Here is a 66,179-nt window from a genome sequence, read left to right as displayed (position 1 = left end):
CACACACATACACACACATGCACACACACATGTACACACACATGCACACACATGCACATGTGCACACATACAAATGCACACACCCATACACATGCGCGTACACACATGCACACACACATGCAGACATACACACATGCACACACCAGTCATACATACATGCACACACGCACACATACATGCATGCACACTCACACACGTACACACATGCACACACACGCACAAAGTTAACACACATGGAGAATAGATCAGGAGGTTCCAATATAAACAGAATAGGAGTTCTGAAAGAAAAACATTTTCTAAAATGGCAACAAAGCAACAGAATAGCTCAGAATTCTTCAGAATTGAAAAGACATGAAGATGAGATCCCAGATCTAAATTACCAACGAATGATAAAAATTGAGAAATCCACTCCTAGAATATTACAGTGAAGTGCAGATCATCCAGGAAAGGAGAAAAAAAGTCAAAACGACCAGAAAGAAGAGCCACACTATGTACCAAAAAAGCAGACGTGGGCTGACGGCAGACTTCTCAATAGCAACACTACCTTCCAGAAGATAATGGAGTGACATCTTTAACAGACCCAGGGGAAATCACATTTACGTTTGAATGTTATTCTCAGCACAACTTTCATAGAATATTGAAGGCAAAATAAAGACATTTCGGACATTAAAAAACAACTGAGGCCCAGTGTGGTGGCTCACACCTGTAATACCAGCACTTTGGGAAGCCAAGGTGAGGTCAGGAGTTCGAGACCAGCCTGATCAACATGGTGAAACCCCATCTTGACTAAAAATACAAAAATTAGCCAGGCATGGTGGCATGCACCTGTAATCCCAGCTACTCAGGAGGCGAAGGCAGGAGAATTGCTTGAACCTGGGAGGCAGAGGTTGCATTGAACTGAGATCACGCCACTGCACTCCAGCCTGGGCAACAGAGCAAGACTCCATCTTGAAAAAATAATAATAATAAAAATTAAACAACAACAACAACTGACAGCGTCTACCACTCACTGGTCTCCATCAAAGGAAGTTTGAAAGGGAGAATTTTAGCAAGTCTATAGCAGACCGAGGTCGGGGGGTAACTGATGTCAGCAAAGAAAACTACCTGCTGGCTGTACAAACACGAATGGTGCAGACTTTGATGGTGGGGGAAAGGTTCTGTTTTAGTGGATATTTAAAGAGTGCTAAATGCACACAAAACACACTTGTGCCCACATGCATGGGTTCATATGAACAAAAAGATGCACATTAAGCACAGGAGAATAGTGATGTATGGAGAGGGAAGTGGAAAGGGGTAGGCAGGGATAATAAATTTTCAAAATACATAAAGAAGACTGTTAGACAAAAGCATGATTTATTTTTTCATCAGTATAGATGAAAAGGCGGCCAACATGAAAACAGTTAAAAGCACAATCACAAGAAGATGAATGTTCATGAATTTGAAGGCATACTGCATCGAAATGCAGGAAGCCAAAACAGACTGAAGAACAAAGGGGTCAAACCCACAGTTGGAACGGGAGATGTCAGTACTTCTCCATTAGAAACAGAGGGCGAGGGTTTTAAAAGTTCACACCAATGTTGGAGCTTTGGAACCAACGTTGTAAAGTATACAAAGACACTGCCTCAAAAGCTAAACAATTTTATTGTTATAATTGTTACAATGAACAATTTTAGTTGCTAATTCTTATTAAATACACATGGAATAGTTTTAAAATAGGCCACACCAGGCAATATGGGGAACTTCACAGAACCAACACAGCAGAGCCTGCCCTTTGTAGCTACAAGGCAATAAAATAGAATCAACAATGAACAGAGTGTTACATCAAGAGAAATATAAACTTCAAGTCTACAGCCTTAAACGCATCTATAATACAATAAAGACGTCAGGACAGAAGTCCGCTCTCTGTGAAAAGTTCTCGGTCATGAAAATGCACGAATGCCCAGCCAGCGCTGCGCTCCTTCATCAGGACAGAAGTCCTCTCTCTCTGTGTGAAAAGTTCTCGGTCATGAACATGCACGTATGTCCCGGCCAGCTCTGCGCTCCTTCATCAGGACAGAAGTCCTCACTCTGTGAAAAGTTCTCGGTAATGAACACACAGAAATGCCCGGCCAGCTCTGCGCTCCTTCACCAGGTCAGAAGTCCTCTCTCTGTGTGAAAAGTTCTCGGTCATGAACATTCACGAATGCCCCGTCCAGCTCTGCACTCCTTCGTCAGGACAGATGTGCTCTCTGTGTGAAAAGTGCTCAGTGATGAACGCACACGAATGCCCCGTCCAGCTCTGTGCTCCTTCGTCAGGATAGAAGTCTTCTCTCTGTGAAAAGTTTTCAGTCACGAACACGCACGAATGCCCAGCCAGCTCTGTGCTCCTTCGTCAGGACAGAAGTCCTCTCTCTGTGTGTGAAAAGTTCTCGGTCATGAACACGCACGAATGCCCCGGCCAGCTCTGCAGTCCTTTGATGGTCACCTCGCAAAGGAGAACTGATCAGAGCTGCTGCTTACGGGGTGACGCCCGTGGCAGCATCACCACACGCACATCGTGATGGTGGCCGTGTGTGTCACTCAGCCCCAACCGCTGATGAGAAACGAACCTGAACCTCACGTCAGCAGGAAGGCTGAGTTATCTTTCCATTCTCTTCATGAAAAATTATTTTCATAGGAAGCAATAATCAAGGGGTAGCAGCCAAGAGATACAGAAAAAATCAGTTTGATAGAGGTAGGCCTGGGAGTAACTAATCAAATCTTTTTTTCTTCCATTTGATGATGTTTATTGAACCTATTAGCTTTTTCATGTGTGAGCCTTGTGATTTTTTATCACTTCAAATAAATATTTATTTTCATATCTAACTTGGATTCATATTGCTATTATTATTTAAAGTAACCCCTAAATTTTACATATATTTTAAGCCCCACAAAATCCATCTACTCCTGGCTATATCTGTGAGTTTAATTTCCTTTTAAAATAATCTGAATATATACCAATGAGATTTTCTAAAGCTGGGCATGGGTGATGGGTGTTTTCTATCCTAATGCTGGGCATTAGGATTCTATCCTAATGCTGGGCATGGGGGATGGGTGTTTTTGTTCTCGGCTCGTTCTCTAGGTGCTGAAATAGTCAGGATTAGGACAGCGGACCATGGAGAAAGTGCCCGGATGTGCTGGTACCCGCAACTCAGGAGAAACGGAGGCAGCGTGAATTACACGTTCTTTTATTTGGGTTCTTGCTGCTCCCACGTTACTGTCACAATATTTTCTGTGGAGTTGAAAAGCAAATGCCTCAAGGCAAGCACAGAGGGTGCAGGGGTTGGGGTGTCTCGAGGGTGGGGCTGTGGGCAGGGCCTGGACTCCCCGCACTGCGGCTCCTTCTCTGTCCCCGGGGTTCCGTCGTCCTCGGTGGCCTGCAGGGCCTCTGTCCACTTCCAGGCCACCGACTAGGCTACAGAGAGTCGGTGACAGTCAGGTTTCTCGGGTCCCCCAGGCTAGAGGAACACGTGAGCCTTTCAGCCACCCCGTTGACCACACATGAGACAAAGGCAGAGTGGCTGCCTGGTCACGGAGGATGAGCAGCCCCTTGTCCCGTCTCCTGGAGGCTGGTGCTCAAATGAGTAAACCCAGGGAGTCCTGAGGTTCTTCCTGCCCAGACACAACGCCCTAGTGAGGTCGCTTCCTGACACGCGTTTAAAGGATGCACACGTGTTATAAATCTTAGAAAGCTGGAAGAGGGGAGAAAATCACTCCAATCCCACCTCCCCAGTGACTCACTCGTGAGTTGGAACAGTTTCCTTCCTGTCTTTTTTCTAACAGAGCGTCTTGCGTGGATGCAGTGACAAAGATGTGTCACCTGCCTGTGACCGAAGGAACCCGCAGGAAGGACACCCAAGGGCCTTGTGGCATCTCTCCTGCACCCTGCACTTCCCCGGGGCCACTGCCAAGGGCAAGGCCAGCCGTGGCAGGCAGCAGCCCCTCTGCTGGGCATGGCGCCCGCCCCAAGGCCGAGGCTCCAAACTCGGCCCCCCACCGAGCATCCAGTTTCCTGAGTCCCCCTCCCAGGGCTCCGGGATTTGACCTCAAAGTTCCCGCCAGCCTGGATCTGTGTGTTTTAGGCCTGTGTGGCCTTCCTTCTCCGTGCCTTGCATCCACCAAGCCGCTGCCATCCTTCAAAGCCCAGCCCAGTCCCACCTCCTCGGGGAGGAAGGGGCCCTGCCCGCCTGGCCTCCGGGGTGTCTTGGGCCAGGGCAGCCGCAGTGGTCCCTGCACGTCCCCGTCACAGATGGGTGCCTGTCCTGAAGGAGCCCAGTCATCCTGACAGGCCTCGGCCCTCTCTGGCCATCCAGGGTCCCTCGCCCTCCTGGGCTGTGCTCAGCAGAGGCTCTTGGGGCTCAGCTGGGCTGAGCGGAGTCGCGGGTTGTGGAAGTGATGGGCTCTTGGCCATGGAGGCCCAGGGCGCGGCAGGGGGGCCCAGGGCGCATTCATGGAGGGGCTCCTTCCCAGGAAAGGTCGCGCTGTGTTTGTGTTCCGGCTCTTTCCTCCGCCTGAGTTCCTCCGAGGCCCTGGCTTATCTGAACACAGGACCCTGTGTGCCACAGCATGCACTGGTCACGGTGAATGTCACACAAACAAGAACGTGCCTGGAGGCAGCCTGGATCTGTCCTCCTGCCCATCAGCTGCCAAGGTGATGCTGTGGGCACCGCTGTCCCCATCTGCTTCCCCACTCATGGAGCTCCTCATGGGCTCAACACCCCCCTTCCAGAAGGCTGGTCCCTAGAGGAGAGTGGCAGGCAGTGCAGCCAGCATGGGGTCCATGAGCCAGGGGGTGCAAGAGGCCCTGTGACACGGGGAACACACTAAGCTCCTAGTCCAGCTCTTCTGGAGGACCAGACGCCCTCACTCTGCACCTGGGGAAGGAGTACACAGAGGGCTTGAGGCCAGCGCAGGAACTGCCCCTCAAATCTTACTCCGGGATTGGCACTTTTCTGGAAGACCCCAGGAATAAGGAGAAGGAAGGGCAGGCAGGAGGGAGGGAGGGAGTCCCAAGTCAGGTGCCACTGAGAGGGGGTGGCGTGACCCTGTCCAGGTCGTCTCCTGGGAAACTGAGGCCCAGCCAGGCAGAATCAGGTCTCCTGGCCCCAGATACCACCCGCTACTCAGGCGGCTGCTGCCTGGGAAGCTGAAGATGTCTGAGGTGGAGGTTTCAGAACACAAGCCACGTGGAGGGAGGCCATGTTCCCCGTCCTCCCACCTGCACACCTGCCCTCCCCCATTGGGCTCTAGGAAGCCCTCTCTGGGATGGGAGTGGATGCTAATGTTCTGTGCAGCTCTTTGGTTCGGTGACTCCTTTTTGGTGAAAGGGCTCAGAGATGGAGCTAAAGCCTGTACCAGCCTTGCATTCCCACAAAGGAGCTGTTACCCTCGTGCCCCTTCAATGGGAGAGGAAGGTGAGGCTGGAAATGGTGAGTAAGGGGCCGAGCTCGCTCAGAGGCTGGTATGACCCCAGGCTCACACCCGCCAGCAATGTTAAGAGGCACTGAGAGCTAAGAAGGGCTGAGGGTGCCACGCTGGGGGTGGACCAGGTCCGACCTGCCACCTCCTCTGAGACCCTCTCCTTCCCTACTGTGTTGGCATTTGAAGCCCACAGTTTCAGCGTCCATCACGGACCCCACCGCACATCCAAGCGCTATTGAGGACTTTAACTCCTGCTTTTGAATTTTCGGTGCTTCTGATTATTCATAGACTCAAAATCAGAAGAGGCTACTTGCCCTAAACAGAACATGGTATATTTGCATAGCAGCAATTTGTCTACAAAGTCACCCCCTCCAAAAAAACAAAACAAAACAAAAAAGAAACCTCCCTAGGGATTTTGACTGGGCTGCCATCAGGTGTGTAACTGATTTGGGGATAATTCCCCCATCCCTTTGCTTTCCATTACCCTGTGGCCCCCGCGTCCTTCAGGGCAGGTGGCCTTTGCCTTGTGAGCATCATGCCCTTTTGGGGGCATTTCCTGGGCATCTGGTAGGGCCGTAGGTGAGAATGGCCCCAGTGGTACTAGGCAGATGTGAGCACAGGGACAATGTTAGTGCAGGAAGTCAGGGGCCCGTCAGGGCTGTTGGTGGCTGACGCGGCATCCATTCCCCTCCCTGCATCCCCCCAACACACCGGCACCCTCATGGATGGTGACTGTGCTCCCCACTCCAGGGCTTGTCTGATTGATCTAACGGGGTGCCGTCCCTCTGGTCTGTAATTGCTCTGGAATGGGCCAGGGACCCCAGAGAAGAAACACACACAGGGCATCTGAGAACAGCAGCAGGGGCTCCAATTGGGATGAGCCAGCCCTGGGGACCTTGAGGAGAGAGGCAGGGAGCGCCCAGTTCTTGACGGCATCACGGAAGCCTGCCCCACGCCCGTACTCCAGCCACGTGGGCCACGCAGGGCCAGGCAGGCTCAGCGGTGTGAGACAAAGCACGGTGTCCGGTGTGGATGCCGCATGTGTTGAGCCAGCTGTGCTGTAGACAGGGCATTGTGGACAGGGCACAGCAGACAGGCAGGGGATGTGGGCACCGGGAGGGGGAGTCATGGCTGGTGTGAGCGCCCCTGGAGAGGGGGGTGCTGGGCAGCAAGAGGTCAGGGAGGCGTGGGGGCTTGGGACAGCCACCGGCCACGTCAGAGCAGCACTGCTGCTGATTCCCAGCAACACAAAATGAGGCCTCTTGGCAAAGTAACAGGGTGTATCTTTGAAATGGCAGTAGCTGACCTTTAAAACAGTGGCAAGCCGTGCCTGTCTCAAAACATTTAAATCCTCACCCCAAACCATTATGCAGCTCACTGCACCCATGGAAAGCCAACATCAATACCTGCGTGCACGCTGGCCTCCCTGGCTTGGCTGTTTTATGGGGAAATGGGTATCAATCACGCAGCTCACTGCACCCCCAGAAAGCCAACGTCAATACCTGCATGCACACTGGCCTCCCTGGCATGGCCTTTCTTTGAGGTCGCTGGCTCAAACCCCCCAGCACTGCCAGATGGGGAACCTGGCAAACCCAGGAACTCCAAGGCTCAGCTCAACAGCCACACCCTTCCATAGGCCAAAGGAAGCAAGAGCTTTCTCTTTCTCACTGTTCTCAGGGATTCATTGTCTTTGTTTCTGTTTTTTGTTTTGTTTTGTTTTGTTTTTGGGAAGGGGGCCATGTCACAGGTTACTATAGAAACAACCCCCAAACTAGATGGGTGACGAAGCTGTTGTTCCTCAGGGAGGCTCTTCGACTTGTACCAATTGCGGGGTCATTCTTTAGAAAACAGCTGTTTTTGCTCTGGGAACATTTCTAAGTTCTTTCTTCTTCCTTTGCCTCAGTTGGGGGCAGCATCGCTTCTGGATCACCTCTGATCACTTCCTTTTAACAGCTTTGTTGACATATACTGTACACATCATAATGCTCATCCACTGTACAATTCAACCACTCTTAGTACATCTGCAGGCCTGTGAAGCCACCAGCACAATCTGGCTTTGGAAAGTTCCCACTACCCCAGAAAGGTCTCTCGTGCCCCTGAGCAATCAATTTCCAATCCCTTTCCCAGACCCTGACACAGGAATCCACTTGCTATCTCTAGAGACTTCTCTATTCTGAACATTTCACGTAAGTGGGATCATACATATGTGGCCTTTTGCGTCTGTTTCCCCCCACCCCGAGTGTACTGTCTTTTTTTTGTTTGTTAGCTTGAGACGGTCTCACTTTGTCGCCTAGGCTGGAGTGCAGTGGTGCGATCTCAGCTCACTGCAACCTCCAAGTGATTCTCCTGCCCCACCCAGCCTCCCGAGTAGCTGGGACTACAGGCATGCACCGCCACACCTGGCTAATTTTTGTATTTTTAGTAGAGACAGGGTTTTGCCATGTTGGCCAGTCTGGTCTCGAACTCTTGACCTCAGGTGATCGGCCCGCCTTGGCCCCCCAAAGTGCTGGGATTACAGGCATGAGCCACCGTGCCCGGCTGAGTATACTATCTTCAAGGTTCATCCCTGTTGCAGCGTGTGTCAGACCTTCATTCTTTTTCATGGGTGAATAGTGTTCCATTGTATGGACAGAACACATTTTGTTTATCCATTCACCAGTTGATAGACATTTTGGCTTTTTCCACTTTTTGGTTATTATGAGGAATGCTGCTGTGAGCATTCAGATACAATACATATGTTCTCCATTATCTTGGGTATGTGACTAGTCGTTGAACTGGGGGTCATCAGCCACACTATGCTTAACCATTTAGAGAAATGCCGGATTGTTTTCCACGATGGCTGGCTGCACCATTTCACACTCCCACCAGCAACGTGCCAGGGTGTCAGTTTCTCCACATGGATGACAATACTTGTTATTGTCCTTTGTTTTTGACTAATGCCATTCTACGCGGTGTGAAGTGGTATCTCATTGTGGTTTGATCTGCATTTCCTGAATGACTCATGATGCTGAGTAGCTTCATGTGCTTACTGGTCACTCATCCATCTTCCTAAGTGAAAAGCAAATTCAGGGTGAATATGCTTCCTGGGTGAAAAGCATATTCAAATATATTTTACATTTTTTTTTCAGTTTGAGTTGTTTGTCATCCTGTTATTAGTTGTAAGAGTTCTATCAGATGTATAATTTACAAATATTTTCTTCCAGTCCTTGGCTTCTCTTTCATAATGGGTATTTCTTGAATCACAAAAGTTTTAAACTTTGATGAAATACTTTTTTTTTATGGATTATGCTTTTGATGATGTGTCTAAAAACTCTGGCTAACTTAAAGTCCTGAAGATGTTCTATGTTTTCTTCTAGATGTTTTATAGTTTTGGCTCTAACATCTAGATTTATGACCCATTTTGAGTTAATTTTTTAGTATGAGGTACAGGCCTAAATAAATCTCTTTCATGAGGATATCCAATTATCCCAGCATCATTTGTTGAAAATACTACTCTTTCCCTATAGAACTGCCTTGGCACCTTTTCAAAATCAACTAACCATAAATGTCAGCGTTTATTACTGGACTCCAAACTTTAGTCCATTGATCTTCGTGCCCATCTTTATGCCAGGATGACACTGTCCTAATTGATGTCACTCTAGGAAGCTTTGAAGAGCGAAATGTAAGTCCTCCAACTTTATTCTTCTTTTGAAAAAAAGTTTTGGTGTCTCATATACATTTTAAGGTCAACTTGTCAATGTTTGGAAACAAGCAAATCCAACTGGGATTTTCTGAGTGATCGAGTTGAATCTGTACATCAGTTTGGGGATATCTGCCACCTTGACAATACCAAATCTTCTAATACCATGGAGTATCTCTCCATTCATTTACAACATCCTCAATTTCTCTCAGCAGTGTTTTATATTTTATAGTTTTCAGTATGCAAGTCTTCGTCTTTTGTTAAATTTGTTCTTTTTTTAAAAAAAAAGTATGTTGTTCTTTTGAGGGATATTGTGATTGGAATTGTTTTCTTGGCTTAATTTATGGATTGCTTATTACTAGGAGGGAGAAACACAGTTGATATTTGAATATTGATCTGGAATCTTGTGGCCCTGCAGCACTCATTTATTGCAGTTCGTTGTTGATTCTTTAGGATTTTCGACACACAGGATTATGTTTTCTGTTAATAAAGGTCATTTTACTTCTTCCTTTCTAATTTTGAACTTTAATCTCTTCTTTAATTCTTTTTTTGTTTGTTTGTTTCTGGTTTTGGTGCTGTTGCTTGTTTGTTTTCATTTTTTTTGCCATATCGTACTGGCTATAACTTTCATATACTCAGAGGGCCGTGCTGTTAAATGCATAAACATTTATAATTATTTTATCTTCCTGAATAATTAATGCTGTCTTCATTATGAAATTCCCCTCTTTATCTCTAGTTAAAGCTTTGTCTTAAAGTCTATTTTGTATGATATTAATATAACTCCTCCTGGCAGGGCCTGGTGGCTCATGCCTGTAATCCCAGCTACTTGGGAGGCTGAGGCAGGAGAATCACTTGAACTCAGGAGGCAGAGGTTGCAGTGAGTCGAGACTGTGCCACTGCACCCCAGCCTGGGCAACACGAGCAAAACTCCATTTCAAAACAAAACAAACAAACAAACAAACAAAAAATATTTATATATATATAAAACTACTCCCCATCTTATGGTTATGGTTTGCATGGTGTTTCTTTTCCCATTATTTTGCTTTCAACCTATTTGTGTTATGAATATGAAATGTTTCTGCTCTAGGCTCTAGAGAGCATAAAGTTGGATCTTGTTTCTCATCCACAGTGTCAGTATCTGCCTTTTGATTGAAGTATTTAATTCATTTACATTTAGCTCAGTTATTGCTATGGTTGGATTTATCTCTGCCATTTGGCTATCTGCTTCCAATATGTCTCATGTCTTTTCTCCTTTCCTGCTTCCTTTTGTGTCAAGTAGGTACTTCTTTGAATATTTTTTCTGCCCCTTCTCTTTCTCCTCTCCTTGAACTCTGATTATGTGAATATTAATATGTTGATTGTTTCCCACAGGTTCAAGGCACTGTTCCCTTCTCTTCCTTTATTATTAGTTTTTGCTGTCAGTCTTCAGATTGGGTCATTTTTACTGGTCTACCTTCAAAGTTCCCTGATTCTTTCCTCAGATCTGCTGTCAATCCCTTCCAGTGAATTTTCATTTCTATTATTAAACTTTTCAGCTCCAGAATAGCTATTCAGTTTTTTAATTAATGAGTATCTCCTTATGTATTTTCTCTAATGAGTCATTTTCATCATACTTTAATTCTTAACATGGCTTACTTTAATTCTTTTTATTTTGAATTCTGGCTTCCTAAGTGTTGTTCCTGGGTCACCATATCTTAGTGATCCGCCAACACCTGGTCAGAGGTGGTGCCCAAATGCCTTGAGCCAGTAAACCTTCCGCTTCTTGCCGGTGGGTCTGTGTGTGGGGTGGGGAATGCATTTGAAGTTCTGGCAGTTTACCAGTCTGCCCTGGATGTTCTTGTCTTCTGGGCCTCCTCCTGTCTCCTCTGAACATGTGTAAGGCCTCATATTTTAGCCAAGGATGAGTAGAGAGCTAGGACCCTCTCTGGTCTTTCCTGAGTGGACACAGCCCTGCACATGAGCAGAATCTTCTAGATCACCAGAGGCATGTGGCAGCTTATCAAGGCTCATGTGTCCGTCTTGTTGTTTCCTGATTCTCACTCAAGATTCCGGCTAAGGCGCCTTGGTTCTGGGAGAGCTGGGGTGACCATGCTGCTGCTGACTCACCCATGTCTCCTCAGCCCACCCGAGTCCACCTGCAGCTGGGGGAGCTGGTCTCCATCAGGCCACGGCATCTCCTGAAGTGCCTGCATGTGTCCTTCCTGAGGGCTCTCTTGGGCACCACGGGGACTTCCTCTCCTATACACTGCACCAGCCCGCAGAGCAAGGGCATTAATCTCCCAGGGATAACCCTCCACCCATGCGGACAGAGCCCATCCAGGTGGCGCCTGGACTCCCTGTGAGGCTGAGTGGGGTCCCCACTGCAGGGTTTGCTCAAGGTCACTCACCAGCTTCCCACCTCCAGGCCCACCTTCCCAGGTCCTCCCTCAGGCTTCCTGGGATCATCTGCAGCAAACAACATGTCCCCGAATCCCTGTCTGCTTTCAGAGACCCAAACTCTGCCAAGGTTCCACACTGGCTGTGACCGGAGCAGATGTCTCCACCTTCTGGATACAAGTGTCCTCATCTGTAAGATTTTCCTTGTGCTAAATCATGGAAATCTTTCAAGAAAATCCTGGCTTTAAACACCTTCAATAGAACAAAAGGCGTCCTGAACATTTGCCTCTGTGCCTCTCCACATTCTGTTCCTTATTTCCACACTGTTTAATCGGTGTGTACACACTGTTGTGGGTTCAGGGAGGTCTGGGAGGGCAGCTTCATGTTTGTTGATTGAATGAGCCCCAACCAGCTCCTTCCCAGATATCTGAGTGGCCCTTGGGCTCTTCAGCCCTCTCCAGAGTGTCTTGCACTGCTATACCTAGGATGGGAACCTTCCACATGGAACCTGGAACGTTCTCTACAGGTGGGAAAACTGCTTTGCACATACAAGTGAGGCCTAGGGCAGACAGCTTCTCCATGGAGGGGAGAGGAAAATCATAAATAAGAACACCACAGCCCGGGCAGCCCATTCCCCAGGGCCAGGCGTGAGCAGAGCGCTTTCCACGGCCCTTCCCACCCAGGCTTGACAGCAGCCTCACGAGGTCCTCTTAGCTCCCAGTTCTCACACAAACCAACCGAGGCTTAGAGGGGTGAAGTGGCATTGCCAAGACCCACAGTCGGTGGGTGTGGGAGCTAGGAGCCCCTGTGCGGTGGAGCAGGACATGCTCGCCTGTGGAACAGCAGATCCAGCATCTGTGGGGTGGGGGCAAACCTTCCACATGTGCCCAGAAAAGCAGGAACGAGGAATGGTCACTGCTCTGCCTCCAGGTGACGCTCTAGCTTCTCCGTGCAGCCTGCGTGGGGACTCCCACCCTGCGGGTCTCATCCGGGAACAGGGCTGACTCATTTTCACTCTGGGGTGAGCCAAAGGGAGGACGGCCCAAACATACGAACAGGAACGAAACGCAGTCGTTCATCGCCATCATATGAATTGGAGAAGTCCAGGAAGAATTTCTGGGCTATTCCTATAGGAACATGAAAGGTCACTTTGCACCTGGCCAAGCTGGGGCCGGATGGTGGTGGGGTGAGGGCGGAAGGAGGCCTAGGGTGCTGGGATTGGGACTTGGGGGCCGCTGGAGAGGCAGAACCCTGGGAGGACCCTGGGAGCCACCTGGTGGCATCTGGGCAGGAGGCCTTCCCAGCCATCCAGGGGCCCTGGCTGTGGAGACCTCCCCTGCACACTTGCACTCCCAGCCAGTGTTGGTGTCGAGGAGCCCCTGTCCCTCACTTGGGGAGAGAGTGGGGGTCGCCCCCTTGGCCAGTCTCCTGCGTGGAGCTCTGCAGAGACAGCGACCTAGGAACATCAGAGCCCGGCCTGGCCCTTGTCACTTCTGCCCACGTGACCTTCCACTCCCCGGATCAGGCACACAGCCGTGTCTGTGCAGACCTCCAGCCAGGATGACATGAGATCCATCTCAAGGGCTGGGGCCCACATCAGCAGAGGGCATCAGCTGGCCCAGCTGGCCTCGATCTTCATGGGCCCCTAGGCTCCTGCCCCAACACCCTGCTCTTGCCCAGGGCAGGCTCTCCCCTCTTGTCCCCTCCCCCCACACACCCAGGGAGGGGTGCGGAGGATCAGAGTGGAAGCCTAGCCTGTGCTGACCTCGGGGCTGCCCTGAGCTCCTCCAGGCAAATGGGGATCTTCCGGGCCTCAGGGGCGGGGCTGGAAAGGCTCCTTGACCCTCCCCACCCCACCCTGCCCTGAGCCGGCTCTGCCAGGCCCGTCCTCTGGTGGCTGCCTCTGGTCTTCCCCACCGTCTGGGACACCAGCTGGTCCAGGCACAGCCTTACCACAATCCAGAGAAGGCCACCTCTAATGGGGCCTGCAGGCATTGTGTCCACGGGAGGAAAGGGCTGGGGGGCCCCTCTCCCCACTGCTGGGGCAGCTCCCTTGCCCTTCCCCAGCCTCAGGCACTCTCATCATCTCCTTTGGCCTCTTCTGGGGGCTCTTGGGGTTCATCTCCAGGGTGGAAAACTTGGAGGGCCCCTCCTGGCAGAGTCAAGGATGGGGTCAGGGAGACCCCATCCCCTCAACCCTCAACCTTTGTTTCACCCACAGCCCCTCTGAATCCTGGGAGCTGGCTCTTTCCACTTCCGGAGGGGGCCCTCAGGCCCACCCTGGCTGTCCCAGCGTGGCCCCCGCGGCTTCTGCGCTGCACCCTTCCCGTCCCTCCCTGCTCCTCATGGTCACTAGTGCCTGCTTATCCACTGGGTCATCCCCTCGGCCAGGGCCCCTCCTGCCCTGGAAGCCCAGCAAGCGCCCACTCGTAGCTCCTCAGCGGGTCCTCGCCGGCCTGTGCCGGGTGCAGGGGCCAGTGGGAGGACAGCAGGAGCCCGGCAGGCCATCAGCACAAGGTAAGGGGGACCGGTCGGGACCCAGGGAGCCTGCCCAGGCCTGCCAGCCCCCATCATTCTTACAAGGCTCCTCGGGTTAGCCACAGCACTGCCTGGGCTGCTCCCCTCCACCCAGCCTCAAAATTAATGCCCCAGAAGAGACCGCCCCGTCCCTCCTGTGTGTTTGTGCCCCACTGTGTCTCCTGAGGTCCAACCCCTAGAGCTGCCTGCAACGCCCTCCCTAATGGCTTAGCAGGGAAGGGCCTGGCCTGGATCCAAGCTACAAAGGCCTCTCCCAGGGAAGGCCCAGTCACAACTCCAGGGGCACCTCCTGGAAGCCCCTCAATCAGTGCCCAGTGTTTGATACTGCTGTCTCATCTCCAGGGTCCTGGCTCCCCGCAGCTGGCCTCCCCAGCATGGTGGGACAGGAGACCCAGCTCAGGGTGTCACACCCTGAGAGGGATTCTAGGGGGAGCCTTGGAGGGGCCCTCACTTCATCTGCCTTTATACACGTGCATCTTCAGACTTCGGCTTTGCAAATTAAAGCCATGCTGGCCTGAGACCAACCTGAAGCTCAGCTCCCTGTCCCGCCCAGATCACAAACCTGTGACACCCCCGGGGACCCCTACCATGAACCCCTCACCAGCCTAACCCTGAAGGGACAGGGATGGGCGCTGGACTCTGGCCTCCCATTGCCCTGCAGGGCAGGCCTCACCCTACCCGGGGCACCAGACTCCACAGGGCCCTGCTGCCCAAACTCTGCCCAGAGACGGCTCCTTGGGCGGTCAGGTGCATGGGGGGCTATGTCCTAAGCAGCTCGGGATGGGGCCGGGAGGAGGCCGCAGCTTGTCCCAGGAACACTGCTGTATCCCCACAGGTGAGGGGTGTTAAGTGTCCCTGTCAGCAAGTGCCCGTCTTTCCTGAAATTGGGTCCACACCAAGCCTGTCCTGTTCTGCTGAATGAGGCTGGCCGGGCTGTGGGCTTGTCACGAGCTCCACTGCTGAAGACGGTGCCCTCTAGTGGCAGCTGGCACCTCTGCTGACCTCATTCATGCCCCTCACACACACAGTGCCCGTCCCATCTCTCATCACTGGGGCCCCAGTGCGTGCCTGAAGAAAAGCCACACCACATGGATGAAAGCAAACCCACTCGAGGCAGAGCCCCAAACTCCAAGTCTCATTTTGCCCAAATCCGAGTTTTATTTTTGCTGGAATCAGGTCATCTGGCCTGGCTGTCCCACCAACCCAGCTGGGAGCCTCTGAGTGGCCTGCCAGCAGCATCTCAGTACAAAACAGCCCCCTGGAACCAGGTAGCCAAGGAAGCGGGCCACCTAAAAGGCATTTAGACTGAGAAGAAAAACTGCACCTTCCTGACAAAGGTCAGGGGTCAGGGTGAAGGGAGGGCTGCTGGGATCACAGGGACAGCAGCATCTTCCAGCAGCTCGGCCACACCAGCCATTGAGGTCCTAACTGCAGCCAAGGGGGCCGTTCTGCACACGTCGCTCACCCTCTGTGCTCTGTTCCCCACAGAGCAAATGCACATGGCAACGTTGGTCTGCTCAGCCACTGGTTCTGAGGTGGAACGGTGGATGTCTGCACTGTGACATCAGCTGAGTAAGTAACAAGGACTGAGGATGCCGCTGACCCAGGGCTGGGGAAGGGGACTCCCAGCTCAGACAGGCTTGGCTGTGGTTTGCTTTGGGAGGAGAGTGAACATCACAGGGAACGGCTCATGTCAGCCCCAGGAGGGTGAGCTGGCCCCTGGCCCCCGGGCTCCTTCTGGCCCTGCAGGCGATAGAGAGCCTCAACCTGCCGCCGCTTCTCCTTGGCCCGGGTGATGGCCGTCTGGAAGAGCCTGCAGTAGAGGTGCACGGCCAGCGGGGAGTCGTCGTTGCCGGGTACAGGGTAGGTGATGAGGCAGGGGTTGCAGTTGGTGTCCACGATGCCCACTGTGGGGATGTTCATCTTGGCTGCGTCTCTCACGGCCACGTGTGGCTCAAAGATGTTGTTGAGCGTGTGCAGGAAGATGATGAGGTCCGGCAGGCGGACCGTGGGGCCAAAGAGGAGGCGCGCGTTGGTCAGCATGCCGCCCTTGAAGTAGCGAGTGTGGGCGTACTCGCCACAGTCACGGGCCGTGTTCTCAATCAGGTATGAGAACTGCCGGTTGCGGCTTATAAACAAGATGATGCCCTTGCGGTAGGCCATGTGGGCGGTGAAGTTCAAGGCCAGCTGGAGGTGCACGGCTGTCTGTTCCAGGTCGATGATGTCATGGTCCAGGCGGCTCCCAAAGATGTACGGCTCCATAAACCTGCCAGAGACCCCCCCAAGGCAAGGGGGAAGAGAGTTCACGGGGCCATCTCCACTGGCCCCTTGCAGGAACACAGACGCCCACCAGGGACTCCCGGGCTCCTCTGTGGGGGCACTATGGGCTGGGGAAGCACAATTTGCAACACTCCCCGTGTGGATGAACAGCAGTGCAGACCCATCCAGGCCACCCCTCTGCACGCCTCGTCTCGTGGCTTAACCCCTCCAACCCTCTACGTCTTCCTGAAGGAATCCTAATGGAACTGACCCCATATGGATGTGTGGACATCCAACATGACGCCAAAAGGACATTCTGCCCTGTGCAGCTCACAGGGCAGCCCCCTCCATCACTCTCCTCTTCCCGAGGCTTTGTGGACAAGGCCCCTCTGGGGTTGGACTTAGCGGGGTGCTCTGGGCCAAAAGCATTAAGGGATCAGGGCAGGAGTGGCCAAGCATGGGTGGGGAACCCTGATCCAAGGCACTGGACCACTGCTGGCCTGGGCTGAGAAGAGCGGGGCATGGGAGACACCCCTGCCTCTCGGTGCATGACAGGCGAGTCATCCACATTCGCGGTTCCCAGGTCCTCACCTCCAGTCTACTCCCAATGGGTTCTGTCCCTTCCTCTCAAGCAATCCTGCCCATCAAGGCACTGGCGACCTCCATCTTGCCAAGGTCACACCCTTGAATTCACTTCTCAGCAGCATCAACAGAGAACCACATCTCCCCTACCCCCGGCTGTCCCTCTTCACCGACTCCAAACACTGGAGCGCCCAGGGCTCCACCTTGGACCTCCTTTTCTGATGCTCTGGAAACACCTGCCAGCCCCCAATGCTGATGGCTCCCTGGGCCCAGGCTCATCCCTCCTGGTAACCGTGTGACCTCTCCACTGGGGCAGCAAGGGGTTCATACCTGGTAGGAACCAAGCTTGTGATGTCCCTCAGGTCTCCCCTGGTTTTCACCATCTCAGTAACCAGTACCAGGCTCCACCCAAAGAGCAGGTATTTGATCCCTTCAGCCTCAGCCACCTTCCACCCCAGCCCAAGGCCCACTGGCTCTGCCCCACTGCCTCATGTCCACCTGCTGCTCCAGCTCTTCTGCTACTGGGATTTAAGCCCCACCACCTTCACCCTGGATGCTCACACCAACTTCCTCCCTGGCCTGCCACCTGCCGCCTCCCATCCCCTCTCCCGGCAGCAGTCAAAATGACCACGTGCGAATACAGGACCAGTCATTCCTCCTCCCCACAGCCCGGAAGGCCCAGCCCGATCCGGGCGGGACAACCTTACAGGTTCTGCCCTCAGCCTTTCCATTTCTGAACCCGTGGAGTCCTGCATCCCCCAGCAGGCCTGCCCTATCAAGGGCTGTGAGCGCCACGCCAAGGCACACAAGAGCCCCTGCCAAGCTTAGGAATAAACTGCTACTTCTCTGTGGGGCTCTGTGTTCCCATGTGGAGGAGGATGGGGCTGTCATCACCTAAAACTGACACAGGCCAGTTCAAAAGTGGCCCTAGAACCAGCGCAGGTCCCAGGTCCCAAGCCCTCCTGGGAACCGCCCCAGGCTCAGATGGGGGTGTTACCTACCTGTGCCGACAGCCAGCTTTGTGTCCCAGATGCACTCGGGCATCGAAGAGGCTTCTCACGGAAAACAGTTCCTTGACATTGAAGAAGTCAGAGTGCTTGAGGGGCTCATTCAGAATCTTGTCGTTGAAATCTACGGCAGGGAGGAGGAGCGACGCTGCGTCTCCCACCGGTGGCAGCAGAGACAGGCAGAGCGCAGTTCCCGCCCACCCCTGCTCCCAAGTGCCTTCTGTGACACCGCGGTGGGGAGCCGGGAGCCCAGCAGCCCCAGGAAAGACCTGGAAGCACAGGGACCTTTTCAGGAAACAGAGGGCTGGAGCCAGGTTCTGATCCCGACCTTGCTCCTGGGTGAGCCTGGTCGAACCTGCTCAATCCCGTCCCTCGGTCTTACTTGGAAGACAGAGGAGAAAAAGAGAGGGGCCCAGAGGGTTTCTCAGGTCTTTCTGGCACCTCCCCGCCTTGTGGTCTCAGGTGGCCAGCCAGAAAGTCCCCATCAGGAGTCCAGCAAGGTGGGCAGACTCCAAGCCCGGTGCCCCCAGGTCACTTGGACCCGCCTGGGCGAGCTCGGGGCTCCGGGCCTCGGTGGTCCAGTGACACCCCCTAGGGAGCGAAGCCTGTGCTAACCACTGGCCTGCCCGCTCCCTCTCACCCTATCCACGGTGAGGCGGTGGCCTCAGCCCGCTGTACTACATCCGGCAGGACCGAGCGGCGGCCAGCACGGGAGTGAGAGGAGCCCGGCGGAGCGCGCAGTTGCGACCGCGTGCAGCGCCCAGGCCCCTCCAGGGTTCGCATCCCCCGCGGCTGCCGGCCTCTCCTCGTTCCCACCCGACTCGGCTGGGCGCCCAGTGTTACCGGGGCCGTCCTCGGACTCGAGGATCACAGGGGCCGTCGCGCTTCCAAGCGTCCTGCGGCTCGGCCGAGCAGGTCCGGGGATCGCCTTCCCGAGGAAGCCCAGCCAGCGCGACGGGGCCCGGGCACCTGGGGGGAAGCAGACAGAGGTCCGGGCGCCGCGTCCCGGATGCACCACGCCCGCCCCCCACCGCATCCCCAACGGGCCCCTCCGCGTCCCCGCGCCCTCCCCGAGTCCCCTCAGTGCTCGCCCCGGGTACCCTCCGCGTCCCCGCCGCTCCCTCGGGTCCCCGCGCCCCCTCCGCATCCTCCTCGCATCCTCCTCCCCAGGGTCCCGCAAGCGCGCGCTCACCCGCGCCGAGTATTCGGGGCAGCGCGGCCGGGGATGTCGCCATGGCTGGGACGCGGAGCAGAGCGAGGCCTCCCTCCAGGCCGGGCCGAGCGGCCTCCCCTTCCGCCGCCTTCCGCGCGGGGCCGCAGTGCCGCCTACAGGCCCGGAGGAGCCACAGTGCAGTCCCCAGGCGGCTGGGACCTCCCTGCGGGGGCGGGGCAGGCGAGGGGTCAGGGCCCGGGGTCCTGGGCTTGAGAGTCTCGGGCGGGGAACGGGGCCACGGTCCTTGCCCTGCAGCTCGCCCCGCCCTGCTAATGGGCCAGGCCAGCCCGGGAGGCCCCTGACCCTTGGGGGAGCCCGCTGGGCGATGGGGACCCTCGCCTCCCGCCAAGTGAGCTGTGCACCACGTCCTGCGCAACCTCTTGCTCTCCAAAACTGTTTGTAATATTTAAACGATATTTGGCTTAGGAGAATTTCATAAAGTTAGCAAGATCTCGGGTCTCAATTTAGACTCGGGGTGCTGGGGGGCATAGCATCCCTGGAGTACATTGGACAGCAAAAGTCCAATCGTTGCCTGCCGAGTGGACCTGCAGTGCTTGAACCCCGTCACCCGGCTGGCGGGGTCCCAGGCCCTGGGGTTTCTTTCGCCCGGGAGTCCACGCCCTGATGCTGGGGTGGCCAGGTCCCCCTGCGGGTGGCGGGGGGCCTGGGGCTGCCTCACACGACGGTCCCAGCAGGGAATCTCTCGCCGTCCGGACCTTCCCGGCCCTTGGGGACTCGCCCGACAGGTTCCGGACCCACCCGCAGAGGAACCCGGCCCATGCGCGGCGCCTTTAAGGCCCCTCCGCTCGCTCCCCAGTCACGTGACCTGGCCGTCGCTTGGCAACAGGACGCCGCCGAGTCCTGCTACTCCTCGAGGCGCAATGGCTGAGGAAAGCCCCAGAGCGTGCGCGGAGCCTGTGGCGCCCAAGGCCACGGCCCCGTCGGAGAGGACCAGCGACTACTACCGCGTGAGCGCCGACCTGCCGGGCAGGTTCAACAACCCGGGGTGGTTCCGGGGCTACAGGTAAGGAAGCTGGGGCGCGCCTGGTTCTGGCGTCCACTGCTCGATAGCCCCGTGTGTGAGAGACCCCGCAAGACCCCCAAAGCCCTAGCTACAGAAATTAAGAGGATCGAGTGGTCATCCGGGGCCCGCGCTGTCATCGCCCACCAGTGAGTGGCGAACGTGCTCCCTAGAGCCTCATACAAGGAAGTGGGGATAGGGGCAGTGGGGGGCAGGGCCGTGGGGGAAGAAAGCCCAGTTGTGGTCTCAGCTCCACTGTTTTGTCAGGTGAGTCTCCTCTCCTCTCTACCCTGAAACTCCGCTGCAGGGCGTGAGCACAGCAGCACCTCCACTGTCTTGCTGTAGACTCAGCCAGCTCTGAGCTGCCACAGGGCATTGCAGGCTAAGAAGTAGTAAGAAACTCAATTCCGGTAGGCAGGTGCAAACGTCTTGCGGTGCTCATCACACATTTGGTCCCTCAACAGTCCTCTAGGGCAGGGTCTGTTAGTATCCTCATTCTCCCATTGAGATGACTGGGATGTAGAAAGAACAACTTGGCCAAGATCTAGGAGTATAAAGTAAAGCTATGTTGTGGGCTTGCAGCCTCTCAGTAGCCTGTCCTACTGACAGGTAGGGGCAGTGGTACCAGTAGAAGCATAGCCTCAGCGAGGGTAGGGGCTCAGAGGCAGAGGGACCCTCTGGGTGGCAGGGTCTGGAGGCCAAGCCTCTGCTCCCGACAAGCTAAGTTACCCAGAAATTGCAGCATGTGCCGAGGCCCTGCCAGGGCTGGGGATCAGCACTTGCTGGCTGCCTGCTCTTTAGGGCTTTGGCCTGCCTTGGAAGAGCAGGGACAGTGGCGAGCAGAGGGGGCCCGGGAGGCCGGGCCATTCAGAACGGTCATCAGCCAGGTACTCCCAGAGGCTGCCTTTGAGGCTGCATCACCAGCCCGGGCACATTGCTCTTTCCATGGGGGCATTTCCAGTAGAGTGCCGTCAACCACATACAAGGCTGTGGCTTGTGCAGAATTAGATTAAATGAATGAAAATAGAGGGTTTCTCATCCACCAGGATCCAGAAGTCTGTCTCGGTGTACAGGACCAGTAACCAGGCTTACGGGAGCAGAGCCCCCACCGTGCACGAGATGCCCGTAAGTGGGATGCAAGACCTGGCATGGGGGGCGGGCAGGGGGTGGGCAGCCTCAAGAAGAGGCTAAAAACCTGGGGTTCTCAATAGGTCAACAATGAGACGGGGAGGGGTGCACCCAGGGAGGAGGCCAAAGTTCCAACATCACAAATGGGGTGGAGGGAGGTTCCCAAAATTGTTTTGGGAGAGGGTAGGATGGAACTAAATGAGTGAATAAATTTGGGAGTGGAGTGTTTTAAAAGAGGAGGATATAGACTTGCTGACATCACCCTGCCCCCATACACCCAACCACATGCACAGCAGTCACACACACGCACGCAACCATCTCCTGCAACTTACAGTGCTCAGTTCTGAGGCAAATAAATGAAGGGCTACTTTTTTTTTTGGAATTACACTTTATGAGATGTTAACGTGTGGCGTTAAGAGGCAGTACTGGCTGACGGCACAGCTTGTGGGTGGGCAAGTTGCACTGCTGGGCACAGGAGTCTGTGGGCCATTGGGGAAGCCAAACCCTTTTTGAGCTTGACCTCAGGCTCCAGGACGGCCCTCCTAGAACCTCCCCACACCAAACCCCATGAAGGTCCAGGTGAATGGACAGAGGGACTAGTGCGGTGTCTCCTGCACACCTGGGACACTGGGCCAGCCATTTTGGGGTGAGAATGTTGTGGACGTATTTTCGTTGTGAAAGCATTCATCATTGAAAAGGTCTGGTGAGTGCTTATTTAGTTGTGTTGCGTGACTGAGCTCTTGTGAGAAGATTACTTACCTAAAAATGCTGGAGCATTTGAGAGTCACTTTCCCATAATTAGATGACCCTGAGTTTTCCCTGGGTATCAGGTATTTCTATGAAAAAGACCAGACACAGCTGGGGGCGGTGGCTCACACCTGTAATCCCAGCACTTTGGGAGGCTGAGGTGAGAGGATCACTTGAGGCTAGGAGTTCAAGACCAGCCTGGGCAACGTAATGAGACCCCCATCCCTATAAAAATAAAATAAAATAATTAGCTGGGTGTGGTGGCATGCACCTGTAGTCCCAGCTATTCAGGAGGCTGAGGTGGGAGGACTGCTTGAGCCCAGGAGGTTGAGGCTGCAGTGAGCCTTGATCATGCCATTGCATTCCACCCTGGGTGACAGAGCCAGACCCTGTCACCAAAGCAAACAAACAAAAACCAAAAAAAAAAAAAAAAAAAAAAAAAAAACAACCCAGCACACTCACTAACATGGGTCCAGATGTTTCAGGTTTTATAAAAGGCCATGAAAAAATGTTCCTATTGTAAATGGTAGGAGCCTTCAGGCCACTGATATGAGCAGGCAGTGAGGTAGGAGGCATGAGGTACTCTTGACACGTTTCCAAGGAGGTTTTCCTCCTTCTTATCCACCTGCCCCATCTGGAGTCTCTTTTCCAGTTTCGTGACCAAGGGTGGATGCCGGAGAAGCTGTTTACCTCCCATGTGGGAACAGAAGATAAATGCTTTGCATTAAAAAGTACACTGAAAGGCTGGGCACGGTGGCTCACGCCTGTAATCCCAGCACTTTGGGAGGCCGAGGCGGGAGGATCACCTGAGGTCAGGAGTTTGAGACCAGCCTGGGCAACATGGCGAAACCCCGTCTCTACTAAAAATACAAAAATTAGCCAGGCATAGTGGTGGGCGCCTGTAATCCCAGCTACTTGGGAGGCTGAGGCAGGAGAATCGCTTGAACCCAGAGGCGGAGGTTGCAGTGAGCTGAGATGGCACCATTGCATGCTGGCTTGGGCGACTAGAGCAAAAACTCCATCTCAAAAAAAAAAAAAAAAACGCACTGAGGGGAATTCCTCTCCATGAGACCGCACGGGTGGATCCCTGTGACGATACATTTGTCCCACCCATAGAATGTAGACTTTAGTTACTAATAGAGTATCAACACTGGCTCCACCATAACAAGTGTGCCACACGAGTTCCACATGCTAAGGACAGGGGAAACTGTGTTTGCTGAGGGAGGTAATTTGGGAACTCTCTGTACTTCCTGTTTAATTTTTCTATAGATCTAAAACTTCTCAAAAACAAAGAAAAGTTTTCTCTTTGCACTTGTTTCTTGCCAAGGAGATGAAACATCAGGTGATGTGCGTGACACAGGATCCTCTAAGGACAGGTCACCCGTATAGGGTAAAAAAATTTGGCAGAGGTCCAGACCACTCGCTTCAGGAATGTCACAGTCACCTAATGATGCTGTCTTGCTAGAATAACTCCTACCACTGGGTGCCTGCCCACACAAGTGGCCTCAGCACACCCCTTTTCACTCTTGTTGCCCAGGCAGGACTGCAATGGCGCTATCTCGGCTCACTGCAAGCTCCGCCTCCCGGGTTCAAGCAATTCTCCTGCCTCAGCCTCCCGAGTAGCTGGGATTACAGGCACCCACCATCACGACCGGCTAATATTTTTGTATTTTTAGTAGAGATGGCATTTCACTATGTTGGCCAGGCTGGTCTCGAACTCCTGACCTCAGGCGATCCACCTGCCTCAGCCTCCCAGAGTGCTGGGATTACAGGCATGAGCCACTGCACCCAGCCCCAGTTAAGGCTGAAACCCACTGACATGGATATCATTTCTATTCCATAGAAGAGAAAACTGAAGTTCAGAGAGGGCTGGCAGCTTTCCCAGAGTAGCACAGTGAGGAAAAGCAGACCTGGGGGTGACTCCAGGCCTGACCCCCAAGGCGATGCTCACAGCCACATCCTGAGGTAGAGATGGCACACAGGTGGCCCCACAGCTCATCCTTCTATCCTTAGAACAGTGCAAGGGGCAGTGTTAACAGCAAGTGCCAGGCATCGGGCATGGATTAGGATGGTCTGGGGTGAGCCAGGCCATCCTACCCACTCTGGCTTCTCTGCATTTTCTTATGAATTCTTATTTTTCTTTCAAAAATATTCAACGGATTGCTCAAGAGTATTATACGTCATTAATCCGTGTTCCTTTATCTCTTATAGAAAGTATTTTATCCAAATTCGAATAAATTTTCCCAACAACTTGCAGCGGGTGGAATGTTCCGGAACAATACTCTCAATGTTTACCTGGAGAAAAGCATTGTGACTGGCCCTGATAACTGCATCACCTCCTGTGACCGGCTCAACTTCCACCCCAGTTACAACATCAACAGGCCATCCATCTGCGATTGAGGGGCTGGAAACCCCCTTTAGGAGTCCTCTGACCCCAGGGCCTCCTGGAAAATCATCGTCCCTCATCACCCACAGTCGCCCGATTGTGATGGCGCAGACTGCGCTGCCTTCCCTGAAAATATTATTCATCCGCGGAGTAAGAAAATTTGCAAACGGGGCTGTGAAGTCCTGCTATTTCACATCTAATAAGTACATGGGAAAGATGCTAATGGTTGACTTTGCATTAAAAACGTTGTCACATCCTGAGCTTCTGTCTCGTCTGACATTTGTCATGGTAGAGTGGGGCTGTGGGCTCCTGGGGCCCAAGTCCTGGCCTGAGCATCAGGAGCGCTGGCGGCTAACGCCACTCGTGTCTTTATTTGGGAGCCATGTTACACACAAAACCAGTTAGGGAGCAGATCTCCTGTCCTAAAGCACCCAGCACCCTGGCTGTGATCCGCATAAACACTGCGGGGTTCCCATGAGGGCATGAGATGCCCCACTGGGGTGTGGGCGAGGGCCAGGCGCTGGGCAGGAGGAGGAGCAGACACCTCGTCAGCCAAGTCGAGGCTGAACAGGCAGGAGGGGCCGTTACTGTGTGAGATTACTTGAGGAGCATATGGGGTTGCAGGTGAACCTCCTCTACCATGTTTGTGTGCTTCATGCTCCAGCAACGGGCAGGGGCAGGGGCAGAGATAACGTTGGTGAATGCCCTTCATTGTGGAAGGGGGTGATGCAGACATGGACATTCTCTATGTTTATTTTAAAATTCCAATAAAAAGTAAAAAAAAGGCAGGGGATTACTTGTATTTTGCTAAGGGGGGTAATAACTACATTAAGTGGATTTTTATCTCTATGTAGTCATAAATCCATGTTTACTATGAGCTACAGGGTCTTCAATAAAAAAACATTTTGTCTATGACATGGATTTTTTTTCCTTCTATGAGAGCAAGATGTGTTCATTATAGGAAATTTAGAAAGTACTGAAACTAGAAAAAAGAAACTCCTCTTACACACCATCAATAATATCTTGTTTATAGATTCTTACCTGCAGGGATTCTACTCACGAATTAGGGAAGAAGTTAAACATCATGATGGGTTATTTCTTCATATAAACGTTTTATTATTAATACACAAAAGTAAACATTTTGGCAACAGTCTTAATGTCCAATTTGGGATGGAAATGCTTTCCAGAGAAAATCAATATATTTAATTAAAAAGTATACAAAATTGGCCCTGAAGCCAGGATCTATGTAATATCTTTCTTCTGAGCTAAAAAAACCAGCAGAGACTCCAGGCATAAAACTGAAAATGTTCTTGCAGTTATTCCTTAAAAATACCAGAAATACCAGTAACCCCTCTGTGTTTAGCTTCTATTGAAATAAAAAAAAATATGTCTTATCAATCAGGTTTCTCAACACGCTGAAAAGAATGCATTCCTGGCTGGGCGTGGTGGGTGGCTCACACCTGTAATCTCAGCACTTTGGGAAGCTGAGGCGGGCAGATCACTTGAGGTCAGGTGTTCCAGACCATCCTGACCAACATGGTGAAACCCTGTCTCTACTAAAAATACAAAAATTAGCCAGGGGTGTTGTGGGGCGTGCCTGTCATTCCAGCTACTCGGGAGGCAGAGGCAGGGGAAGTGCTTGAACCTGGGAGGCGGAGATTGCAGTGAGCTGAGATCACGCCACTGCACTCCAGCTCAGGAGACAGAGCAAGATTCTGTCTCAAAAAAAAAAAAAAAAAAAAAAAAGCATTCCTTCCTCCACAGACGATTTTGAAAAATATCAGGGTAAGATACAGCCATCAGGCCAAATGACTGGGTTTATTTCCCCGCCAGCCTAGGACTGTTGAACACCTGCACTGCTGTAGCAAGATCGCTTCATCCAGGCAAAGTCACACCTGATGAAACCACTTCACTCGGATAACACCCCCAAGTCTAGCGGAGGCGCTGTCGGGGCCAGGCTGGGAGTATCAACGAACAGCAACAGGTGCCTCCCTCCTGCGGGCTTCACGGGCTCAATTCTGGCATCTCAGTTGGGCGCCGAGTGCTTTAGTTGGTCGTGTCTAATAAAATGTTATTTCTGTACAGCTGCTAATGAGCTGATGGAAAGTTAGACTCCATTCATTTATTCTAAATAGAGTAAGCATCTGGAAAGATGAAAAACCCCAATACCTCTGAATTGTGAGCCTGCCTGTCTCCCATGCCCAGGCCCGGGCGTGTGCCCGCTGCTCCGTTTCTCGGCATCTCGCAGTGTTCTAAGGGCTTTGGCATTGTCACCTTGCCCGATCTTCACACCTGGGGCCTCCCTCTCAGACAGGAAACAGAGCTTCATGGAAGGCTGCGAGCAGGCCTCGCTGGAGCCCGCCTTGGGGACATCCTGGAGGCGCGAGGCCATCGGCACTAGAGCCGCAGATTCAGTCCTAACCTACTACGCATTTGTGAGTCATACAGAACTCCAGGGATCACAAATCTGGAGACCTTCATCTTTGGAACAGATTTCCAAACTGAAATCTTCACATGCTGAGAAAAATCAAGTCCACTGATCTAACTGAATGCTAAACGGGTGTGTTTTCTGTTTGGGATTAAAACATACAGAACAGAGGGTTGCAAAATGAAAAGAAAATGGCACCCATCTGTACTGTGTTCTTTCAAAATCTCAGAATTACAGGGAAGGTGACGGAAACACAGGGTAACATCAGTTTGCAGAGATATTTGAAAAAAAAAAAAAGGACACAGCCATTTCTGAAACCCTCTCTCTTCACTCCACAGAGCAGTCTTTGCTTTGTTTAGCCTTTTTATTCCACTCAGAAATTAAAAGCTAAGGCTGGGCACGATGGCTCATGCCTGTAATCCCAGACTTTTGGAGGCTGACGTGGGCGGATCGCCTGAGACCAGAAGTTTGAGACCAGTCTGGCCAACATGGCGAAACCCTGTGTCTACTAAAAATACAAAAATTAGCCAGGAATGGTGGTGCACACCTGTAATCCCAGCTACTCAGGAGGTTGAGGCAGGAGAATTGCTTGAACCCGGGAGGTGGAGGCTGCAGTGAGCCAAGACACCACTGCACTCCAGCTTGGGCGACAGAGTGAGACCCCATCTTCAAAAAAAAAAAAGAAATTCATGTCACTTTACTAATCACTGAATTTTGCTGCTGGGTTGGTTTAAAACCAGCCACTTCTTAAACGTACATTTTCATTTATATTTCCGTATTTTTCATCAGTAACCTTTATCTTTTCATTATAGTCAATATTAGAATGGTTTCTACTATGTAGTAAAATATCTTGACATTGAAAAAAAAATCTCTTACATTTAGTACACAAAATACCAGAAACCTCAAAGATTTTGCAAATAATGTGATCTGTCCCCCACCCTCCCCAACAGCCACGCCCGGGAATAAACCTGGTTGTGATTTGCGATATGGACTGTGGGCTTTGTGCTGTTCCCCACGCCCCTTTAAACAGGTCCTTTCATTCATTTTGAGGGAGGGGGGATCTAGGGGGCAATGCCTTTTACATGTTTATATGAGCAGACAAGGTGCTAATAATTACATGTACTGCTTGATTTTCCAAAGCAAATATATCTCAAGCTGGGAAAACCTGCCGTCTGACCTTCAGATTCTGAGCGACAGATAAATTAAAGGGGACTCTTCCCTAAAGGAAGCTTCTCCCCCTATATGGGGATGTGGGTGGAGAATATCAGACATGACTCGCCAGAGCTTTTTCCTTTTCCCATCCTCGTTCCCCAACATCAGGCTGACTCATCCCAGAGGACGAGAAACCTTAAAACCTGGCCTCTCCCGATTCTTTGTATTGAATGAAATGGACCCTGGCCCTACTCCCTAGGAAGAGAGAGGGGCTCTTGGGACATGACTCACCTCTAGGTCCTAATAATTACAGACTTACAAAGAGCTTGACTTACTGACACACCGTCCACCGGAGACTCCTACAGGGCGGGCACACATCTATTTATTCCCACAGAGGCTCCGGGCCTGTATTCATGGGATGCAGCCGCGTCGTCACACCCGTATCTGCGGAGGTGCTGGGAGACAGGCTGCCAACACAGGGGTGGAGGTGCTGGGAGACAGGCTGCCAACACAGAGGTGGGCATCCCTCCTGTGTGGCTCCTGGCTGCCCCAACTGCAGCCGCCTCCCATACAGGAAAACCCGCTGGCAGGTGTGGATGAACCTTGGATCTTGGCCTCTTCTCTAAAACAAACAGGGCAGTGCAGGGGTGAAGAAGCAACACTTTCAGGTCACATGGCCCGTGGGCAATTCCAGGGAATTCGTTTGTGAAGAGAAAGAAGCCACCAACGGACTCATCTCCAGCTGAGTCTCAAAGCACCAGTGACTCCTGAAAGCAGGACAAGAGGAGCTCCAAGGGCAACTGTGATCGGCAGAACAAAGGTGGGAGAAAGGCCCCTCGTGCTCCAGGGAAGACTGGCATGGATCGCCTGTTTTAACCCCATCAGGAGGGCCGTTTGGTCGGTGTTTAAGCAAGCCACTGTTTGTCACAGCAAAGCCTGACCCCAAGGGCCTCGGTGAGGAGCTCTGAATTGGGGACATCTTGTGCAGTTTTGAGTCCACCCCACTGGGGTGACCCCTGCGACGACACAGCACCTCTTTACAAAAACTGAAAATGGACCAAAATGTTCCACAAAGAAATGCAGGTTCCTGGAACATTCTTAGTGAGTGATTAATCCATGGTGACTGTAAGCCAATTGGCAACTGCTCTGCACATGGATAGTGGATGCCCTACACACATGTACGGGCAGAACACGCTAACTAGAGCTGGTGACCGTGTGTTACAGATGACATGTCCCTGAACCTCAGGAAGTCTTCTTTCTGGGGCAGCAGCAGCTCTGACCTGCACTGCTATGTGGCGTGTCGGCAGAGGACATGGGAACGTCAGGGAAAGTGTAAAGGGTCCGGGGTTTGGGGAAGAGATGAGACAAGCGACCCTAGGGTGGGCATGGGGGCAGGAGTGGGACGGGGGCAGGAGTGGGAGAGGCTCAGTGCTACGTGCACTGTGGCTGTGGCTCCACCCCTGGCAGGCCCAGGACAAGGGGGTTGGTTTCCAGCCAACATCCCCACAGGCACTATTTAGAGATATAAATAAGGCCGGGCGTGGTGGCTCACGCCTGTAATCCCAGCACTTTGGGAGGTCCGAGGCAGGCAGATCACCTGAGGTCAGGGGTTTGAGACTAGCCTGAACAACACGGTGAAACCCCTCTCTACTAAAAATCCAAAAATTAGCTGGGTGAGGTGACTCATGCCTGTAGTCCCAGCTACTCGGGAGGCTAAGGCACAAGAATCACTTGAACCCGGGAAGTGGAGGTTACATGAGCCAAGATTGAGCCACTGCATTCTAGCCTGGGCGACAGAGTGAGACACCGTCTCAAAAAAAAAAAAAGAAAAAAAAAAGCAATATAAATAAAAGAGCATGGATTACATGGAACTGTTTCTCCTGGAAGCACTTAAGTGAAGCAATATGCCACAACGAAGATATCACACACAAAAGACGGGGCTGGACAGGAACGGCAACCACAGGGACCCTCATCACAGCTTCTGACCCAGCAGATGTTGTAACTGTGGATGGCAGGAGGCACATGCCTGCATCTGGATACAAGAGTGAATTCTTGCTAAAATCCAGGGGTGTACAGTGTGTAGACAAGTCACTCGCATGTTCGAATACCAACAAGATTCAGTTCCAAAGAAACCCTGCATGGCAGCTAAGCCACGAGGCTGACCTGGGAAGCTCCAGTGACTCATAAAAGTTTGCTGGACAATTACAGTGTAAATGTTACGGCCCATCAATGCCCGGCACTGCTTCTGTCTCTGTAGTAGCCACGGACACTGTGGTGGCCTCAGAGCAGAAGGCACAGAATACCAGGGCAGCATCACAGGGCACCAACACCAAGGACCTGAGGCTGCCGCCTTTAACCACGCCACAGTGCAGGAGAGGACCCTGTACATTCTGCCCTGGGAGGCACCCATAGAAAGCCACCCCAAGGGCTGACCTTGGTGTTCGGGCACACCTCTGATGGGGCTCCTGTTTCTCGAGGGCAGGTATGGAGAACGCTTCTCCCCAGGACTGGGTTTTGCACATCATCTCCGCCCTGGGTGTCTGGGGACCAAAGTTCTAAGCAGTGCTTATTGGTGTGTGCAAGAAAAGAAATTTGTTTTGTTTTTTGAGATGGAGTTTCACTCTTGTCACCCAGGCTGGAGTGCAATGGCACGATCTCAGCTCACTGCCACCTCTGCCTCTTGGGTTCAAGCGATTCTCCTGTCTCGGCCTCCCAAGTAGCTGGGATTACAGGCATCTGCCACCATGCCTGGCTAATTTTTGTAGTCTTAGTAGAGACGAGGTTTTGCCATGTTGGCCAGGCTGGTCTCGAACTCCTGATCTCAGGTGATCCACCCGCCTCAGCCTCCCAAAGTTCTGGGATTACAGGTGTAAGTCACTGTGCCCAGCCGGAGAAAAGGAAATTTTAAATGCACATGTGTTATCTTTAAGAACCATGATTTAAAAAGAACAGTAACTCCATATAAAAAGAGGTTTATTTTGATGTTAGAATCATCTAGTGATTGAACAAGATTGGACATGAACCCACCCAGGCCCAGGGCTGGGCTGCAGAGCAGCTGCCGCTGACATCTGTGTGGATTTCACATGCAACAGGGAGCAGTCACGTGCTCGCTGGCCATTGTGCTTCGAAACGTCTTTCCAATGGATGGCTGTGATTGCAGTTTTCAGATGTGCTCTGGCCTTCAAGGACGTAGGGCCGAGGGGGTGTCCTCTGTATAAAAAGTGCTGTCCTGGGAGCTTCCCAATGGACATCTTGGGGCATCTGAGCGATTCCCAGGGAGGGCAGCTCGGCCTTCCTCAGGCTACCACTGCAGCCACTGCCGGCCACTCTCACCAGCAATCAACCAAAAAGCATCAGAGTCTCTGTGAACCTGGCTGTGATGATAAGAACCAAATGTTTTCTAATCTAAGACTTGTATGCGGAACACAGAAAACTGCAGTTAGGAACACCCTACAAAATTGAACAACAGTATTTTCCAAAAATATTTTTTACATCACTTTAAATAATTTACAAAAAGCTACAAAAATCATATTTACCAGGACACGTCTGTTAAATAAAAGTTTCATGTTGGTGTACATATATACAGGGCTATGTATAATAGACTGTTCCCCTCCTTGCAACCACAGAACCATCACACACACGCACGGCTACAAGCACAGCTACGCCGCTTTCCACGAATGCACGGAACCCAGGACGCGAACCCACAGCTCGAGGGCTTAGACCTTCACTACTGAGCTGCCGCCACTGTCCTCCGTGGAGGTGTCGCTGAAGTCACTGGCGTCACTGCCCAAGGCGTCCTGCTCCTGGTCATCCCTGTTGATGGCCCTTCGTCGATACCTCAGGTCTAAAATGCTTTCCTCCGAGCCCGAGCTCCTCCTGTCGTGCAAACTCAGCCCTGTCTGTGCCTTCCTGCTTGGCCAAGGGCCGCCGTCCTTCTTTGCCAGCAAGTGTGGGCTTCCAAAGACAGGGCTGGGTCCGGCCTGGGCCTCCCTGAAGGCCGAGAAGGAGGGGCCCTGCAGAGGCAGCCCCAGGTGGGGGCTGAAGAGGCCAGCCTGCCTGCCCCCCCAGGAGACACCCTTTCCAAAGTGGAAGAGCTGGGTGGACAGCAGCGGCGAGAAGCCCGCAAGGGGCAGGCTGGGCAGGCCCCGGGCAGGGCCCTCGGACCCCTTGTCTCTCTCGCTCCCGACACCCCCCCTCCACACTGCATCTCTGCCTTCGGAGCGCAGCACCCACGGGCTGGGCAGCCGACTCTGGTGGGCGAAGTCGCTCCAGGGCGGTGCGCGGTCGGCCTGGGCTGCAGCGTCCCTCTCAGCTCCCGGGCTGGGGGTCAGGAAGCTCGGGCTCCCGCAGCCCATGTGAAAGGTTCCTCTGGCACCTCCTGCCTCAGTGCCCACTGTAGCACAGCTGGGCAGCTGACCAAAAGCACTTCTGGCAGCAGGCTCAGCCCCTCGTGGGCTCTGGTCTTTGTGAATGTAAACATTTCTCCTGCTTACTGAGAGCCCCTTGGCGGAGACACCGCCACTGTTGCTCCTGGGCGGCGCCGGATCCCCTCGGGCAGGAGCAGCAGGGAGCCCCTTCCCGCCCTGGCTGAACAGACCGGCTGTGCCCTGTGCTCCTGCGCTCTCTGTGCCTCGAAGCCCTTCAGCCAGATGTGGGACCCCTCTGGCCCTCTGGCTCCGCGTGCACACGCCAGGCGGTGGGGCCGGCTCCTTCCTGCACAGCACCTCTGGCCTGGCTGGGCCCCCTGTCCCAAGAGCGGTGGGGCCCTCTGCCTGAACTTCTGAACTGCTCACTGACTCCTTGGCCTTTTCCGCCAAAAACTTCCTAATCTCCAGTTCGATGCTATCGTCGCTGTCCACTGAACTGCTGTCATCAGACAGGGAGCCGGGGCTGGGAGCTGGGCCATGGGACTCCCTGGGGAATGGATTCTCTTCGGAGGCAGAGGTGGAAGCGGAGGCAGAGGCGGGTCTCCTCACCCGGAAGGCCAGGGCCGCGTCCTGGCTCCCGGCGCCCTCCTGCTTCGTCCTCTCTGCCGTGCCGCCAAAGACACTGGGGGGTTTCTTCCCGGGACCCTCGCCACTGTCTCTCTTGGACTTGGAGAGGCAGCTCTTCAGCACCGGCGGGCCTCTGTCTTTCCAGTCTCTCCGGAGCCCGCCCAGCTGCTCCAAGAAGTGTGTCTGAGCCGTGCTGAACCTCACCTTCTTCCTGCACGCAGCCCTGGGCTCCCTGCACCTCTTCTTGAGCTTTCGCTTGGACCTTAACAAGTCCTTGATGGCTGTGTCCAGGTCCTCGTCACTGTCCAGGGAGCTGCTTTTGTCTTCGGAGCTCTCCTTCTCGTCTAGGTGCCTCGCCTCGTCTGTCTTACTCTGGCCCTGTGACATGCGAGTGTCACCAGGCCCCCTGGCGGTGCCCTCCCCTCCCGGGGCCTCGCTGGCTTTGCCCTGGATGGGCAGGTCTCGCCCCTCATGGCCGGGCTCAGCTCTCCCCTGGCTGTGGTCGGCATCCTGGCCACCGTCTTTCACCACCTCCCGCGTTTTCTTGGGCGTGGATGGCCTCACACGGCCACCACCTCTACGTTTCCTTTTGCAGCCCAGCAGTGGGTCCGGTGTTTTAGAGAGAGGGGCCTTGTGGCTGCCGGTCTGGCTGTTGAGGCCAGGCGGCAAGAGTGGACCCTGGGCAGCCTGCGGGCAGCTCTCACCTCTGGCCAGCAAACTCCCTGACTGCGCCTTGAGGGCCAAAAACGTCCGGATTTCCTGCTCAATGCTGTCATCGCTGTCCACGGAGCTACTGTCGCCGTCAGAGCGGGAAGGCACGTTCGGGGAGTAGAAGAGTGGGCTTGCGGACAGGGACCCGTCACTGCCCTCCACAGGGGCCGGCAGGATCGTCTTGGAGATGTCCAGGATTGCTTCTGCGCACATCAGCTCAGCAGACGTGTCTGCCCGGCACGAGGACCGTTCCACAAACTCACTCCTGGAAGCAGGGCTCGCTGGAGGTGGAGCTTTGGTTTCCTTCAGCAGCTTGGGGGAATGGTCAGTGTCCAGGCCCCCTGTACCAGGGTCCGTGGTCTTAGTGGCCACTGGCTTCTTCTTGCTGGGTGTTTTCCTGTGGGTCTCGGGCAAGGCACTTTTTGTGGCGCTGCTTGTGCTGTGTGCGGGAGGGTCAGGCGCTCTCTCCTCTCGGAACTGGACCCTCTGGGGCGGGTCCCCGTCGGCCTCCTTGCGTGTTTTCTGCAGCTGGTACAGCTGGATGGCCTCCTCAATGCCGTCGTCGCTGCTGGAGTCGGACGCCTCGGGCGCCTGTGCTGCGCTCGTGACTCGCTTTCCCCTCCTTGCGGCGCTGGTGCTCCTTTTGATCCCACCTTTATTCTGTGCTGCTTCTGAAGGGCGGCAGGGGGTTGCTGGCTTTGTGCTGCCCTCGTTCTCCTGCGTGGTTGTGACCTTGGACCTGAGGCTTCTGGGCTGCACGTTCATCTTCACTGACCGGGGAGGTTTGCGGAAGGCGAACTCCTTCTGGACGCCCATCAGGCCTTGCCGATGCACCACCTTCGTAGGCGGCTCTTGGTGGGATTTCGAGAGTGACTTGGCCGAATTTTCATTTGTGTCCGGTTTCTTCTCCACTGACCCATCACATTTTTGGGTCTCATGCTGTCTCTTCTCATTCAGAAACTGTTCTATTTCCGCCCTGATGCTCTGCTCGAAGGAATCATCGCTGCTCACACTGACCGGGGAGGCGGAGCCCTGGTCCTCGCTGGATCCCACCTGGCTGCCAGGGCCACCACCTGATCCAGATACAAGTTTTGGGGGACACAGGGCAGTCGGGGCACTGCCGTGAGCCGGTTCCGGCTTACATCTACTGCCTCCGCCTGCGGCCCTGGAAGGCTGGGAGGCGCCTGGCTGGGCCCCGCCGGCCCCAGGCTGTGCGGCTCCACTCTTTGCCTTCAGGTACTCCTGGATGGCCTCCTCAATGTCCCTGTCCACGGAATCATCACTGTCTGAATCTAGCACCAACGGGCCAAAGTCTGCAGTTTCCTCCTCCCCCATGGGGTCAAAGTCAGCAACGAGACCACAGGCAGCTGATGCAGGTGGCTCCTTGTGCACGGTGGGCTTGGCAGCCGGCTTGGCGTCGTGGCATCCCTCTGCCCTGTGGCCCCTCTGCGCAGCGCGCTCATCGCTGGTGCCCCGAGCAGCCCCGTCGCGCTGCAGAGTGCTGATGAGCATCTGCACCCGGGCGCTCACCGACGCGCTCTCCACGCCCTCGTCAGCCTCCGAGAAGCACCTGGGGAACCTACAGCTCCCTGGCGGGCCAAAGGCCTCCCATTTGGACTGGAGAGCAACCACTGGAGAAGCGTTCATGAGAAACATTCTAGCAGACGGGGAGGGACGCGCAGAGGGGCGATGCTTTATTTCTCTACCGGCTTCACATCCTGGGCGGAAAGAAAGCACATGGGCATGATGCAGCTAAGAATAGCGATAGCTGCCAATACCAAGCGAGGCCCCAGAGGAACAGCATGTCGGGCTCACAGAGTGGAGACAGTTGGGTGGAGCCCAACGTCCAGCTAGCTGGGTGTCCTTGTGCGACTTACTCATGCTCCTGGGGCCTCGGATTCCTCAGCTGGGAAAGGAACAATTTACCTGCTCCAGCCCGGGGCTGCTGGGAAGATTCAGTAAGAAAATGTTTCCAACCACCCTCCACGGTGCCTCCCGGGGCACGCACGGTCATCACCTCCCCGCTCTTCCCTTCTCACTCCAGGCTTCCACCTTCTCTGTAAGAGGGGAGAGGTTTTATTTACCTCGAAAGGTTGGCAGGCGGTACCCATGAGACAACGTCTGCAAATGCTTCTTTGCAGGTTAAAAAGGACGACTATAAACCCAGGATCAGCACACTGTCATGCGTAGGTTCATTCTTGACCCAACCAACAAGCTCCTGGAACAGAAAGTTGTATGATGTGAGCCAAAAATTATTTCCCCAAACATCTTGAAGGGCTGCTTTTACTAAACCCTCTCTGTGTTAAATGTCAAATGTAAATCTGCCAGGTGGTCTCATGGAACTGTATTGTTATTCTTAGCTAAGTAGCACAGAAGTCACCCTGAACACAGTGATGTTCCCCTTCTCATCCTGCGCTTCCAGATTTCAGACCAAAGGTGGCTGCCTCAGCACAAGTGCTGGGCTGAGCTTGGTAAACTTTGAAGACCTGCTCACGAAAGGCCTGGGGATTGCCACCGCAGGGAGGACGCTCAGGTGGATGGCAGTCACTTAGAACAATACCAGAGATACTGCACAGCTATTCATTCTTAACACATTGCTCTGATACCCACCTGCCTACTCCAAAATTGGAGTGCAAGGTGGTTCCTATGCAAGCGAGCCCCCAGGGCTTATGGACACTGAACTCTCCCCTTGGCTCAGAGGCTATGGCTGCCCTCAGGACCTCAGCAGTGGGCAAAAACCGGCCAGTATGTTTTGCCTCTGTTATGGATTCTTCTTTACCAGGAGCTTTCTCTGTTTAACCAGGCGCTTCCTTCCTGACAAGCACATAATTGGGTATTTACATGCCATCAACTTTTCACAAAAACGTGAGGCTGCGGCCAGGTGTGGTGGCTCACGCCTGTAATCCAGCACTTTGGAAGGCCGAGGCGGGTGGATCACCTGAGGTCAGGAGCTGGAGATCAGCCTGACCAATATAGTGAAACTCCATCTCCACTAAAAAAATACAAAAATTAGCCGGGCATGGTGACGCCTGCCTGTAATCCCAGCTACTCGGGAGGCTGAGGCAGGAGAAATGCTCGAACCCAGGAGGTAGAGTTTGCAGTGAGCTGAGATCGCGCCAGTGCACTCCAGCCTGGGCGACAGAATGAGACTCCATCTCAAAAAAAAAAAGAAAGAAAGAAAGAAAAAGAAACAAAAGGTGAGGTTGGCCACCTACACACAGGTGAGCCCAAAAGGGGTAACCAGCAATTAACCAGGGGGTGAGCAGATTCAGAAGTCATTTGCTAGCACCAATTTGTGCCTACAAGGGAAACTAAAATACAAGAATTACTTAAATTACTTGAAATTCTCTGAGTCCAGGTTGACTGTGATGAAACGGCAGCCAGTGTTCCCACACGGCCCAGAGATCGGGTCCTCATCACTCCACTTACACACCGAGGCATCCTCTCTCTGCTTTTTCAATAGACTTTTGACTACCAGAATCAAAGAGAATCAGAGGCATCTAATTACAGGCTGAAGCTACAGTTCATAATTTTTTTTTTTTTGGAAAGAAATATCATTAACTTAAGGGCTCAAAATTAACTTTTGAAGGAACTTACTCTAAGACATTTAACCACAAGTATATTTACTTACTCTAAGACATTTAACCACAAGTAAATACACAAATATATTTAACTTAATGTATTAAGACAAATACATGGAACCACAAGTAATGTATAGCTATCCTGGACAGCAGATCTGATGCTGGCTGAAGTGATGGGGATGGGGCACGTATGTGACGTTATCTGCTGGTTCTCAAATTCTGGCCACCCACTGCAGCCCATGACATCCCCCATAAAGTCACCTTCTGGAGAGATTCCCCACTGACACAGAGCACTGGGGGACCAACAATGCGGGAGGGGCTTTTTCACTGGCTAGCAGACCCACGCCTGCCTTACTGTAGGTGTTATTCAAATTGCCTCTGCAAAATGACATAAATGACAAAACATTTGCATTAGCCTTGGGCTGAGGAGAGTCTAAATTAAGACCATTAACTCCTTAAACAGCAATACTACTTTAAGAATACTACCTTAAATACTACCTTAAGAAAACGGGCCCAAGTCAGTGTCTTTACATTGGATGACAAGATGGGGGAGGGGAGTTTTCCTGGGGAAATACTCTGCTCTCCACTAGCCATGTTTACAGCTTCTGACTGATTGCAGAGAGGGCCTGGACACCTAGTGAACAGTTTTCTAAGTTGTCAAATCACCTAGTTCAAGAATGGTATTAAAAAATCTGGCCAGGTGCAGTGGCTGATGCCTGTAATCCCAGCACTTTGGGAGGCTGAGGCAGGTGGATCACCTGAGGTCAGGAGTTTGAGACCAGCCTGGCCAATATGGTGAAACCTCTCCTCTGCTAAAAATACAAAAATTAGCTGGGCGTGGTGGCCTGTGCCTGTAGTCCCAACTACTGGGAAGGCTGAGACAGGAGAATTGCTTGAACCCAGGAGGCAGAGGTTGCAGTGAGCCGAGATCGCGCCACTGCACTACAGCCTAGGACACAGAATGAGACTCTGCCTCCAAAAAAAAAAAAAAAAAAAAATCAAGGGGGGTCATCTCCCCAGGATAGCTTGTGGCTTTAACACATTATGCGAGATGAATCATTCTTGAAAAGCCCCCTGGGTCGGGGATGGTGGCTCACGCCTGTAATCCCAGCACTTTGGGAGGCGGAGGCAGGTGGATCACTTGAGGCCAGGAGTTCGAGACCAGCCTGGCCAACATGGCGAAAGCCCATCTCTACCAAAAATACATAAATTAGCTGGGCGTGGGAGCCCACGTCTGTAGTTCCAGCTACTCCAGGGGCTGAGGCATGAGAATCGCTTGAACCAGGGAGGCGGAGATTACAGTGAGCCGAAATCAGCCATTGCACTCCAGCCTGGGCGACAGAGCGAGACTCTGGCTCCAAAAAAAAAAAAAAAAAACAAGAAAAGCCCCCAATCAGTCCTTAGAGATAGGTGTGAGCCCAAGCCAGAGGTGCAGGCTTTGTCAAACTGCTGCCTCAGGATACGGTCTTCAGGGTGGCTGTGGGGACACCCAGCACCTGCACCCAAAGCCACACGGTGTCAGATTTTAGGAAGCGGTGGAGAACACTCGGGTACCTTCTCGGTCCAGACATCAACCTTCTGGAGAGAACCAAAGCACCCACACTGGGCCTCGCCATCCTAACAGTCTGCCCACCTGTGAGAAACGCCCCCAAATACTCTACATTTCTCGGTTGGTCGAAAAGCAGCTCAGCGAGCGGTCTTACCTCCCAGGTGGGGTTTTCCCCCAGGGTAGGGAGGCCAGGGTCTGCTGGCCAGGGAGGGGAGCCCCGGTGCAGGAGCGGGCGGGGCAGCAGGAGGGCCCGCTCCAGCCACCCAGAAGTGGGCGTGGGCTAGAATTCAGCTCCCAGCCTTCCAGGAGCTGCAATTTTACAACCTCACTACAAGCGTCCCCCAGCAAAGCTGCACCGCCATTTCCTGTGCTTGGGAACTGGAGGCAAGGTGAGCCCCTCCCCGCTGCCCCCGCCCGACCTCCCCCGACTCCCAAGCTCGGGCTACTCACGGCCTGCGGGCTGGGCAGGGTCCCCCACGGGAGCTCCCCTCCCCGAGGGCGCGCTCACCCTAGCCGCTCGGATCGGCGACCTGGTCCTCGGCCCGGCGGGAGCGAACGCCTCCCAGGGAAGAGGCCGGGCCTCCAAGCAGGTCTGCACCCCCGGACTTATGTTTCTGGGATCCGAGGACTCGCGAGCTTGGGGCCCGGGAGAGCGGCCACCCTCCCGGAAGCTCCGCCTGGCGCAGGGCGTGAACCGCAGTCTCCAGGCCGGCCGGGCCGCGGCCATTCTCGGAGCGCAGCGGCCGTCCCGGGCCGGGCCCAAGCTCCCCACCGCGGGCCCTCACCTGCGCCTCACCTGGGGCTCCAGGAGCGCGGGGCGCGCGGACCGAGAGTCACACGGAGGCCACAGCCAGGATCCCCGCCCGGGGAACGGAGCAGCCCTGGCGCCGATCCCCGTCCGCCTGCCCCGGGGAGCCCCCGCCGCGGCCTGCACGGCGCGCCGGCCCCGGCCTGGCTGGCCCTCCTGTCCCCGGCCCCCCAGCTTCCCAGCCCCCGAGCCCCCCGACCCCGGCCCTGCACCCGCTCACCTCGGCCCGTCCCCCGCCGCCCGCCGCACGGACCCCGCCTGCGCCCGCGTCCCACGTCCCGGGGGAGGCGGCGGGCCGGGGGCGGGCCGGAGGCTGTAGGGCCAGCGCGCTCCGCCCTCGGCCGGGGCGCGGGGAGGGGGCGCAGGGGCGTCCGGCCGGGCCCCCCACCTCCCCGCCTCCCCGCGCGCCGCCGCTGCCGCCGCCCCGCGCCCGGGCCGCGCCGTGGGAAGCGCGGGAGGGGAGGGGCGGGGCGGGGCGGGGGGCGGGGCGACCCCCCCCAGTCGCCCCCTCCCCGCGACCTACCGGGCGGTGGCGGCGGCGGCCGCACTCCGGAAGCCGTGCCCGTGGCTGGGCATCATGGGAATGGCACGACCGAGTTCCGGGGGAGGCGCGCGGCCCGGCCGGACCCCCGCCCGCGAGAGCGCGCCCACCTGCCGCCGCGCCCGCGCCCCGGGGACGCCCCCGCCCCGCCCCACCCGGTTCGGACGCGGCCCCCTCCGCGGGGGTGCGGGGCGAAGGCGCTTGGGCCGGGCCGAGCCCCGTGCTGCCCGCCTCCCGTGCCGCGGCCACCTCCGGGGGGCGCGCAGGGGGCGCGGGGTCGCCGGGAAGTTCTGGGCGCGGGGGGCGTGGCCGTGGGAAAGCGCTCGGGGCCGCGGGGAGGGAGCGTGCGGGGCCCCGGCCGCCAACCGAGTTCCTCCCCGAAGTTCACGCGGGGCTCCGGGCTGAGACCGGCCTGCCCGCCCCTCCAGCCCCACAGCCTTGGGCTGGGGTCGGGGGCGGCCCCCGCGTGTCCCCGCGGCTGCCCCACCCGAGCTTGCGGCGCGGAGCGGAGGCACGACCTGCCCGGGGCGGCGGCTCCTCGAGCACACCTGCCGCCAGGTTCGGGGGAGGGAACAGTTTCTAGGAACTGCCACGGACCTTGAGGCCGCTGCTGTTTCTGCTTCTGCTGTGCACTGACCATGTGACCTTGAAAGTCTTTCCAGTTTTGTTTTATAAAACGTCCAGGGTGTGTGCCCGAGGCTGGCGGTGGCCCGGTTGTGCTCAGCATCCCCGGGTGGCGGGGAACGGGCAGACCCGACTGGATCCTCCCTCAGCGCCCACTCGTGGAAGGGGCAGATGGTGGGCAGGGCACCGCGCTGCTTCTGTAAGGCTCCCTGGGCCCTGATCCACACGTGTCTGGGAGATGAATTTGTGGGTTCGGTTTCTGTCTAGAAAGTGTCAGAGATTTGATATGATCAAAATCAGAGACTTGCCTTGGAAGGGTGCTTCTAGGCATGCCAGCCTGGGAAGCTGGAGGGCCAGTTTTGGGGTCAGGAAACCCATTAAAGAATTGTTTTAATGCCTTCGTGAATTTTTTCAAAAAGCAATTTTTTTTCTCATAAAATAATACTCTTTCATTACCAAACTTTGGGGAGATGATCTAATTAATAAGGTGACTTCCCAGAGACATGGGCTGTTAAGGTTTTGGCACGCTGCTTCACAGTTTTTAAAACAGTGCTGTGGTGAACAGCTTTCATGATGCGTCCTTAGAGCGGCTCTGAGCATTTCCTGCAGGCAAATCCCTAGAAGAGGCCGGCGGGCCAAAGACTATGCTGCATTTTGCCAAAATGCCCTCCAGAAATGCGGGGCCAGCCTGCCGTCCACCCACTGGTGAGCGGGCATGCCCGCTTGCCTGTCCTCTTGCCAGCCCTGAGATATGTCATTGCGTTATGTCTTTGGCAGTCTGATAGGCGAAACAGCTCTTTTCATCACTGGAATCCTAATTTCTTTGACTGCTGGTGATGTTGAACATCTTTTCATTTTATTATTGGCCATTTGGAATATTGCCTGTCTGTGTTCTTTGCCCATTTTTTATTTTTCTGTTGGGCTGTGTGTCTTTTTCTTAGGGATTCTAAGAGCTTCTTACCGTAAGGAATTTAGCTCTTCTCTGTGCCGTATGCTACTTTGTACAAGAGCGTAAATGCAATGTATGGCCGGGCGCGGCGGCTCACGCCTGTAATCCCAGCACTTTGGGAGGCCAAGGTGGGCAGATCACCTCAAGTCAGGAGTTTGAGACCAGCCTGGCTAACATGATGAAACCTCGTCTCTACTAAAAAATACAAAAATTAACCGGGCTTGGTAGCGGGTGCCTGTAATCCCAGATAATCGGGAGGCTGAGGCAGGAGAATTGCTTGAACCCAGGAGGTGGAGGTTGCAGTGAGCCGAGATCGTGCCACTGCACTCCAGCCTGGGTGACAGAGCGAGACTCTGTCTCAGAAAAAAAGTGTATTGTACAACAGTACAATAACACAGAATATTGTACAGTAGTACAGTATACTCTTGTACATTGCATTTATTTTTCTGTCATTTTTCTTTTGACTTTGGATTTTAGTTTTTTGTTTGTTCAGCCTTTTTTTTTTTTTTTTTTTTTGAGACAGGGTCTTACTCTGTGTACACCCAGGCTGGAGTGTAGTGGCGTGATCACGGCTCACTGCAGCCTCAAACTCCCCAGGCTCAGGTGATCCTCCCACCTCAGCCTCCCCAGTAGCTGGGACTACAGGTGCACGCCACCACGCCTGGCTAGTTTTTGTATTTTTTTGTAGAGGTGGGGTTTTGCTATGTTCCCTAGGCTGGTCTTGAACTCTTGGGCTTGAGTGATCCACTCTCCTTGGCTTCCCAAAGTGCTGGGATTACAGATGTGAGCTACTGTGTCCTGCCTTTTTATTTTTTTACTACACACAAGTTTGAAGTTCTTCTGTAGCTAAATCAATCAAGTTTTCTTTTGTGGTTTCTGGCTTTGGGGTAAGGCCTTAAATAGCTTTTACCACTCTAAGATTTCATAATCATTCACCAATTTAATCCCTGCATTCCAAAGTAAGAGAGCAGTGGAGGGTATGGAGGGGTGTGACCTAGGTAGCTTTTGGGGGATTCTTGGGCCAGAGTGTGTGGCACGTAATAAACAAACTCCCTGTTTGTTTCTCAAAACAGGGAGCACTTGTACTCCTTTTTTGAAGCTACCGACGTTCAGAGATTGGTTGTTTGGTGCTTTTTATTTTTTTATTAAATTCTTAGGAGGCCTCAACAGTGCCTTGTGAGGCCTTCATTGGAGGAACAGGAGGGGCGTCTGTCATTGTCAGACTCTCCTGTTGTGAGAGGCGCTGGCCTTGGCCTTGGGACCTCCTAGTCAGGCTCCTCACTGTGCAGTCTGTGCCTCCGGGGGTCAGCACATAGGGTCACCTTCATTATCCGCCATGGAGGAAGTGAGGACTCCTGGCATCTTTCTCCCCAGCCCGGGGCTCTGCTGTCCATGGGTGGATGGGCAGTGGCAGCAGGGACAGGTGCAGTGGGCTGCACGTCTCACACGAGGGGCTCTGGTGGGCTCTTGGGTCCCTATGTGGCTGTTGCTCCCCTCTGGGTCTCTGCTTGGCCTTCTGTGAAGGGCACAAAGAGTTCAGTGGGACCACATGAGGGTCACTCTCCATGTGGAGTGGAGAGACCGCCTGGGAGAGATGGCTGAGGGCCTGCTGGGGACCAAAGTCTGAGCTCATAAAGAAAAGCCAGCAGTTCCTCTGTTGCTCTTTTCCTTTACAGAATTAGTTACATTGTCATAATTAAAGAAAAGTCAAGGGCTGGGCTCAGTGGCTCATGCCTGTAAACCCAGCACTTTGGGAGGCCGAGGAGGGCGGATTGCCTGAGATCAGGAGTTCAAGACCAGCCTGGCCAGCATGGCGAAACCCTGTCTCTACTTAAAAAAAAAAAAATACAAAAATTACCTGGGTGTGGTGGTGCACACCTGGAATCCCAGCTCTTAGGAGGCTGAGGCAGGAGAATTGCTTGAACCTGGGATGGGAGACTGTCTCAAAACAAAAACAAAGAAACTCATGTGAAAGAAGGCAGCCTTTCCCCCCAACACAAGGAAGCTCCACAGTCCCCTGGGGGGACCCAAGGATGCAGGCGCCCCAGACCCTGCTGGCAGGAGGACACAGTGTCTGTTGGGAGGTCATCCTGCTGTGTCTGTTAACTATAAATTGCAGGTCCCATTTGAGTGTTGCTTAGCCCTTCGTCCTGAAGTTATGCACAGTTTGTCCAGGCACGCGCCGACAAGGACTGCTCCAACCTTGTCAAAGCAGACCCCCGTAAGTGACCAGATTGGGAAAGTGAAATGAACCCTGGAACCTCCTGCACCGCTGGGCCTCTGCTGGAAGGGAGGCGGGTCTGTGTGCCCCAGTGCAGAAGGAGTCCAGGGAGCATAAGAAAGTGGAAAAAGCTTGCAGCAGAGTGATGTAAAGTGTCACCCCGCTGCACTTTCAGAATCAGGGTGGGCTGCTGCGCCACCTGGCAGAACATGCACGAAGATGTCAGGACCCGTGTGAGCAGCCTGAGTGGAAGGCCAGCAAGGGGGAGGGGAGGTTTTGGTGTTGTCTTTTGGTGTTGTCTTCTTTTATACCATTTAAATTTTCAAAACGGTGGGCACACTGGTCTCACGCCTGTAATCCCAGCACTTTGGGAGATGGAGGCGGGTGGGTCAGTTGAGGTCAGGAGTTCAAGACCAGCCTGGCCAATGTGGTGAAACCCCATCTCTACTAAAAATACAAAAATAAAAATAAAAAAAAAGATTAGCCAGACGTGGTGGTGGGTGCCTGTAATCCCAGCTACTTTGGAGGCTGAGGCATGAGAATTGCTTGAGCCCAGGAGGTGGAGGTTGCAGTGAGCCGAGGTTGCACCATTGTACTCCAGCCTGGGCAGCAAGAGCAAAACTCCATCTCAAAATAAATAAATGAATAATAAATAAAATAAAAAATAAAATGGTAGGCACTGCTCTCCTATGTACATAAACTGACTCACATAGGCTGTTTAACAGAAGGACATGAATATTCATGACTGTGAGCACAGCCCTGCGCAGGCTCGCCTGTCCATGGAGACCCGCCACCAGGTGGGGCAGCTGGCAGTCTCCATCCGGACCCGGAGCCCACAGAAAGGGGGCCAGTCCCTTCCCACCCGGGCCCAGGGAGCCCACTGGATTCAATCTTTATAAATTCTATTTCTGCAAAAGAATTTTCGAAACCGTTTACCCCAGAAGTGACTCTGCATGGCTTTATTTGGGTTCATTTCTTGATCGTTAACGTTCTTAGAATTTTCCTGGTGTGAATTTTACCCCGTTTGTTACTTACAATGTCAGGGGACAACGTGACTTGATGATGATCTGTTTATGAGGGAGCATTTTAAGCTGAAGTGGAAAATAAGCCCCCTGAGACGGAATTATTCAGGAGACCCCGCGTGCATCGTCAGTGGGAAACTAGGACACGTCACCTTGGATTTATTCAAGAGCAGGTGCCTCCAATTCAGGATCTGGGAGGAAAATGACTTTCTCGCTCTGATTCCTTGCAGAAAATACATTGGGCGAGGGCCCTTATTCTTACTAGACACTGTTTCTATGTTTGCTCCTCTCCTCAAACAGGAGCGCCTGGAGGGGCCAGCAGGAGTGCGGCGGGACAGGTGACCCGCTCCTCAAAGGCAGGAAGACCTTGCAGAGTGAAAGGCAGAGGTGACAAAGGCCAGAGGAAGTGGGCATCTCTGACCCAGACGACCTCTCGGACAGGAGCCTGCCCAGGGCGGGGGAGCTGCATGGACTTGAGAAGGCCATGTGTGACGGTTTGGCCAGGGGCACCCCCAGGACACGATGGGGCAGGGGGCAGCCGAGCAGTCACATGGCCACGATGGAGGCTTCAGCTGATTCCCAGGGGGCCCTGGAGCATGGCAGCCCCTCAGATGGCCCCTGTCAAGGAAACTGGCCGGACCTTTACCCTGTAAACGCCCTGCACGGCCACTGGACATGGGCTGTCCCTTGCGGGACCTCAGCCCGGGACTGTCATTTGGGCTGGGCAGCCGGGGACGATGGAGTGCTCCTACCCTGAAGGGGGCCCAGGCAGCTGCCCTGTGTCACCCCAAGTTCCCCAGGACCCTCCTTCCTGGGGAAGCAGCCACTGGAATCTTTTACTTCAGAAACTCTGCTAGGAGCTCACTTTCTCCATCTCTTAGGCAAAGAGTTAGTTCACTTGTTAAGTCTCTCTGAGAAATGTTATCTCAACCACGTTCAGTGGAAGAGGCTGCTGAAGCCATATCAGAAATGATAAGCTGATAAGACTTAGCTATACAACTCTGAAATAGAATGTTAGCAATCAAGGTTAAAATGATGGTGAATGTGATGAGGGAAACAGATTCTGGCAAAACCTCTCACGAGGAAGTTTCTGCACTCTTGTTAAATGAAGGTGGTGCAGAGTAAAAATGAGAAAGGTCACGGTTTTCTTGAGTCTCAAAAATTTCCCCTAGATCCATGGAAATGATTCTATTTCAGTTTTCCTTTGGCAGAAAGAAGAGGGACTCTACCGCACGTTCTCTTGAGTTTTGGAAAGGCAATACAGAACGTTTGATATTTTTGTATAAAAACCTACTCATGATGTCCTGAATCACTTTATTCTGAGGTAGGGGAGGGTAAGGAGCCTCCGCAAGTCTTGATAGAGATTTGTAGTTTCTGGCCGGGCACGGTGGCTCACACATGTAATCTCAGCACTTTGGAAGGCTGAGGTAGGCAGACTGCTTGAGCCCAGAAGTTTGAGACCAGCCTGGGCAACATAGCGAGACTCTGTCTCTAAAAAAAAGGAAAAAAAGATATGTGTATGTATATTTATATCTACATCTGTAGACCCAGCTACTTGGGAGGCTGAGGTGGGAGGATCGCTTGAGCCCAGGAAATTGAGGCTGCAGTGAGCTGTGATCGTGCCACTGCTCTGCAGCCTGGGCAACAGAGCAAGACCCTGTCTGCAATATATATCTATAGTTGCTTTTGTATGTAGCAGTTTGGCGCTGTACAGAAAAGTAGGGCTGCATGGAAGCCCAGGACCATCCAAGGCCAGAAGGCATTGAGGGCTGAGCATTGGGAAGAGGCAGGTGTCCCAAGCCCCTCTGTGCCCCAGAAGACTCTGCCTAGCTTCAACCTAAGGCAACCTTCAAAACCACTGCTGCCACAGTGCAGCAGTATTTCCCGGGGAGAAACATCTGCCTGCTTTTCTCTCGGCCTGGTAGTCATGAAGGGAGATGGTAAGGTCTGCTTTGATGGCTCATGACACCCCGATCTCATGTTAGAAAGGGAAAGGAGATGGCCTGGGGTCTATCTGTGGCCGCACACAAAGTTGGACCTTAGGGTGGGCTCCCTTTGCCGCCTTATGGCCTTCAGAAGGTCCCATCTGTGATGGTGGGTCCAGTGAGGAGGGAGACCCATTTCCAAGGGTCTCCCTTGCAGAGACGGGCGGGAACCGAGGGTAAGCACAGATTGGGGGTGGGCACAGCCTGACGAGGGCGGCTGCTTTGGGTTTTTTTCCTCCCTTGAATCAGAAGTTCAGATGCAGTGTTTCCCTGGGAGTCTGGGCTTTTAATTTTTCTCTTTTCCTTTTTAAGTTTTTGGTCAGCAGTGTTTTGTTTCACTGCCCCAAGTGGGACCGATGAGTGGGGTGCTACTGTGTGGTCGCCCCCACATCTGACTCACCTCAGTGCCCAGGATGGGAGCAAAGCACAGGTGAGCTGCCCCGCCAGGCCCCTGCGGAGGGGTACATGCATGGACACAGTGGCGGGGTGCGGAGGTGAAGCACTCCCGTTCCAAGCCCATTGCCCAGAGGGGACAGCCAGGGGACAGAGGTGAAAGCACTCCCAGACCAAGCCCGTTGCCGGGAGACCCTTTCTTGTTTCTGTGGCAGCAGCTGCCGACCTTTCCACCTGCGTTCTGAAACCAGCGTCTCTGGTTGCAACCGAAGAGGTTGCTCAGTCACACTCCTGAAAGGCAAAAGGAGGTTGGCCAGTAAAAAAGATGTAAACGCTAGATGTAGTTCTTAGTGTGGAAGCCACAGGAGAGCTTCCAGTGTGGGCCACGGGGATTGCCGAGGCTTTTATGCAGGTAGCTGAGCTGGGTGACCAGCTGCCTGGTTAACCGTTGGGCAGAAGTGACCTATTGTTGTACTCTGTGCTGTCTACTTACAGCTACCGCACATCAACACGGTAGAGACTGTGACGTTTGCTCAACATCAAGTGAAGGCATTTGGGAGTAAGTTTCACAACAGAAGACAGGCTCAGAAGCAGATCATCTGAGTCGGGGGAGAGAGGCAGCAACTAGTCAGGCTCCCTCGAATCCCAGGCTGTGATTATTATCTGCAGCCTCTGTCACCCAGGATGAAAGGGGATGGAAAAGCCGTGCATATCCTTGGTGACAAAGCCACTCCTGCTCTTAAAGGCTGGAGCAGGACGTCTGACACAATCCCAGGTCTCCGTGGAGGCAGGGGCATGGCCGGCAGCTGTAGACCACAGCCTCTGGGCTCTGGCGTGGAGGAAGAAAAGGAAACCAGCACAGAAATTTTTTTTTTTTTTGAGACGGAGTTTGGCTCTGTCCCCAGGCTGGGGTGCAGTGGTGCGATCTTGGCTCACTGCAACCTTTGCCTCCAGGATTCAAGCGATTCTCCTACATCAGCCTCCTGAGTAGCTGGGATTACAGGTGCTGGCCACCACGCCAGGCTAATTTTTTTTATTTTTAGTAGAGACAGGGTTTCACCATGTTGGCCAAGCTGGTCTTGAAGTCCTGACCTCATGATCCACCCGCCTCAGCCTCCCAAAGTCTTGGGATTACAGGCGTGACCCATCGCGCCCGGCCTGCACAGAATATTTTTAATTGAAAAAGGAGGGGGCTGCTTTGTGAATTTTTTTTTTTTTTTTTTGAGACGGAGTCTTGCTCTGTCCCCAGGCTGGAGTGCAGTGGTGCGATCTTGGCTCACTGCAACCTCTGCCTCCAGGATTCAAGCGATTCTCCTATGTCAGCCTCCCGAGTAGCTGGGATTACAGGTGCTGGCCACCACGCAGGCTAATTTTTGTATTTTTAGTAGAGGTGGGGTTTCCCCATGTTGGCCAGGCTGGTTTCCTGACCTCGGGTGATCCTCCCTCCTCGGCCTCCCAAAGTGCTGAGATTACAGGTGTGAGCCATTGTGCCCAGCCCAACTTTGTGAAAATTCTAAAGAATCAAGAGCAGACTGGGCAAGTGGGACCTTGGTCTTTAAGGCTCAGCTTAGGGAGGTGACAGCTGTCTGCAGCCATGTCCAGGAAGTGGTCCACGGTCAAGGGAGAACTCTGTAATCTGAGTGTGGAGGAAGGTATTGCACAGTCCCCAGACACCCCTAAACATTTCTTCAGAGCCATCTGAGAACCGGCCCTGTCTGGGTCATTGCAATAGACAGAGGACACAGCTTGGGGTGCAGAGGACCCAGCCTGGCCCTGAGGCTGAACCATCTGAACAGATCCTGAACACTTGTGGAGGCGGGGCTCTGCTGCCCCGAAACCTGGGGATAGACACAGGAAGACGAGCCTGTGCTTTGTACACCAAAGAAAATGACTGAGGAGTCTCAATCTATTGAGAGGTTTATTTTGCCGGGGTTGAGGATGTGCCCAGGAGAAAGTGTCGGCAAACCAGATCCACAACTTCAGGAGAAGGATGGGCTCCGCGGGCTAGGTGGGTCCGAAGGAGCACAGTAGGAGCTGTGGCCTGCACGATTTCCAAAGAGGGTTTGAGAACTTCAGTATTCAAAGAGGAAAGAGCAGACAGTAGGGAAAAATGGAAAGAAAAAAACAGGAGGGTAGATAAAAGAGGCCAGCGGTTGCATTCTTTTGTGGTGTTGATGAGCCTTCCCTGAATCCCCGTTTTACATGTGAAAGGCGGAAGAGGAACAGTCAACTGTGCATTCATCCTGTGCTCAGTGAACCTGCATCTTTATGTAAGAAGAACAGTTGAGGAGGGAGTCAAAGATGCTTTTGTCTCCCGTGAGCGGAGGGAAGACTTCTAGTCCTGTCTTTATCCCAACCTGTGCAGATAAGCTGTTAATTTACATTTTCAGGGTGAAATTCAGCAGAACTCTGTTTTAGGACAAAGTTCTTGGAAAAGAAAAAAAAAAAAAAAGATGTGTAGCCTGTAATTCCAGCACTTTGGGAGGCCGAGGCAGGCAGATCACCTGAGGTCAGGAGTTCGAGACCAGCCTGGCCAACATGGTGAAACCCCATCTCTACTAAAAATACAAAAATTAGCCAGACGTGGTGGCATGCGCCTGTAGTCCCAGCTACTTGGGAGGCTGAGGCAGGAGAATCACTTGAACCCAGGAGGTGGAGGCTGCAGTGAGCCCAGACCATGCCACTGCACTCTAGCCTGGGCAACAAGAGCGAAACTCCATCTCAAAAAAAAAAAAAAAAAATCTTGGGGACCTCAAGGTATTTCCTTGTGGGCAAACAGTGAGGGAGGCCCCCTGGGGAGGGGAGTGGGCTTCTGTCTTTGCATCTGTCGATTTAGGAAGAAACTAGGAGGTAGTTTTGGGTGACCCAGTTCCCAAGCTTAACTCTTCTTTTTGGCATAGTGAGTTTGGGGTCCTGAGATTTTTATTTTCTTTTTACCTCTTTAAGGTGGAGGAGAAGGAAACTTCTCAGGGATTATCCCAGCACATTATCTTGTCTTCCTGGGCTTGAGGTAAGACAGAACTGCCTTTTGGGCTGCCTGTGTCCCTGGGAGTCCAGAGACCCTGGGTCATGTGGCCGGGCTGATGGCAGAGAAAGCTCCATTCAAAATGTCCTGCCCCAAACCTGGGACTCTTATCCTGTCTTAGTAAAACTTGTAAAAATGTGATGGATACATTACAATCTCTGTAACCGCCCAGTGAGTTCACCTTGCCTGCTGTGTAGACAGAGCCATTTTATCAAGACAGAGGAATTGCAGTGGAGAAAGAATAATTCATGCAGAGCCGGCTGTGCAGGAGACCCGAGTTTTATCATTACTCAAATCAGTCTCCCCAAGCATTCGGGGATGAGAGTTTTTAAGGACAACATGGTGGGTGGGGGGAAGCCAGTGAGCCGGGAGTGCTGACTGGTCAGAAATGAAACAGGGAGTCGGAGCTGTCTTCTTGCACTGAGTCAGTTCCTGGGTGGGGCCCACAAGATCAGATGAGCCAGTTTATTGATCTGGGTGGTGCCAGCTGATCCATCAAGTGCAGGGTCTGCAAAATATCTCAAGCACTGGTCTTAGGTTTTACAATCGTGATTTTGTCTCCAGGAGCAGTTTGGGGAGAGTGAGAATCTTGCAGCCTCCAGCTACATGACGCCTAACCATAATTTCTAATCTTGTGGCTAATTTGTTAGTCCTACAAAGGCAGTCTAGTCCCCAGGCAAGAAGGGGGTTTGTTTTTGGAAAGGGCTGTTATTCTCTTTGTATCAAACTATAAACTATTAATATAAATTAAATTCCTCCCAAGGGGAGTTCAGCCTACACCCAGGAACGAACAAGGACAGCGTGGAGTTTAGAAGCAAGTGGACTTGGTTCATCTGTTTCACTGGCTCATAATTTTGCAAGGGCGGTTTCATCTGTACCCTGACAATACCTTCTAGTTTTTTTACCCACTGGTGTTGAGACTTAATTGAAGACCTCAGACGGACAGAATACCATGGAACCTGAGACCTTGATTTGCGGGGACAGGTTTAAAGTATATTCTGGGGTTGGTGCCCCCACCCCAGGGGCCGGCTCAGAGGGCTCACTTTCCAGCCTAATTTCAGGGGAACCAGAGGCTGCCGACCTGGATCTCACCTTGACGGAGGTCTTGTCACCTTCCTCCTCGGCTGGAGAGGCAGACTGTGGATGCTCTCCTGCTGGCTACCCAAAAACAAACAAATAGACAAACAAATATGAATGAGGAAAACCTGAAGAGGCCCCATGTGCCGGAGGTGGGACAGCTTGAGATTTGGTGAGGATAATTGCAGTGGCTCAAAACCCATAAAGAAGTTTCAGTCCATGAGTTCACCGTAACGTTAAAACAAACAAAAAAACAACAAATTGATCATCTTTGGAGGCTAACAATCAATTCATTATCTTAGAGACAGGTAAGTAAAAATTCAGCATTGTTCCTGCCCATATCGGGGAGTCTTTCTTTTTTTTTTTTTAAGCAGTCCAACTAATAAATGAAAAAAGATTGGGAGGCCAAGGAGGGCGGATCACAAGGTCAGGAATTTGAGACCAGCCTGACCAACATGGTGAAGCGCCATCTCTACTAAAAATACAAAAATTAGCCAGGCGTGGTGGCACATACCTGTAATCCCAGCTACTCGGGAGGCTGAGGCAGGAGAATTGCTTGAACCTGGGAGGTGGAGGTTGCAGTGAGCTGAGACAGAGCAAGACTCTGTCTCAAAAAAAATAAAAAATAAAAAAGAATGGTAAAATTAGAATATCACCATTTTGCAACCCCTGGTGAATGAATGAGTGCAGGTAATGCAGCCACTGACCCCTCGAAAAAGGGGAGCATCCGGCTTCTGTGCCCTTGATAAGGAGCTGCAGGGGATGGCCGGGCGCAGTGGCTCACGCCTGTAATCCCAGCACTTTGGGAGGCCGAGGCGGGCAGATAACGAGGTCAGGAGATCCAGACCATCCTGGCTAACATGGTGAAACCCCATCTCTACTAAAAATACAAAAAATTAGCCGGGCGTGGTGGCGGGCGCCTGTAGTCCCAGCTACTAAGGGAGGCTGAGGCAGGAGAATGGCATGAACCCGGGAGGCGGAGGTTACAGTGAGCTGAGACTGCGCCACTGCACTCCAGCCTGGGCGACAGAGCAAGACTCCGTCTCAAAAAAAAAAAAAAAAAAAAAAAAAAGGAGCTGCAGGGCCTGGGTGTGATCGAGCCCCTGGCTCCAGCTGCCTCCTTGCAGGAAACCCACTGGACAAGGGAGGAGGTGTTGATCTGCAAGGGGCAGCCAGCAACACTCTCACTGTGGGGAACACGGCAGGGGGCGGCCCCAGGTATTCACCAGATCAACTGTAAGGAAAAGAAAGAGATGGCGTGGAACCTGTAGGGGAAAGAGATTTAAAAGACACATCAGATTAAAAAGTGGCTCAGACTAAACTGTCATGTTTAAAGATAGAGATATTAAATAATTTGACCTAAATGAAAGTGTAGAGAAGCACAAGGGAGAGAAGATCCTGTCAGGACGGTGATGACTTTTGGGGCTGGGAGAGGGCCGTGGCCATGGAGGTGCCATGGAGGGGGTCTGGAGTGGCTGGCAAAGCTCTAGGCTTGTGTGGTGGTGACAAAAAGTGTCTGCCCTGTCAAAGTCCGTGAAGCTTGGCCGGGCACGGTGGCTCATGCCTGTAATACCAGGCTTTGGGAGGCCAATGTGGGAGGATTGCTTGAGCCCAGGAGTATGAGACCAGCCTGAGCAACATAGTGAGACCTCATCTCTACAGAAGATTTAAAAATCAGCAGGACATGGAGATGTGCACCTGTAGTCTCAGCTACTCTGGAGGCTGAGACAGGAGGATTGCTTGAGCCCAGGAGGTCGAGGCTGCAGTGAGCTGTGGTTGTTCCACTGCACTCCAGCCTGGGCAACAGAGCAAGACACTCTTAAAAAAAAAAAAAAAAAAAAAAAAAAGCCGGGCGCAGTGGCTCACGCCTGTAATCCCAGCACTTTGGGAGGCCGAGGCGAGTGGATCACGAGGTCAGGAGATCGAGACCATCCTGGACAACGTGGTGAAACCCTGTCTCTACTAAAAATACAAAAATTAGCTGGGCGTGGTGGCGCATGCCTGTAATCCCAGCTACTCGGGAGGCTGAGGCAGGAGAATCGCTTGAACCAGAGAGGCAGAGGTTGCAGTGAACGAAGATCGCGCCACTGCACTCTAGCCTGGCGAGAAAGTGAGACTGTCTCAAGAAAAAAAAAAAAGAATTCATTAAGCTAAAAAAAAAATAAGTCTCTGATGGTTTCCTAGTATGTTTTGAATAATGGAGCCGGAAACCCCCATAGCCCACCCACCTACCTTCAAGAGCTCATCCCTCACATTCTCCCCCTTCTGCCTCCCCAGGGGGGTGGGTGCATCCACTGCTTTCTCCACTGCAGGCGCTTTGCACGGATTCGACCTTCTAAAGGCAACGTTGCACCCACAGTTTGCAGGAGACCCGCCTCCATCTCCTTTCTCCCAGAGAGAAGCAGTCATATTTCCTGCAGTGGGTTATTTAGCACTTACTGCTGGGACCCCCCCAGGCCCTGAGATGAGGACCTGGGGACCAGGGACCCAAGGAGGCCCAGTGAGGGAAGGGTGTGAGACATCGGGGGAGGAAAGCCAGTGGAAGGGTGACAGCCATGGGCAGCTGGGCTCAGGCTCCTGGGGGCTGCAGGGAACGCGTCTTGGAACTTCCCTCTGAGGGCTGAGGGAGCCGGGATCGCCCATCGACTCCATTCCTCAGTAGCTGATGTCCGCCCCTGGGCCGTGAGCCCCTGCCAGGTCCGGCAGCTCTGGCAGCAGGTGAATGTCTTCCCGCGGGACACGGGAAGCCAGGGGTAGGGATGAAACCGTCTGAGGTGACCTCTGGGGTACGGCAGCATCTTTCATTCCCTCCTGCCCTGTGTGGTGTCCATCCCATCCTGTCGCTGATTCTTCAAGTGACGATTTCTGGGAGGGCTGGTGGCACACATGCCAGTTCCCACCACCACCGTGGCCTCGGCGCCACGGCCGACCCTCATTCTAGAGCCCCTCACCCCGTGCTCCTGTTGGTCTGGGTCACTTGCTGGCTGGGGTGTCCGATGTCACGGCTGAGGCTTCCACCCCAGGGACCTTCCCCCGGCCAGACAGTGGTTGCTGCAGTGACCTGTTTACTGTTTGCTTTGGGCGAAGCACCAAGGGTAGTGGAAAAGGTGGATAAAACGAATGAGAAGATGGAGCCTTTGACAGGGCAATGGAGCCCTCGGGAAAGGATGGACAGGCCGCATCGGAATCGCAGATTCGCTGGGGTGCACTTCGCATAAAAGCCCCTGGATACAGCTGAGGAAAGACTCAGGGACCAATGCTGAGATTGACCAAGAGAAATGATCCAAATGGAAGCACAGAGAAGGAGAAAGAGAGATAAACCAGCTAAACCAGCCTGGAGCTGGAAACGTGTGGGGTGAGGCCCACAGGCCACAGGGGCCTGCAGGGTGCAGAGGGAGTGAAGAGATGTCAGAGAGGAGCCTGCTGCCCCCACAGGGACCCCTTGTCCCCCCCCGAGTGGGTTCCCCAATTTCCCACCCCCACTGCCTCCCCATTTCTTGGTTTACGTTTTCTTTCTTTTTTTTTTTAGACAGAGGCTCACTAGTGGCACGATCTTGGCTGACTGCATCTTCCACCTCCTGGGTTCAAGAGATTCTTGTGCCTCAGCCTCCTGAGTAGCTAAGATTACAGGTGTGCACCACCACGCCCAGCTAATTTTTGTATTTTTAGTAGAGATGAGGTTTCACCATGTTGGCCAGGCTGGTCTCGAACTCCTGACCTCAAGTGATCTGCCCGCCTCGGCCTCCCAAAGTGCTGGGATTACAGGCGTGAGCTACTGCGGCTGGCCACATTTCCCTTCTGGTGCGCGTCCTCCTGTAGCTGCGGGATCAGGGGAGGTAGAGATGTCTTGTAACTGACTCAAGTTTGGCTGCTCGCCGCAGGAGAAGCGAGGTATGGTGAAAGGAAAGCAACTTTTATTCATGTGTTAGCAGGTGGGAGAGTGGCTGGGCTCAAGGCTCCGAGGAACCATCTCAGCTTTTTGGACTGAGTGAAGGGCTTTAGGAAGGAGAACTTGGTGTGGGAGACGTGGGAGTGGGGCAGTGGTGCAGGTGTCTTGAGTAATTGCCCATCCGGAGGTCTAGTTGGCATCATCTTGACCTTGGTCCGGTGGTGGTGGACTCGTTGTTCATAACTCCCCTAGACAGGAGGATTCCACAACTGGGTTCTATGCCTGGTTTATTTAAAAATGAGCCCCTGGCATTTCTAAGCAGGCACAAAGTGAGATAAGTGAGCACTGTGGCTGGTGGGAAAGGGAGGGAAGCAGGTTTAAAGTATGTTTCAAGGCTGCATTCTGAGGCTAGGAGGGAAAGGAAGAAAAACTTTAAAATGCTTCTCAAGGCTGAGCTATTTGACTACAGTCTCATGCCCAAAATGTTTCTATTCTGCGCTGAGACCTGATAGAAAATTTGGCTGCATACATGGAGTCCAGTGTGTGCGCCTGCCCCTCCCATCCCAGACTCGCAGCCAGTGGAAAAGTCTGCAAAAGGAAGCCAGCTGGGAGTGCCCACCAGAGTCAAAGTCTGGGGTAGGCTGGTGGACTCAAGAGGAGTCTTAAATATTGGAAATGTCATCACAAACCATTTGGGAAGCCCCCTTCTCTTAAAAAGGACATGAAGTCAAAGTGAACAGCGGTGCTCACCCCAAGCCCATGCCCACAACCACAGTGCCCTTGACATTCAGAGTCATGGCCACTGTCCACAAAATTGTGACTTACAGTTTACAAAATTGGGACATATTTACATGTTGACTAAGTTGGGAAATAATTGGGTTTTCTTTAAAAGTAGTAAAAGTGAAGAAGAAAAAGTCAAAAAGGTCTAACATCTAAGATGGTGAAATTTCCTTACTTTAGATCACCAGTAATCAGGCTGATCCTGCTTGAGCCACAAGCTCCCTGGGACCCAGCAGCAGCTATGCATTGGTGCATGGTGCCCTGCGTCTGATCAGCTGACTCCTCAGGCAAAATTTGCACCATTTTCACCCGAATTGCAGATGTCCTCAGTGTCATTACAAAGTTCCTAAGTCATGACCATTCTGTTCCTGTAGAGCCAGGCTGGAGTAAGCTCCCATTTCTTTAAGCCCTCCTGTCCCCTGCAGGGACTTCCAAGGTTGAGCTGATGAGCAATAGTTATGAGTCATTGGAGGAGACATCCCAGAGGCGCCAGCTCCCCCCTGCCCTAAACTGAAATTAAGACCTGGTGCTCCGGGTGGGGCCCCTGGGAGGGGATGTGCAACTCAGAGGGGACCTTCTCCACCTCCACCCCAGGAGACCCCAGAGGGACCATGGCAGAGCTGGAGCCCTCTTTTAAAAGTCAAATAAAAATAAGCAAAAGAAGCCAATCGTCTCTGTGAAATGTCCAGAACAGGGAACTCTGTAGAGACAGAGAGGAGATTATTGGCTGCCGGAGGCTGGGAATGAGAAGGTAAGGGGCCTGGGGAGGTGACGGTTAAAAGATTTTTCTTTGTGGTGATGAAATTGTCTTACAAGGGACTGTGGTGATAGTTGTGCAACTTGGTGAATATATAAAGGTTATTTAATTGTACACTTTAAATGGGTGCATTGTATGGTGTGTGAAACACATCTCAATAAAGCTGTTATTTAAAAAATAGTAAATAAGTGAAGTCCCTGGGCTGGAGCCGGGAGGATGCAGTTGTTCACTCTACCTGCACTTGCTGTGGGGTCCTGGGCAAGACCTTTCTGCACCCTGGCCCTCAGTTTCTCCAATCTGGAACACGTGGGGTTGGCCAAGGTCTCCATAGGCCTTCTCCAGCAGTGTGTGGCAGTGTGGAGTGCCTGCAGAGAAGGCACCTGGGTCTCTCTGAGGAGTAGAGAAGGGGGCTGGGGCTGCAGAAACGTGGCTTCACTGTGGGCTTGGGTATCTGCGAGGTCCTGTCGGAGAAGCCTTCTCCGACCCACCAGTCGCCGCCTGGCTGGGACTCTTCCTTCGCGGTTCATATGGAAATGACAGCCACAGAACGCTGCGTGCTCACCTGATGTTCACCTGAGTGGAGGCTCCTGAGCGTGGGGTTGGCCCAGCACCTGGCAGAGACTTAGAGTCAGACCACAGCAGATGCCAACAGAAAACAAAAGTGAACCCTGGAAATGGTTTGGGGCCTTCTAGGTGCCAGCCTTGGGAATGCAGAAAAAGTGAGGGCTCAGCCGTGCCCTCCCAGAGCTGCAGGTGAACAGAGAATCAGTGCGGTGGGACTCTGCCACTGCAGCGTGAACAGGTGCTCCAGTGAGGCGAGGCAGGGCTGGGGATTTTACAAACTAGTTATTTCAAAATAATTTCAGGCACACAGAAAAGGTGCAAACATAGTATAAATATTTCCCTTCTCTCCTTAACCCAGATTACCCAAATGTTCACATTCAATTACATTTATATCTGTTATTTTCATTCTCTCTTATTATTATTTTTTCACTAGTTTTAGATCCAATGATGAGTCTTGCCTGAAAACATTACTATGATACTTTTGCCAGATGGTTTTTCCAACACCATCTTTTCTCCTACAGTTATCAGTTGGCATTCTATGTAAATAAGACTTTCCTCTCTTCCTTTTTTTTGAGATGGGAGTTTTGCTCTTGTTGCCCAGGCTGGAATGCAATGGTGTGATCTCGGTTCACCGCAACCTCCGCCTCCTGGTTTCAAGCAATTCTCCTGCCTCAGCCTCCTGAGTAGCTGGGATTATAGGCATGCACCACCATGCCTGGCTAATTTTGTATTTTTAGTAGAGACGGGGTTTCTCCATGTTGGTCAGGCTGGTCTCCAACTCCCGACCTCAGGTGATCCACCTGCCTCGGCCTTCCAAAGTGTTGGGATTACAGGCGTGAGCCACCGCACCTGGCTAACCCTTCTTATGTGTGTGTGTGTATGTGTGTATGTAAGTGTGGACTCGTGGACTATTATTTATGGATTATAATTTATTTACTATCATTCTTTAGTTTGTTGTTCAAATTGTCCCTGATGTGGGAGAGTTTGCAGACGGGAGTGTCACAGTTACATTTAGGTTTTGAGAGGATCCTTGTAAACCACAGTGAGTGCCACTACTCACATACCAGAGTCAGTGAAATTGAAAACGTCAGCCATGCTGAGCGTCGAGGAAGATGTGGAGCCGTGGCAATGCTCATACACCACTGGTGGAAATGGACAATACTGGGGCAGCCAATCCCGAGAACAGTTTAGCAGTTTCTTATAAAGTTAAATATACACTCATCATGTGACCCAGGGATTCTACTCCTACATATTCATCTAAGAGCAGTTAAAATAACACATCTTCACAAAACCTTCCACGCCGACGCACAGAGGGGCTTTATTCATTAGAGCCCCAGACAGAAAACAACCCCGATGTCTATAAACTGCAAAATGGGTCCAAAATATGGTCGCATTTCCATTCAATGAAACAGCCTCAACTCTGAAGAGGAATTAACTACAGACACACACAGCATGGGAGAATCTCAGAAACATGACCCTAGCTGAAAGGAGCAGAGAATAAACTGTGTGATTGTATTTATACAAAATCCTGTAACTTGCAAAACTCTAAGAACAGAAAGCAGATCAGTGGGTGTTCGGAACTGAGGCTGGGAGGGTAAGGAGGAGTTTGATTAAAAAGCAGCAGGTCAGAAGTTTTGAGGTGATGAAAATGCTCTAATCACGACTGTGGGGTGGCCACACACAGCACACAATGCAAAGCGCGTGGAGCTTTACTTCTGGTCAGTTTTAGTCCATGTGTAATTAGACCTTCATAACCTGACTCTAAGAAAGCAAAAACCGTTTCTCAGGTTCTTGTGGGGATCGCAGACCACAGGGCAGAGTGGAAGCAGGTTGACAGCGTGGGGTCAGAGCTGGGATTTATTTCGGTGGAGAGTTGACCAGACTTGTTAAGTGGCTAGATGTGGGGTGGGAAAAGAAGGGTAAAGGGGGCCCCTGAGGTCTGGATCTGGCTCAGGGTAGGTGGTGGTCCCACTAGTGGAGAAGGAGGTGGGCTCTTTATTGCCACATCCAGGGGTTGCTGGGGACGTCACCCCGCCTGTCTCCTTGCACCTGGACCACACCTGGAGGTGGCAGGCAGTGTCCTAAGCTGATCGCCAGGGAAGTCTTCAAGACCCCCTGCCCCAGGGGTAGCACCAAGCCTTCCGCCCTCGGGGCTGGGGCAGGCCTTTGGGCGTGGAGCCTTGAATGGGCACCTGGGGAAAGATGTTGGGGTCCCTCCTTCCCAGGGGCTCCCTTGGAGCTGGGAGGTCCTGCATTTTGGCCTCTAAGGAGAGAGGGAAAGACACCCAGGACAGAGCTCGGTTGTAGGGATGCAGTGCAAGGATGCTCCTGGGACTGGCCTGGGCTTCCCAGCCAGCCAGGTCTGTGTTCAAATCCCGGCTATGCTGCATCTGGGACTGGCCTGGGCTTCCCGGCCAGCCAGGTCTGAGTTCAAATCCCGGCCACGCTGTATACCTACAACTACCTGATCTTCGACAGAGCTGACAAAAACAGGCAATGGGAGACACTGCTTGTTTTTATATGTTTGTTGGCTGACATACATACATACATACATACATGTCTTAAGACGTACATGCAGTCAACAAGCATATGAAAAAGAGTTCAACATCATTGATCATTAAAGAAATGCCAGTCAGCTGGGCGCAGTGGCTTATGCCTATAATCTCAGCACTTTGGGAGGCCGAGGTGGGAGGATCACCTGAGGTCGGGAGTTCGAGACCAGCCTGACCAACATGGAGAAACCCCGTCTCCACTAAAAATACAAAATTAGCCCAGCGTGGTGGCACATGCCTGTAATCCCAGCTACTCAGGAGGCTGAGGCAGGAGAATCGCTTGAACCTGGGAAGCAGAGGTTGCGGTGAGCTGAGGTCATGCCATTGCACTCCAGCTTGGGCAATAGGAGAAAAAGTCCGTCTAAGAAAAAGAAAGAGAGAGAGAGAGAGAGAAAGAAAGAGAAAGAAGGGAGGGAGGGAAGGATGGAGGGAGGGAAGGAAGGAAGAGAGGAGAAATGTCAGTCAAAACCATAATGAGATATCATTTCACACCAGTCAGAATGGCTCTTATTAAAAAATCAGAAAATGGGCTGGGCGCAGTGGCTCACTCCTGTAATCCCAGCACTTTGGGAGGCTGAGGCGGGCAGATCACTGGAGGTCAGGAGTTTGAGACTAGCCAGGCCAATGTGGCAAAACCGTGTCTCTGCTAAAAAACAAAAATTAGCTGGGTGTGGTGGTGTGCACATGTAATCCCAGCTACTCAAGAGGCGGAGGCAGGAGAATCGCTTGAACCCGGGAGGTGGAGGCTGCAGTGAGCTGAGATCGGCCACTGCACTCCAGCCTGAGTGACAGAGCAAGATTCTGTCTCAAAAAAAAAAAAAAAAAAGTCAGAAAATAACAGATGCTAGCAAGGTTGTGGAGAAAAAGGAACACTTATACACTATCTGTAGGAGTGTAAATTAGTTTAACCATCGTGGGAGACAGTGTGGTGATTCCTCAAAGACCTAAAGACGGAAATACTATTGAACCCAGCAATCCCGTTACTGGCTATCTACCCGAAGGAATAGAAATTGTTGTACCATAAAGACACATGCATATGTATGTTCATTGCGGCACTATTCACAATAGCAAAGACATGGAATCAACCTAAAAGCCCATCAGTGACAGACTGGATAAAGAAAATGTGGTACATATACACCATGGAATACTATGCAGCCATAAAAAATAATGAGACTGTGTCCTTTGCAGGAACATGGGTGAAGCTGGAAGACATTATCCTTAGCAAACTAATGCAGGATCAGAAAACCAAATTCTGCATGTTCCCACTTACAAGTGGAAGCTGAATGATGAGAACACATGGACGCATAGAGAGGAAGACACACACACTGGGGCCCCTCAAAGGGTAGAGGGTGGGAGGAAGGAGAGGATCAAGAAAAATAACGAGTGGGTACTAGGCTTAATACCTGGATGATGAAATAATCTACAACAATCCCCCATGACACAAGTTTACCTATGTAATAAGCCTGCACGTGTACCCCTGAACTTCAAATAAAAGTGACATTAAAAAAATGTCCTGGGCTGGGCGCGGTGGCTCACACCTGTAATCACAGCACTTTGGGAGGCCGAGGCGGGCAGATCACAAGGTCAGGAGTTCGAGACTATCCTGGCTAACACGGTGAAACCCCGTCTCTACTAAAAATACAAAAAATTAGTCAGGCAAGGTGGCCTGTACCTGTAGTCCCAGCTACTCGGGAGGCTGAGGCAGAAGAATTGCTTGAACCTGAGAGGCGAAGGTTTCAGTGAGCCGAGATCGCGCCATTGTACTCCAGCCTGGGAGACAGAGCAAGACTCTGTCTCAAAAAGAAAAAAAAGAAAAAAGAAAAAGAAAAAAAAGTCCTGGCCATGTCTTACAGTGGCCGAGGAACCCTGGGAAATTGCCTCAGTTTCCCTACAGGCACAGTGGAGGCCATGTCTCCACCGCCGAGGTTATGGGGACCTCATGGACAGTAGACCTTCTATCAGTGGCATCCTTCACTCTCTGCCCTTCCCAGTCTCAGTGGCACTCATACGGCTCCTGCTGCAGCAGGGCCTGACGTCAGAGGGCTGGCTCTCCCCGAGCCTCTGCACCCCTCTGGGCCTCAGCTGAGCTGCTTCTTCCTGCCCCAACTGCTTCTTTGCCTCCTCTTCCTCCAGCCCCATGGTCCCCAAAGTTGTGACTGGGCACCTCCTATCTTGCCTACCAGGGCCCCTGGCTCCTCTCCCTGCTACCCACCCCTCATCCTGTCACCAAACCCATCAGAAGAGCCTTCCCCATCGCTTCTTCCTTTCCTTCCCCTGGTGTACCTCCCCCTGCCCCCAGCCCAGGTTGCCTCAAACAGGACCTCTGAGACCCTTCCCCACGAAGCCTGGTAGACCAGCCCACCCGGAGGGATGTTCCTTCTTGTTCTTTTGTGGTCCTTATCCACTGTAAACACTGGCTTTCCAGGGCCGCTGCAATCTCTTAGATTGGGCCCTTCTTGCCCTGCTGGAACACGTGCTGAGAACCATCCAGGAATACCAGGTCCAGCTACCTGTGCTCTTGGATGTATTTTCAGAGAGCAGCAGCCCTGGAATGGATGGTGGGAGGGGCCTGGGCCCTGCCAGCCATTCCACTCTACAGATGGAGAAGCAGAGGCACAGGGGGAAGAGATCCAGCCAGGTCCCCAAGCCAGGCAGCTGTTTCTGTCTGCAGGGCATCAGGGTTTCCATCCTGTGGCTTCCTTCACAGCACCTGCCATGCCAGGCAGGCCCTGTCCACGTTGGGGAGGGTGGGTCAGCAAGACCAGCACTGCCACTGAAGTTCGCTGTCCCGTGGGGGGCTGAACAAAGAAGCAAGAAGAGTTCCAGGAAAAAGACAGAGCCCAGCGGGGCAGGTGGCTTCTTGGCCCCAAACCAGAGGAGACTCCTCCTCACCAGCCTATAAACTAATTGTTTTTTCTGGTAAAGCACAGTGAGCAACCAGGACTCCAGGAGACAGATGGCTCTAAAAAGGCCTTTTCAGCCCAGTCACTTTCATTCCTAGGCCAGACAATACCCAGTGACAATCAGATATTACCCCACTGGCTTTTCAGCTTCAGATGACGGACTGTTTTCTTTAAACTGCTCTGAAAACCCCAAACCACGACCTTCTCTCCACCCATTTCTCTCCCACTACCACTGCAGGCGAAGCCCGCAGGAGAGGTGCTGCGGGAGCAGCACAAGCAGGTGACCGCGTCCTCTCTTCTCTGGTAGACATGGTGGAGTGGTAAGTACACTGACATTTCTCACATCCTGGAGGAAGCTGTGAACATTCTGAGGACTACTGCAGGCTTCAGTGCCCCTGTTGGGATTTTCACGGATGATCCTGGGGAGGGAGGCTTCGCCTTTCTGAAACACCTTCTCCTGGTGGAGGTGGCCCAATCCCCCACCCTGTAACTCCATCTCTACCCTCATCTCTCCCCTCCCCTCCATCCCTCCCCCACCTCCATCCCTCCCCCACCTCCATCCCTCCTCTCACCTCCATCCCTCTCCTCACCTCCCTCCCTCCCCTCACCTCCCTCCGTCCCCCTCCCCTCCATCCCTCTGCTCCCCTCCCTCCCTGCCTCCCCCTCACCTCCATCCCCACCCTCCCCTCCATCCCTCCCCCACCTCCATCCCCACCCTCACCTCCATCCCCCCACCTCCATCCCTCCCCTCATCTCCATCCCTCCCCTCCCTTCCATCCCTCCCCCACCTCCGCCCCCACCCTCACCTCCATCCCTCCCCTCACCTCCATCCCTGCTTTCACCTCTGTCTCCATCCTGCAGCCAGTTGACCATCTGCACAGCCAGGCCTCTTGGTCCCGCCTTCTTGGTCCTGATTCTCCCAGCCCCGAGGCCCCCAGGGGTTCCAGTGCTGACAGATAAGTAGACCTGAAGTCATCTTAGCGATGTGGGAGGAGGAGGAGGGAGGAAGAAGTGTTTTCCCCACATCACATTTTTATGCCTTACAATTGATTTCCTCAAAATCACATTTTTACTCCTAAAAAATTCCACTTTTATTCCTTTGATACAAAATAACAATTAATAACACCTTTAAATTCTCAGGCATGTGTTTATAAGTTGATTTAATGAGGGACAATTTACCAAGCGATGGGGCCGGGTTAAGAACGGGAGCTGGGAGCATCTCCTCTGAGGAGCGAGGGGAGGGAATGTGCGCCAGGCCCTGCAGGGATGGGAAGGAACCACCAGCTTCCTCCTTCCCACCCTCTGATCTCCTGCCAGGGCCCCCATGCGTGGATCCCAACTAGAGGTCAGAGGCCGGGGAGCTGGGAGGATGCAGAGTGGGGAAGGAGGGACGTGGACTCCTCGTCAGAGCCGGGACCTCCAGCAGGAGGGGAGCTGCTTCAGAGGGGCTGTGACTGGGGAGTACTTTGGGCAGAAGCGACGTGTTCTTGTTTGTGTCTAGAAAGGCCAGCTGGCCGCCATGGACTTTAAGTTTGTGGTGACGGGAACAACTGCAAGACAGTTGGGAGGCTGGGGACCGTGGTCATTTGGGAGAAGTGGAGGTGTCCCAGTTGGCTATGGAGAGGGTGGGCAGGCAGGAGAGAGACCTGGGTGGAAGTGGACCAGGGGTGCTTGCTGGTCTGGGAGCATGAAGGAGAAGCCGTCCACCCAGACTCAAATGACGGAGAGTTTGCTGTTTGAGGGAACCCAGGGGCTGGCCGTGCACCACAAGGAGCAGAGGTTGGCAGGAGCTTTTATCCTAAGGTGGATCTTGCCGCCTCTCTGGGCAGCCTCCCAGGCCTCTGCTCCAGGTGACCAGTTTCTCTCGAGGGCCCACAGCCAGCATGGCAGAACACAGCTACCAGCCTTTGCTACATCCCAGATGCTTGGCTACAGGGACCTCCACAACAGCAGCTCTGTGTCTAATGCTTGAGCTCAGTTCCAAGGAGTCTGGCTAGGGTCACCTTTCTGAGCTGGGCTCCCAAGTCACAGCTGACACACCAACTTGTGGGTTTGTGTCCTTGAGTCAGGTAACTGCTGTAATCGGCTGTACTCAGGGTTGTGGGTTGGGCTGAGAATGACAAACCTCCAGGACGGCAGTGAGCTGTCCTAGTAGAGGTTCTCACCTTGATCACCCACCCACTAGCCAACTCACCAACCGACCACAGATGCAGGAGAGCAACTGAGACCAGCAGAAGAATGGCCCAGCTGAGCACAGCCCAAGCTGTTGACCGAGAGAATGATGACAAATGAAATGGCTGTTGCTTTAAGCCACTAGTTTTGGGGGTGTTTGTTATGCAGCAAAAGCTGACTGAAACAGAAATTGGAATCCAGAAGTGGGGTGCTGCTGTACAAAAACCTAAACCATGTGCCATAGGTTTGGGACCAAACAGTGGGCAGAAAATGGAAAAGTGGCCAGGAAACTATCAGCAAGGGCTGAGAAAATGCAAAACTGTTAATGGAGTCTGGAAAGGTATAAAAAATGCTATAGCTACTGGAAAAATGGTGTTACATGGTAGCCCAACGTCTGGCAAAATGTTATCTGCTGTAACTTACAAGATAGAAAATGCACCTGACAGACTTGTGGGATCCGGCCAAGAAGATTTCTCAGTAGAATGTTGAAATTGACAGGTAGTTTCATTTCACTGTGTGAGATCCAGAGAGAGAGAGAGAGAGGTGAGTTGAAATGAGAACCACCCAGTTTGCAAGAGGAATCTAGAGGAAGTAGAGAGGAGCCCAGATTGCTGGACTGGAATAAAACTGTTTCAAAGAGATGGTCACAGGTAAAGATCAAATCAAATGTGTAGCTTAAGTCCTTTGTTAAAACCTCAGAAAGACTTCAGGCAGTGGCCAGTAGAGCCTCCCAGGGAAACAAACACACTTCTAAGAATCTTAAGGGTGTTGTCCCATAGCACCCTCACATCCCACCCAAGTCAAAGAAAGGACTGTCTAGAAAAGATCTGTGGGCATGACGCTGTTTGTTGAAGAGGACTTGCCTCACATTCATAAGTAATTCACAGAGTTTTAAAGGGAATTCTACTGGTGAAAGCCCCACAGTGCAAACTGAGATAGTTCAAGTTGCACACGGGCTTCTGGGTGCCTAACTTTCACTGTGGAAGAACCAGAGGGAGAAAGCGAATCAGTTGCCCACAGGGGCCTTTCCTTATGGAAATGAAGGACTCCTCTGAGAGCAGAGCTCAGAGAACAGTGGGCTGCAGCCCTGTCCTACTTATAAATCACGTGTTGGCTGGGCGTGGTGG

General features: G+C 53.0%; 3 protein-coding genes and 1 long non-coding RNA gene across 15 annotated transcripts; 2 read left to right on the top strand and 2 right to left on the bottom strand.

The window, feature by feature from the left end:
- Positions 1-15,167: 15,167 nt before the first annotated feature.
- Positions 15,168-19,862, bottom strand: MRPS2 (mitochondrial ribosomal protein S2). The gene is made up of 5 exons (XM_024252134.3): positions 19,775-19,862; positions 19,073-19,256; positions 18,724-18,849; positions 17,875-18,004; positions 15,168-16,298 (listed from the first exon to the last, which is right to left on the bottom strand). Exons 2-5 carry the CDS (start codon positions 19,113-19,115, stop codon positions 15,707-15,709), a joined length of 891 nt encoding a protein of 296 aa, XP_024107902.1. The 5' UTR covers positions 19,116-19,256; positions 19,775-19,862; the 3' UTR covers positions 15,168-15,706.
- PIERCE1 (piercer of microtubule wall 1) lies at positions 19,276-24,635 on the top strand. 2 transcript variants are annotated; one of them, XM_054520882.2, is made up of 3 exons: positions 19,276-20,117; positions 21,161-21,239; positions 24,247-24,635. In XM_054520882.2, the coding sequence occupies exons 1-3, from the start codon at positions 19,975-19,977 to the stop codon at positions 24,301-24,303; spliced, it is 279 nt and encodes a 92-aa protein (XP_054376857.2). In that variant the 5' UTR covers positions 19,276-19,974; the 3' UTR covers positions 24,304-24,635. The 2 variants fall into 2 exon arrangements, with proteins under 2 accessions (XP_054376857.2, XP_002820413.3); XM_002820367.5 differs by having other exon boundaries at positions 19,310-20,117; positions 24,201-24,635.
- A 6,276-nt stretch (positions 24,636-30,911) lies between these two features.
- PPP1R26 (protein phosphatase 1 regulatory subunit 26) lies at positions 30,912-40,227 on the bottom strand. 10 transcript variants are annotated; one of them, XM_063714522.1, is made up of 4 exons: positions 40,122-40,227; positions 36,990-37,131; positions 35,745-35,878; positions 30,912-35,378 (listed from the first exon to the last, which is right to left on the bottom strand). In XM_063714522.1, exon 4 carries the CDS (start codon positions 35,314-35,316, stop codon positions 31,672-31,674), a length of 3,645 nt encoding a protein of 1,214 aa, XP_063570592.1. In that variant the 5' UTR covers positions 35,317-35,378; positions 35,745-35,878; positions 36,990-37,131; positions 40,122-40,227; the 3' UTR covers positions 30,912-31,671. The 10 variants fall into 10 exon arrangements, with proteins under 10 accessions (XP_063570592.1, XP_024107900.3, XP_063570591.1 ...); XM_024252132.3 differs by having other exon boundaries at positions 36,999-37,131; XM_063714521.1 differs by lacking the exon at positions 40,122-40,227 and adding an exon at positions 39,819-39,988.
- Positions 40,228-40,407: 180 nt separating this feature from the next.
- LOC129048048 (uncharacterized) lies at positions 40,408-60,057 on the top strand. Of its 2 annotated transcripts, XR_010136627.1 has the most exons (5): positions 40,408-47,892; positions 50,280-50,343; positions 51,122-51,743; positions 54,965-55,326; positions 56,285-60,057. It is a non-coding gene; the product is annotated as an uncharacterized LOC129048048 (long non-coding RNA). The 2 variants fall into 2 exon arrangements; XR_008510052.2 differs by having other exon boundaries at positions 40,426-47,892; positions 54,965-60,057.
- Positions 60,058-66,179: the final 6,122 nt, after the last annotated feature.

This window comes from Pongo abelii, chromosome 13 (assembly GCF_028885655.2).
Source record: "Pongo abelii isolate AG06213 chromosome 13, NHGRI_mPonAbe1-v2.0_pri, whole genome shotgun sequence".
Taxonomy (NCBI): domain Eukaryota; kingdom Metazoa; phylum Chordata; class Mammalia; order Primates; family Hominidae; genus Pongo; species Pongo abelii.
This window is presented reverse-complemented; position numbering and strand designations above follow the sequence as displayed.

Bases quoted from the DNA above. Each gene is read 5' to 3' on its own strand.
- MRPS2 (XM_024252134.3), bottom strand. From the start codon at position 19,115: ATGGCGACATCCCCGGCCGCGCTGCCCCGAATACTCGGCGCGG. The intron at 18,005-18,723 runs GTAACACTGGGC...TCCCTGCCGTAG, and splicing joins CGAGTCCGAGGACGGCCCCG to ATTTCAACGACAAGATTCTG. The intron at 16,299-17,874 runs GTAGGTAACACC...GGTCTCTGGCAG, and splicing joins AAAGCTGGCTGTCGGCACAG to GTTTATGGAGCCGTACATCT.
- PIERCE1 (XM_002820367.5), top strand. From the start codon at position 19,975: ATGGCTGAGGAAAGCCCCAGAGCGTGCGCGGAGCCTGTGGCGCCCAAG. The intron at 20,118-21,160 runs GTAAGGAAGCTG...CTCATCCACCAG, and splicing joins GGGTGGTTCCGGGGCTACAG to GATCCAGAAGTCTGTCTCGG. The intron at 21,240-24,200 runs GTAAGTGGGATG...TATCTCTTATAG, and splicing joins CCACCGTGCACGAGATGCCC to AAAGTATTTTATCCAAATTC.
- PPP1R26 (XM_063714522.1), bottom strand. From the start codon at position 35,316: ATGTTTCTCATGAACGCTTCTCCAGTGGTTGCTCTCCAGTCCAAATGG.